Raw genomic sequence first — 69,330 nt, 5'->3', positions numbered from 1 at the left:
TGAGGCCAATAATAGATCCTCACACCTCTGAGCGTTGTTAGTTGTTATGAAGCTTGAGTGAGAAGACCCGTGTGAGGTTCTTGGCACACTGCCTGGCATGCGGTAAGGACTCAGCCAGCACCACAGTTCCCAGCTTTATCATGGGCTCCTACTTGGCGCGAGGCCTGGTGAGAAAGATGGGGCTGACCACAAGTCCTTGAGGTAGATGGAAGCGATAAACAAGATAGTGGTGAGCGTTGTTACAACAAGAACCTAACACAGTGCTTGGAGGGGAGGAAACCCAGGAGGGCTTTTTAGAGGAGGTGGCCTTGGTGAAGGCACAGCATTTGAGCTGGTGAAGATGTAGGAGGGCAGGAAGGGTAGTTTCAATGGAGGGAACCAGACTGGAGAGGCAGAGTGTGAGGTGTGTTTCCACGCACCTGCTAAGGACTGGCAGAGAAGGTCTTAGGCACAGACGCTCTTCCTATCTACCTACCTACCTACCTACCGTGCCCCAAGCATAGTGGCTGGGCTTGATGGGCACCATGGCTTCAAACAATCCTATTGTTATCCTAAAGAAACTGAGGCTCAGGGAAATGATCTAGGTTAACTAGCCCAAGGCTATGCAGCTTCTAACAGAAATGCACTCCCAGGCCTGAGGCTCCGAAGCTCAGCCCTTAGCCATCCCCAGTAAGCACTTCCATATCTAGACAAACTAGTGGGACAGTGGCTTCAATAGTGGGTTGGAGCCAGTTCTCAAGTACCACAGAAATGGGGCTGGATCTGACAGCAGTGTAAGGGCATATAACAAAATGGGAATTCCATAGCATGGGGAGCCATGGAATGCTCTTGAGCAGGAGATGTGCCTTGAAAAGGCAAATCTGGTGATGACTGTGAAGATAGCTGGGGCATCAGAGAGAGGCTGAAGGAGAGAGGCCAGGCTGGTGGCTGTGGCAATGGGCCAAGGGAGAGGGTCTAGAATGTGGGGGGAGAGGGCAGGGCTCCTCCCCTCCCTGGGCCTCAGTGTCATCATCTGAAAGCTGAAGGGACTGGACCAAGACCTGAACCCTACTGCTATAGTCTCATCATCTCAACAAGCATCTTCCTCGTTGTGTGGGACCTCGGCCTACCCCAGAGGCCACGGACCTGGGGAGTACTCTTTATTCATAAGGAAGGGATGCTGGGCTTTTGACAGGATGATGTCTGACCCTCTTTTTTTTTTTTTTTTAAGATTTTTTTTTTTTAATTTATTTGACAGCGAGAGATCACGAGCAGGCAGAGACTGGCGGGGGGTGGGGGTTGGGGGTTGGGAAGCAGACTCCCTGCTGAGCAGAGAGCCCAATGCAGGGCTTGATCCCAGGACCCCGAGATCATGACCTGAGCTGAAGGCTGAGGCTTAGCCCACTGAGTCACCCAGGCACCCTGATGTCTGACCCTCTTAATGAAAATGATGCTATTTGTAGATGCAAACAGGGAGGACCACGGAGGAGAACCCCTTGTAGTCTTTTCCTATCCTGGCCTCAGCCAGGTGACAGTAATCCCTCAGAACTGGGTAATATTTTGATGACGGGCTGAAGCCTAAGAGCCTCTCTCTCATCTTTCTGGTTCTCATTGTCCCTCCTTAGGATAAACCTGTGTCATAGGGGCACCTGGGTGGCTCAGTCAGTTAAGCATCCGACTTTAGCTCAGCTGGGATCAAATCCCGCATCAGGCTCCCTGCTCCACGGGGAGCCTGCTTCTCCCTCTCCTTTTGCGTGCCGCTCCCCCTGCATGTGCGCTTTCTCTCTCTGTCTCTCTCTCTCTTCCCCCGTGTCAAATAAATAAATAAATAAATAGAATCTTGGAGGCGGGGGTGGAAACCACAGGTCATAGTTCCAGCCCTGGCCTCAGCTACACCGAGTCCTCAGCTGGGACGGGAGGATCATCCGAGGAGGGAGAGGGGAGCAACCAGTCTTCCATCCCTGGCATGAACTTGCTCAGCTCAACGGTCAGGGGTCCCATCCCTAGGGCTGGGACCACAGAAACATGTCAAAGCCAAGATCTCATCTCTTCCTTTTTCTCTTGGTTGTCATTGCTGTTCCTCACACTTGTCCTGTTCATTCATTCAACAAAATGTACTGAGTCCCTACTAAATGTCATGCACTACAGTGGTTCCTGGAAGGTAGTGATGGGTCAAATGGGTGGGTGGGTGGGGAAGTAGACAGCGCACAGACACACAGATAAGGAAGTAAGTTGAAATCAGGGCTGGTGCTCTGAAGGAAACACAGCGAAGGTTATCGATATGTATGGGGGAGCTTTCCTTGAGAAATCATGGAGGACCTCTCTGAGGAGACAGCCATTAAGCTAAGACCTGAAGGGTGAGAACAAGGTAGGCCTGCAAAGAGTTAGGGCACAGGAGCTTCCAGGAAGAGGGAAAAGCAGCAGGTAAGAAGACCTGGTACCGCAAGACCAGGTGGCCGGCAACACTTGCTGTGGGGAGCAGGGGCACAGAGTGGGCACTGGCGTGTACTGACCTTCTCTTTGCCATCCTAGAACAGCATTACACAAGCACCATCCTAGAGACCCTGGGATCTTCATTGCCCAGAAGGAGAAACTGAGGCCAAAGTTGGGGGGGGGCACAACCTCCTGTAAACTGCGCATACATCAGATGGCCCTGGGCAGACAGGCAGCAGCTTCTAGCTTCTAGAAAGCTGATGGTCCTGAGTTCTTGGCAGAATGGGTCTAACCTGGTTTCTGGGGCAGCCCCTTTCCTTGGGAGCCTGCAGACTTCCCTGGGCTCTCTCTTTCTACTTTCTGGGAATAAAGGGGGAAAGGTTTTTTTGGCGTTTGGGCAAACTGCTAGGCCCCCATCTGCCTGGGGACAACAGTTTCCAAATGACTTTTGAGACTAGAGGCTGGGCGGTGTTTGCAAGTGGCTCCTGTATCCAGAAAGAAAAAGTTTTTTGGCTGACGTCACATAGTCACATAGCCTAAAAACTCCCCCACGGCTCCCACCAGTCCTCTGAGGTCCACTGGCGCACTCTCTCCAGGTCCTCGCTCCTGAGGAACTCCTCCTGCATCTGGGACTCATCCCCATCTCCAAAGTTGCCTGATCAGCAGGCACAACACTGGAATAGAGGTGCAGGAAAAGCAGGCTTCCCTCTCCAGGGGACGGACACAGAACCAGGGGGGTGGGGGGGGGTCAGTGGCCCCAGACACCTTCTCTCATTTAATCTCATGCAGGGTTCTCAACCAGAGTTAATGGAAAGTTTTTCAGAAGCTTCTAGAACCCCTCACATTGTCTGCAGAATTAGGTAACACTTCCTTTCTAGACAGAAGACTTGTATTTTCTCCACCAGATTTTTCAAAAGCTCCTTCTATAACTTCAGCAAAAGTATAAGACCCTTCCCTATCATGTCACAGAGGGTAAAACTGAGACCCAGGAAAGATGATCAATTAAAGAGAAGCTATTGTTGAGAGGGTGAGAACACAAGCTTGGCTATCAGTCTGCTGGGGTTCGAGTCCCAGCCCCACCCTCATTTACCGGTCATATGGCTTCGTGCAAGGATTTAACCTCTCTAGGTTACATCCTCAAGGGTTTAACCTCTCTAGGCCACAGATTTTTCACATTAAAAATGGCTATGATAATGGTACCTACAATAGTGCTGTGAGAAATCACAGCAGTGCCTGGCCCGTTAATAAGTGCCATAACATTAGCTGTCCTTATTTAGCCAAGGTCACGCAAAGGAGAGACCTCCGGAGGCCGACAGGAGCCTCTGTGTCCCCGGGACTCCCAAGAAGGTGCTCTGATTATGGCCAGACCTCCCCAGCATCTGCCCCAGGAGTGAGGAGTGTGTATGGGGACACGGGATGGAAGAGAGAGAGGAGGTGGGGGAAGTCCCAGGCTCCCTCCCAGCTGGGGGAAGAGGGGGAGGGGACGGACATCAAAGGGTGGGCAGGCCGACTTCCCGCCCCTAAAGCCAGGTGGCCTTTGTCAGGACAGGCCGGACACAGTCGGGACAATGGGGTATCGTGTTCACTTTCCGGCCAACAGGAGTCACTACCGAGCTAAGGCGCAGTCTGTTACATGACAAAGGGGGGACCTATAAAGGAGGTCAGGCCGCCCCTCATTAAAGCCAGCCCTTTGTCCTGACCCCTCCTCTGCCTTTGAAGAGGGTGGATCAGAGAGGCCTGCCTGGGGGCAGGAGGCTCACAGTCTCAGGAGCCAAACAGTAGCCACCTTCCCAACTGCTCCTGCTTGCCCCTCCCCCAGGGTCAAGAGTTCAGGGAGGGCCCTGGGATGGTAAGGTAGGGACCCCCCACACCAGTGTAACCAAAGAGGGCTCTTTTGCAGTCCAAAGGCTAGGAGCCACAGTCTCTCCCCAGCACCGATGGGGGTGCTGAGACCTGGACAGGAAAGTGGCCGGCCTGTGTCAGCAGGTCGCCCCTTCTGGGGACGGTTGGCAGCTTCCTCTTGGGGCTGGGACAGGGGTGGAAGCTGCGGATGACGAGCGGGGGCCAGGGATGCTCAAGGGCCCTGGGCTCAGTCTGGGAGCTGCGCTCTAGTTCCCGCCTGGCCAGGCGACCACAGGCGCGTTTCTTCACGTCTCGTGGTCTCTGCTCCCTTAATCTACACAGAGACACGGGCCGCGCTTACCGAGGCTCAGCAGGCTGGGATTCGGAAGGGGCAGGCTGAGGGACAAGCACCCCAGGACCAGAATGGTCAGGGAGGCCCCAGTGGGAACCCTTTCGGAGCCGGGGCAGGGGTTAAGATAGGGGGCGACTGGGCCTCGCCCTAGCACCTGCCGGTGCTCAAGGGAACGGTCCGGAGGCGCCGGGCGAGGGAGGGGACCTTACCGCTGCCACCGCCGCCTCCAGCCGCCACGCTGCGCCGCATCCACTCGTAGGGCGTCCGCCTTTGCGCTCCGGGCGACGACGGTGCGCCCGGGCCGCCGAGGGGCTGCGCTAGGAGGCTTGGGCCCGGCCCAGGGGGCGCGGGCACCGGGCTAAAGTCCGGAGGGGGCCCGAATGCCAGCGGGGCTGGGCTGGCGGCGGGGGCCGCGGGGCCTGGGCCGTAGGCGGCGGCCCAGTCGTCCTTGGGCGCGGAGAAGGGCGCGCTCCAGGCCGCAGAGGGTGCCGGGGCAGGCTCCACGTGAGAGTAGCCGGTGAAGTCGGGGTACTGCGGGGGTCCCTGGGGCGCAGGCGGGGGGCCGTAGGCTTGCGCGCCCAGGCCGAGGCTCGCAGGCCTGGCGGGGCCGGGGTAGACCGGAGAATCCTTGTCCAGCACATAGCCCACGTACATGGTGGCCGCGGGGGCCCGCGCGCATGCTGGGCCCTGGAGCCGCCGCTGCCGGCCGCCCCGACGAGCAGACTGCTCACCTGAACTCGCGGGCCCGGCCGCCGCGCCCGCCCCACCCAGGTCTTTTATAGCTCCGGGCGCCCGCGGCCCCAGCCCCGGCGGGTTTGCATTTCAAAGCGGGGGGAGCCTCAGGGCCGCGAATCAAAGGGGGAAACCCGTCGGGGGCGGGGGGTTCAAAAGGAGACAAATTGCCGCCCCAAGCGGGAGGCGGACTGGCCGGGGCCTGGAGGGGGTGGGGGCGCGGAGGGCGCGTCCCGGGCGGGAGTCCGAGGCTTCGCTAGGTGCGGGAGTCTCCTGGGGGCCCGACCGCCGAGCGCCACCAACGCTTCGTCCTCGCCGGGCCGGCCGCGTGCACCGCCCGTGGCCCCATTTTACAGGTGGAGAAAAGGGATCCGAGGGGCGGCGCGGGGGGACCCCAGGCCAGCGTCGCACAACTGCGTGGGCCCCGTGTTGCACTCCGCAGTGATCAGCTCGAGGTGACCGGTCAACCTGACTTCAAACAGGGTTCCCTCTGGAAGGTAGCAGGTCCTTAATCTTGGTGGGGGGGGGGGGGGGGGGTAGGGGTCACGACCCCTTGGAGCCGCCAAAGAAAGCTGTGGATGTTTTTCCCGGGGAAATGCACATATGCACATACACGAGGCTGCATTCGACTGCATTCGTTTTCCTGAGTTGACTCTCCTGAGAAAGCTCTTTAAGAGGAAGTGTATGTGCGTCTTTGCGGGAACTTCTAGGGAATTTTTCACAATTCTCTCGGTGAACCCTTTTAGCTCCCCAAACCTGCCCTTTATTTTAATGAGAAGTTTGAAACAGACACAGAAGCGGAGTGTGTAGTGAACCACTAAGATAGCCATCACCCAGCTCCAACCGTTAGCAAGATTTCCTAAGTTATTTCATCACTCCCCTCCCTTTTTTGCTACAGTATTTTAAAACAAATCCCCAGCATCATCTCATTTTACCCCTACATACTTCAGCATGCATCTCTAAAACACACGGACGCTTCCTTACATAATATGCCATTAACACATCTAACAAAATTTACACGAATTCTTGAGTATTATCTAACACTCCGTTCATAGGCCAAATACTCCAGATGATTCAAACATGTCTTTGTAACAGTTGCATTGGGTGAATCAGGATCTAAACGCCCTGATTCATTTATCATAGCTGGGGCCCACTGGTATTTTAAGTGAGTCTTGAATCCCCTTACCCTGTTAAAGACTGGTAAACATTTCCTAGCTATCCAAGGGGATGTGCCTAAAACAGGTGAGGAGCTGGGAGTGTGTAGCAAGGTTGAGAGATCTGGGGAAGGATTCGTGAAGGACAAGACTCTGGGTCAAGAAGTCTTGGGGTGCTGGGTTTCTTTTCCCCAGTGGGGGGGGGGGGTTCAGTGTCCATAAGCTGCACAGAGCCCCCCATTTTGTTTGATCCTCCAACATTTCCTGAGGACACCCTAAATGTGCAGGGACATGAGGCCCCCCAAAGGTGGACAGAATCAGGGTCTTATCTATTTGACCTGTCCCTTCCCCAGATCACTGCATGGGATAGGGCAGGTCGGCATCAGTTCAAGACTAGACAGATGTGTCAGGATCTGGATACAATTTATAGGGTCCAGTGCAAAATAACAGTGTGAGGTCCCTTGTTCAAAAAGTATTAAGAAATTCAAGATGGTGACAGGAGAGAATTCAACCATGTAAGGGGCCCTTCTAAACACGGGACCCTGTGTGACTGTACAGGTGACACCTCCCCACCCCCACCCCAGGAAGCTGGCCCTGGCCAGTTTCTTGCACTTCTGGGTTCTGATGGTATGGTACTCTAACAGAATGGGGGCAGTAAAGACAGGGCTCCCCTTCGGGCTCATGTACAGATGGAAGCACTGAGGCCCAGAAAGGAAATGGACCATGCCCAAGTTTATGCAGGAAAATGAAGGCTGGCTGGGGTGGGGGAGGGGCTGCTGCCTGGGTTGTCACTCACATGGAGGTGCACGGGGCTGCCTCTGCAGGAAAGTCTCCCTTTCCCAGGTTGAAAAGGGGACATGTTGGTGAGATTTCCTCAGAAATCATCTGGAGTGAGGGCTCCGCAGAGGACTGACCTTTTTGAAGGGTCAGTAAAAAATGGGAAGTACACAGAGAAGGGAGAAGAGGCCCAGGAGGACTGGGTTCTCTCTCTGAGTTGAGTTCTCTCAACTCTCTCTCTCTCTGAGTTGAGTTCTCTGAGTTCTCTTCCTGCTCAGACCAGGAAGAGAAAAATCTGGACTGAAGGACTGAGCTTGGGGAGGGCTGCAGGGCACACCTGGGACCTCCCAGAGAAAGCTGTAGGCACAGACATAGATTTCAACCCCTCCATAATAAAGTGTTCCCTAAAAGGCCATCCAGCACGAAATAGGCTGTCAAGAAATAGAGAGTGAGCTGATTGTCACAGGAAGTATGCAAGTGATTGCTGGAGGGCTCTGGTCTAGGATGCTACAGAAATCGTGCCTATCTGGGGGGTGAGGGATTGGTGCTTTTTAGGTGCCTTTTAAAAGCACAAAGGTTGGGAGTAGGTATAGGAATTCTTTTGTTTGCGTGTTCATTCATTTGAGGCATATTAACACTCCTCCTTTGTGTTGACATTGTGTTTGATAGTGGGTAAGGCCTGGCCCTTGGGGTTTTCACAGTTGGGAGGGGGGCAGGGCAGGGAGAAGCATGCATGAATCAAATATTCACAAACAAAGGTAAAATGACATCTTGGTAAGGGTCCCAAGAATGGGGATGTTTGACCCAAAGGCAGGAGACATGGAAGTCTTGCAAGAGGAAGTGACATAGGAGTCAGGGTCCCTTGGAATAGGGAAGGGCATTTCAGGCAGAGCGACAGTGTCAACAGAGGTGCTGAGGCCCAAGGAGACACCTGGTCTGTAGAACTGGACCTGGAGCGCAGTGATGGGAGGCAGGAGATCAGTCTGATGAGGGCAGAGCAAGGCCTGGGGAAAGGCCTGTTGAGAGGTGTGGGAAGGCTTTCTTGAGAGCTTTGAGTGGTGGAGATGGGAGCTGAAAGACGGTGGAGAATGAGCCAGAGGACAGGCGGGGAGCTCTAGAGCAGCGGCGAAGCTGTGGACAGGTCCAGGAATGATAGAAGATGGTGCCCAGGATTGGATGGTGGCTGGGTGATGGGGGAGGGCCTGGGGGAGCCATGCCAGCTTCTCCCTAATCCCCTCAGTGTTGTCCTCCCCTGGATAGGGGCTGGGACAGGCCTCCCTCTCCACAGACAGGTGCTGGGGTAAACCTCTATTTCCCCCCTGCCCTAGGCCTGCTCTTTCTTGTGCCCTGTTGTTGGGGAGGGTGAGGCAAATTCACCTCATTGCTGGTTGAGGAAGCACAGAGAGGTTCAGGGATCTAGGCAAGGGCACAGAGGGACAGTGCTGGGTACAGAAGCTGGATCTCCTGATGCCAACAGCCTTTCTTGGTGCCTAACCAGAGTGCCCAAGGGGTCCTCAACCCAGCCCTGCTAAGCCTCCAAACCCACCCCTGGTCCACCTAGAGTAGGAGAGCAGGGATAGGAGACTTCACAGCATCCCATTCACGGAAGACACTTGGAGAGCCAACTTACTCATTCTACAGATGGGGTAACTGAGGCCTGGAAGCCTAAGGGAGAAGGGATTTTTGCCAAGTCCCACAGCAGGACAGTGCTTTCGTGGAAAACCTCGGTCTTCTGACTGCCAGCTCAGTGCCCCTTCATCCCACCTCTCCGAGAATGCAGGGTTTGGCCCTCCGCCTGGTGCCCGAGTGACAATGATAACAATAGCACTACTACCAAGGGAGAGAGAGAGAGAGAGCACACGTTCACTAAGTGCTGGGAGCAGGGCCAAGACATTTGCGCGTATTCTTTCCCGTAGGGTGAGCTAAGGTCCTGTTATCCCCATCTTGCCAATGAAGCAGCTGGAGCTCAGAAAAGTGAAGTCACCCACCTGAGGCCACAGAGCAGGAGAGTGGCCTGTCTGGAAGTTTTTCTTTCTTCTCCAGCCAAGCCAGCCTGGGAAGATAGTGCACCCGTGTGAGTGTCTCTCTCCTAAACCTGGGATTTTGCTTATACAAATATCTGCTTCCTCTTCCTTCTCTGGCTCATGCAAAAGAGCCTCAGCTCTTCTCCCCTTAGCCTCACCTTTAGATGGACGCCCCCCAGCAACCAGAGACCCAAGACAGCCCTGATATGACACCCCAGCTCCCCCCTCCCGAGGACACTGCAACTTTGTTCAGAAGTCCCGGGCTGGGCATTGGGGATGGCTAGTCTGCTTCACCTTAGCCTCAGACTTGCTATGTGACCTTGAGCACTTTCCCACCTGGGTCTCAGTGTCCCCGTATCCCCACTGGGATGTGTCGGACAGTGGCCCAGCATGGTACTGGGACTGTGTGTATGGAGAAGCTTCCGTCCATGTCACAGCCTCCCTCTTCCTCTGACTGCCTCTTATCTCCAGGAGAGGCTGTTAATTGGACCCTCCTTCCCTCTGGCTCCTGTGGTGGCCCCTCTCTCCTCGGGCCTGACCACGGCCTCCTGGGGTGGAGTGTAGAGGCACAGTCTCATAAAGATCTTGGTGATAACTTAGTTTTTAAACAGGTTTATGGCCCTGAAAGAGGAAAGATCCTGGGCTGAGCTTTCTGCTGGAAATAGTTTGCTTAAGAGAAGCTGGTGGGCTAACTTTCAGCCTACCCAGGTCCCAGCCCAAGGGCTTTGACTCACTCTGTGACCTTGGGCCAGGAACGTTCCCTGGCTGAGTGCTTTCTGGGCTGGAAGAGGGGCTGGTAATTCCTGCCCTTCCCACCTCCAGGGGGCAGACGGGAGGCTTACAGGTGGGTGCTGGGGCTCCTGTGGAGGTGTCCTTTTCTTCTGGACCCCTCCATCACCTTTCCTCTCACCCTCCAGAGGCTGGGGCGCCACCTGCTGGGACTGCAGGGTACTGCCAGAGGGCTCGCGGGCTGCTGTCAGTCGTGACCCCTGGACAGACTTGTGGGTTCTCTTCCTGCTCCCTGTGGAGGAGGGAGGCAGTCCCCCAGTACATAGCCGCTGAGGGTTCAGAAGGGATGCTAGAATCAAAGGCATAGGGGTAGAGTGCCGAAGAATCACTGTGTCTGACCCATTGTTCAGAGGAGACACAGTAGAGCCAGGGAAGGAAAGGAATGTCACAAGGACTGGGGCCCAGAAGTCCCAGCTCCCTGGCCGGAGCACTCCTACAGCCTCTCAGAAGGACCTAGTGCTGTGGGGAGGGCAGTCAGTTCAAGGTCGACCATGATAGCCTCCATGCTAGTCCCCCACCTCACTTGTGTTAGCCCATCCTCCGGAGTGCACCATAGAGACTTGGTCTTACTGTCACTGTTTAAGATCAGGCATGGACCTTCCTGACCTTCAGGATAAAGCCAGGCTCCTCTTGGGGCCACAAGGCCCTGAGACCTAGCCTCTTGGCTTCCTCTCCAGCCTATAACCCTGAATGTCTCCTTTCTGCACCTCACCACTCTTTTCCTTCTGCTCAAACACACCAAGCTCCTTTTGGCTTCCAAGTTTTTGCATATGCTGTTCCCTCTGCCTAGAACACTGTTCCCACCTTCGTGCTGTGTCTTAACCTCAGGTCTCAGTTGATATATTTCTTCCCCAGAGAGGCCTTAATTGACCTAAACAAGAACCTCCAACTGCCCTACCATTATTCTTCATCTCTTCACACTAAACACAATTTGATATTATTAATTTGTGCTTTCCTTTGGTGTTCGTGAGATCCATGAGGGTGGGGCACACAGCAGGTGCTCAATTAATTTCCATTGCGTGGATAAGTGGCAAGAAGGACAGCATGGCCTGTGAGTCAGAGATCCCATTCCAGACTTGCTGTGTGCCTTCATGCAGGTTTGAGCCTTCTCTGGGACCCAGCATGTCCAGTGTTGGGGAGATAGGTGGCCTCTGATGGCCCCACTGTTTTGAGGATCCTTGAGCCATCTGGGTGCCAGAGCACACCCTTGATTTCTAGGGTACTGAGCCTGAGGTCAGTGGGATGCTGAGAGAGGCTAAGCCAGGCAGGGCCTCAAAGCCCTATCTCCTGGGACCTTGGCAGACTTTAGTGGCTATAGTTTGGCCTAGTAAGAACAGTCCTAGAAATCTAGGGGAGGAATGTGGCCCAAAGTCCACCCCCCCTTGGTTTGTCTGTGCAACCGGACAGCTAGCATGCTGAGTGTCCAGGATGGGAAGGGGCAATTCCCACTGTGTACCTGTTCTGCCTCCTTAGCTGCAGGTACAAGGTAACACCTGCTCAGAGTATGCAGGGTGGAAGGACACTGGGCTAGACGTCAGGATCCTTGCATCCCAGGACCTCTCTCTCTCTGCTAACTTTGGGAAGTCTTCTCCACTCTCTGGGCCTCAGTTTCCATGCCTGTCCTATGGGCACACTCTTAGGACTCTTCCCGCCCAGATATCCAGGATGACAGTGCTGATGCCTGGGACATGTGTGCTGCTTCCTTGCCCCAGGCCTGGAGAGCCTGGGAGGGGGGCAGTGCTGGGAGCGTGGGAGAGCCAGATGTGGTGGCTGCTGGCCCTGCCTGAGTGAGAGCTGAGCTGGCCTACTGGGAATTCTCCCACTCAGGAGCCCTTTCCGGGCCCCCCTCCCCCTGCCCCACTGAGAGCTGCGGCTTCCGGCTCTGACAAGCGTGGGTGGGGGTCTGGGGGGTGGGGGTTCAGTTCAGCCTGATTCCCTCCTTCAGGGAAGAGCAGTTCCGTTCTGGGACGGGAACATGACGAAGCCTTGCTCAGTCACTCTCCAGCGCGGGCTGCCATCATCTGGGCTGTAAGATGAGAATTTGGATGGGCTCCCCTGAAGCCCGGATGGTGGACTTCTGTGACAGTGGCTCCTGGAGACGCCTGAGAATTGTCACCTTCGGTGGGGCCCCCTTGCTCTGCTCCAGTCCTTGCATAAAACACCAGGTGTGTCACTTATGTGGACCTCTCAACCACTCTGCAAGGGAGACACATGCATCCCCACTTTACAGCTGAAAACACTGAGGCTCCTAGAGCTCAGGTAGTGTCATTTATCCAGGCCACGCAGCTAGGAAGTAGAGGAGCTGGGCTGGAACTTCCAATGTCAGAGCTCAGGCTCTTGACCTGCCTCCATGCAGTGGGGAGGAGGGGTGCTGAACCTCAAGGTCCAGAGCTCCCTTCTCCCTCTAGACCCCATTCGCTCCACCTCAGGCAGGATGCTCTGTTCACCCACTGTGAGCCCAGCTTTTCCAAGTCAGCATTGTCCCAGGCTGGACCAGGCTCCCTGCATCTTGGCAGTGCCTGCCCTGTCCACGGTGGGGCTGGGGGCCATATGGATCCCCCACCCCCCAAGCTTGACGGTACCGCACTGCCCTCTGTGCACAGAGGAAACCGAAGCCCAGAGAAGGAAGAGCTCAGCTCAGGGGCACACAGCGATGGGCTGCAGCTGGAAAGAGGGAAACTCCGTATGTCGGTAATACTTCCAGACACTGTACTGAGTCCTTTAAGTGTGGTACAAATTGCAGTAGTCTTTCAAATCATCCCTCAAACCATCTCCATTTACCAGAGGATGAAATTAAGGCTTGGAAGTCTCAGTGACTTGCCCAAGGTCATGCAGCTTGGCCTTGCAGAAGCTGGAATTTGAACCCAGCTCTGTTTCTGGCTCTGGACTCTGCCCTTTCCATCATGACCGCCCCCCCTGCGTCATCTGTCCAGCTCTTGGTGCGTTCCCTGTGGTGTTCCGTGGGGCTCTGCATCCCCCAGCCCCATCTCAGCTGAGAGGAGGCTTAGCAGCCCTGGTGCCTGCCAAGGGTTAATGGTGGTAGGGGCTAAGTGATTCCAGATGGGCCAGCCGGACGGCTGGGCTGGCCGGAAACCGGCCGCCGCCAGCTTCCCGGGGGAGCTGCCACCAGCCACCCCCTCCCCTCTGTGCTGCATCTCTGGCCCCCAGCTGTCCCCTTGCCCTGGGGCCCACCAGCCTCCTCTCTCTAGCCAGAACCCAACTCTAAGCCACTTGTAAACAAAGCATCCCAAGGGCCTCCCAGCACAGTGGGTTCAACCCTGTTAGGTACAGATGGGAAACTGAGGCTCAGAGAGGAGAAGATATCTATCCAAAGCTACACAGCAACTCCACAGCTGGGTCTCCTCACTCCCAGACTTGTTTGGGGGTTGGGAGTTAGGGGTATGAAATGCCTCCTTGATCCCCCACCCCCTACCACCCCTGGAGCTGTTCTGGTCCTAGCCGTTGGGTCAAGGCTTTGGAAGCGAATGGCCAAGGCAAATGCTAAGAGTTGCAAAGACTCATACAGTCTTCGGGCATAAGAAATATTAGCGTAGGCTTGACCCTGTGGTCTTTGGAGTCCCCCTACTCCCCCCATGACCCCACTGCTACCACACTGGTCTGGGACCCCTCTCAATCCCCACTCAGATAAGACCAAGAAGGGATCTCAAGATGGATGTGCTGTTGTGATGGCATAAAATCCCAGCTCAGGCAAACACTCCTGCTCATGAACTGGGGCCCAAGGTGAGGCCCAGGAGAAGAAGGGAGTAGACAGAGGTGCACTAGGTAGGACAGAAGGAGCCCTGGGTAGAGTCAGGCTCTACTTGTGTGACCTGGGATACCTTTCTTTCCCTCTCTGGGACTCAGTTTCCCCATGTATACAGTGTCAGGGCAAAAGGCAATTTGCCTCAACTCTCTAAACCCTTTTAAAATGATGCCCTTGGGCATCTAAGGGCCAGGAGTCTATGACCAGAGATGTCTTCTGGTCTGAGAAAATGAGGGCGGACTAATTGGGTGGGACAAGAGGTCCAACCAGGTTTTGGAGGGGCTTCAGCAGACCTTAGCAGGGAAGGAATGGCAAGAGGCTGGCAATGGAACATCCGGTCCTCAAAAATCTGTGTTGGGGGACTGAGTGAGAGGCAGGGACAGGGTCCCCAGGAAGAAGGTGGGACAGGAGCCCCAGTCGGGTCTGCAATGTGGGGTCAGATCCCCTGTGTCTGCTCCATCATGGAACTCAGGAGGCCTGATTCCATGCCAGTTCTGCCCTTGCTGTGTGAGTTTGGGACGCTCCATTCATGCCTCTGGGCTTCTGTTTCATTGTCTATGAAATGGGGAAATAATCCTTTCCTGATGCTCCAGGGCCTGTGAGAGGACAGGCAGGAATATGTTTGGAAATCTGAAGCACACCGGTGACATGGAGCAGGTCTCCTTCCCTCTCTGCGCCAATGCACACCCGCCTTGGGTTTCTTCTTCCAAAAAGTGACTGATATTCAAAAAGCATCAGTTAAAGGCACTCTCAGCCTCCTGTCCTTCTTTGGGGACCTGCCTGTGCCTCCTTGTATCTCTCACGAGCCTGGGCAGGCCTGGAATCAGGGACTGTGTCTTACTCACTACCATGTTCCCAACACCTGTCACATAGTAGGTGCTCAACATGCTTGTTCAATAAATGGATGTTGATTGAATCAATTATATGGGTTATGAGAGCTGCATTTATACGTGGGGAGAAGGGAGCCCGCCCCAGGTGCCACAGCAAGGCATCAGGGAGGTGAGGCCAGGCCACTTTTTAATAAAAGTGACTCAGCGGTTGGCGTGGGCTGCGGAGTTTCTAAACATCCCCTCACATCCTGAGAGAGCAGGCGACGGAGGGAGCAAGCAGAGGGGAAAAAAGGAAGAAAAACAAGAAACTTGGGGGAAAAGAAAGAGAGGGGGGGATAGAAACTGAAATTGAAAACAGACACACGCGTCCTCCTTCCCCGCCCCCTCGCCCCCCCTTCTTCCAGCGGAGCCAATCAGCGACGGCCCTGCAGCCTTTCCCCCAAAGTGGTGGTGGGGGGGGGGCAAGGAAGCCCACAGTGGTGTGAGCTCGTGGGGCTGCCAGCGCCCGCAGTCCCTTCCCATCCCGTCTGGAACCCAGGATCCCTCTGTGAACAAGTTGGGAGCAGAGAGGAGGAGGACAGCAAGGAGAGAAGCGGCCCCTCTGACTAGCGGCGCGGGGCAGCAGCCTGTGCCGGGCAGCGCAGCCCAGTCGGCCAGACCCAGGGCGGCCCCTCCTGGCAGCCCTGCTCCTCCAGAAGGATGCTTTGGGAGTGAGGCCACTCCTCACCCCGGCAGCCCCTCACTCGCTCCATTCTCCCAAGGCTCCCGGAGACTACAGCTGTCCTCCCTGCTCTCCTGCCCAGCTACTGCCCCATTTGGGGTCCAACAAAGTCTTTCTGTTAATGAGAGGTCAGTGAGGAGGACTTCCTGGAGGGGGTGACAGCCCACAGCTCAGGACTATGCCCACACCTGAAGGCATTAGCAGCAAGGTAAGTGCTGGGAGAAGGGGATCCCCAGTCCCTTGCCCATTCCCCTTGATCCAGTCTGCGCCTTCTTGGGTAGGTCAAAAAATGGAAAATATTTTTAACAAAACCAGATGGGAGGAGGCCGGGAGGCTGTGGGCGACGTCAGGGCTGAAGGAGCCAGCTTTCTCCTCTCCTGCTCAGGCTGCATCTGGGCTGGGTGGCCCTGGTCTCCAGAGCCCTGCTGCCCCCTGCTTTCATCAAAGGAACCTCAGAAGTTTCTGGGTGCAGACTGAGGGCCTGAGGGGGCTGGGAGAGCTGGAAGAAGCTTGAGAGGGGAGTTGGGACGCGGCAAGCGGGGTCCACGGAAAGGGGATCTAGCCGGGGTTTGGGGACCTCGGAACCATGGCCCCTGTCTCTGGGCCCAAGCCTTGTCCTTAAGAATCTGTCTGGCCCTAGGCCAGTCGGCCGCCAGGCAACCTCTGGGGATTTAAATGGATTTGCAGATTTTCCAGATTCCTAAGATGTCCTTCTAAACCCCCAGTGGCTGGGAAAGCATGAAGACAAGGGGGCCGTGGCAGGCCTAGCCAAGCAGTCACGCAGCTGGGGCCGTGCGGCTGGGGGCCTGGGCCTGGCCGAAAGATGTGGGGGGCCCCTCTGTGAAGAAGGGTGGAGTCGGTTGTTGGGTCCTTCCTTCTGGACCCAGGCAGCTTCTTGGGTCGCCTTGCTGCCTCCCTCCTTCCGGACGCTGCTTTGACTCTGTCCTACAACATGAATCTGATCTTGATCCCGTCTTTGATTCTCCTGTGTAGAAAGCCCCAACTCCTAACAGTAGCTGCCATTGATTGGCACCTACTGCATGCCAGGACCCCTCGGAGAGCTTTATGGGCCTGATCTCACGTAACTCACCAGCAGCTCCGAGGTGGGCACGGATTTTATGTTGGTTTTGCGTGTGAGGTTCAAGGCAGCTACGAAACTGTTATCACAGTGCTAGTAAGTGGCAGAGCTCGGGAGATAATAAGCTCCCTGCCCTGTTTCTCCAAACTTGGGGCTTGTGTTCCTGCCAGTCAGATCCTAGGGTTTTCAGGAAGAGTATGCACAATCCTGCCCATGAGAATGCCCTTCCTCATCACCTCCATTTTCCTTCATGGACCTTCCCGACTTCACCTCCTCCAGGCAGCCTTCCAGGCTCTTCAAGTCTTCTAAGTGCTTGCCATGCCCTTTGCCTGGTTGCTTGGCCTTCTCTTCCTGTGTGTACATCAGAGATCATTTGGGCCCTAGGTTCCCCCATCTTGCGTTCTGTCCCCAGCATGGGCAGGGGGCAAATGTGCTGATCAAAGGTAGGAGGGGGCTCACTGAAGACTTTCTGTTCCTAAATGTGAGACCAGAACCAGGCCCCTCGGTTCCCTCAGGTGCCCTCCCAGAACATCACGTTGTTCCTCCCAATGGCATTTTACTATGTCAAACAGGGGGGAGCGCCCCGGCCTGTCTCTGCAATCCCAGAGTGCACAAAGGCCTCTAGCCAGATGTCTGAAGTCGTGCAGGCCTCCCCTGCCTCTGAGCAGGAGGCTCTGGGTCCACAACGCTCAGGGATGGAGGGCTGTGTTGCTCACTGTCATAGAGCACTTGCTCTGTGCCAGGTGCAGAGCCCAGGACTCCATGCCCCTTGTAACCCCCGCAGCAGCTCTTGGGAATTCATACGGCTGTTACCCTGTTTGGCAGAAAAGGAAAAACCAAGGCCCAGAGAGGCTACCTGACTTTTCCAGTATCACACAGTTAGAGTTGGTCCTTAGGCCCAGGTCTGCTTGAAACCAAAGACTTAACCCCCTGCTACCCACGGAGGCCCAGGTCAGAAGGGAGAGACTCTCCATCCTCCCACAGAGGCTACTCCTGGCTCCAGCACCTTCCACAGCAGGAAGTTCAGCATCAGGCCCCACCTGCTCCCGAGTCCACCTGGAGTCTGGCCGGGTCCTGAGTGAGGAAGGAGACCATCTGACCAGCACCTTCCCTTCACTGGTGACCAGGCGGCCCTCCCTCCTGTGTGGGAAGAAGAGCTGAGACTTGTAATTGCCCACAGATGTGGGACAGCAGAAAGCACCATGGATTCAGAGTCAGGAGACCTGGTGTTGGCCCTGGCTCAACTCAAGTCCATTGCTTGGCCAGCCCCGGGTCCCCGTGTCCTTTATCTGGATGGCATCTACATCCGGAAGGCAGTGGACACCATGGATAAACCACATCAGGTTTGGGCATCAGGGGACTGTGCATTAATCCCTAGTTGGCTCCTGGCTGGCTGTGTGACCCCGGGCCAGCGCTCTGTAACTCTTGGCATCAGTTCCCTCCTCTGCGAGCAGCAGGGGCACGTAAGCCCTGCGAGTGTAACATAGGTAAGGTGCTGAGCAGCTCTTGCTGGGCTCTCACAGGGCTGGACCTAATGGTCATGGGCTGAGAGAGGGCCACTGCTCTCCCTTCTCCTGCATGGGACTCGGCGGTGAATTAGTCTGGGATCCATAAAGGACCATGCCCACGGGAGGGACCTGGACACCATAGGTATTGTAAAGGCCCCTTCCACCTTCCAGGCATGGTCTGGCTCTGAGACCAGCTGCCTTCTGGACTAGAGGAGGGGGCTTCGTGTTTTGCTCAGGATGGGCTGCTGAGTGTGGTGGAGAAAGAAGAAGGAAGCAGAGGGTCCCTTTGACTGCCCTGAAATGCCCTCTGTGCCCACCTTGTGTCCTTGTACATTTCAGAAGCCTGCAGGCAGTGGGCCCTCGCCCTCCCCTCAGAATGCAGGGAGATCTTCCTCCATTGTTTTCCATAGGCCTTCCTGGGGGCTGCCCAGGAGGCAGAGTTCATAGCCCCTATGCTGGGGAGCAGTGGGGACAGGGTGAGATAACAGGGACCAGCAATCCCTGAGTGCTTTCATAGTGCCTCCCATCCCATTACTGTGACGTTCACTGCTGTGGTCCTTGGGGCTTCGAACAGGCCCAGCATTCAGAAAGTGCTTAATAAATATTTGCCAAACTAATATAATCGTCACAGCAACCTCCAGCAGTAGATATAAACTCTCTCTGTTTAACAGATGAGGAAATGCCCAGAGAGGTTAAATCAGTTGCCCAAGTTCCCACAGCTAGGAAGTGGGAGAGCTGGGGTTTTCGTCTGGGTGTTTGTGACCCCAGAGCCCAAGAGAGGCTGGGTGGGGTGCGGGCCATCCCTGGGGAACCAGCATAAACTCTGACAATGGGCCTGAGCTGTGGGGACCCCTCAGAGTTCCAGAGGTGGTCCTCAGACCCTGGAACCCATCCTGTGTGACGGTGGCTGAGTCAGTCCTAAGCCGGGCCTCAGTTTTCCATCAGTAAGACCCAGGAGGTTGAACGAGATGATCTCTGAGCTCCTTCCAGGCCGAAAACAATTCCAGGATTCCAAGCCCCACCAACCCAGATTGGCAGCCACACAGCCTGTTGGATACACAGGCATCCTGTATCTTTAACTTCACAGTGAAAGGATTTTTTCTTACTCTTTCTTCACCCATTACAGAAAGAGGTCAGGATCGATGTTCACTAATGGAAAACTGTAACCTGCTATAAAGAGGAGGTTTCTAACTCTTTCCAGAGTTAGAACAGCCCATTCGTTAATGTACTTGGTTTCTTGGGGAGCTCCAAGGGTGTGTACCTGCAGAGCCCCTGTGCCCATTTTCCTGGGGTACAGAGGGAGGAAGTCAGAATATACGCCTGTTGGGGTGTGTATGGGTGGATGCTGTGAGCCTTTAGGCTCCTTCTGAGGCTGATTTTTCAAATCTCATGTGCTCCCTGTCCCCACTGCTCCCCAGCATAGGGGCTATGAACTCTGTGTCCTGGGGGGCCCTCAGGAAGGCCTATGGAAAACAATGGAGGAAGATCTCCCTGCATTCCAAGGGCGAGGGCCCACTGCTGCAGGTTTCTTCAAGAGGAAGAAGGGCTTTGGCTCAATGGTGCGTGGATGAATGGTGGGGTCCAGAAGTGAGGGAAGCGATGCGGGGTCCTGATGGGAGTGGGTGTGCAATTTACACACTTGTGGCTTCCAGTTTAAGAGCCACCTTAAGACCCTCCCAAGACTTCAGACTCAGAGCCAATGGCTTTGTAAACCCCCAGACCCTCACCCCAGGGACCACCCCCTTCCTGGATGCTTTCTGGGGCACCCTGCCCCCAGCCTAGTTCAGGAGGCTGCAGATCAAAGTGTATTGCTTTAGCTGCACCATTAGTACCCTTTCTTCTCTCTTCAGGTCAGGGCTCTTTGATGTCTCAGGAGCCTGAAACCTTCCATCTGCCAGAGGTACCAGCTTCTCTTGGGAAGTGAGGGCAGCAGGGTCAGGGAGTCAGTCCCTGAGGGTCAGAGATGGAAAAGACTCCGGGAGTCACCTGGCTTGACTTCCTTGTTGTACAGGTGGGAAGCTGAGGTCCAGAGAAGAGCTGGTCCAGAAGAGAGGTCCAGTCGTATGGACGGTCAGTGGTAGCACTGAGCCTGGGACCCAGCCAAGTACATGCTGTCCATCACCTCTGCCATCTGGGGGACTCCCTCAGCCTCAGTTCTCCCTGGCTGAGGTCACAAGGCAGAGTTTGGGCTAAAGAGGAAATGCCATTTCCATGAGTAGAGTTTTGTGGACCCAGAGCTCTCCCCATGTCACTTCTCTATTCTGGCCAAAATTTCCTTTTATATGAGAAAAGGAGTGACCTAGGGTGCCACTCAGTGACCCCAGATGTTCCATCCCGCTTTGCCCTTAGCCTCTGCCAGGCTTCTGTGGCTGTTTCAAATCCTCATTGCCGCCCTTAGTAGCCTTCCTTCCCAGAAGTTGAACCAGCTGGCGGCTCAGGGTCTCCTCGCTTGAAACTGAGCCTCATTTAGGCATGGGGGGATTCCAGGGTCAGTCCATAGGGCGAGGCTCAGCTTTAGGAACCTGTCACAGCCGTAGCTCAGGGAATGGAGCTTGAAGGAAAAGGCTTGCTCTGACGCAGTAGACGGTGAGTTACCCCACCCCTCAACCTGTATTTGCACCCTTATCCTTTCTCACTCTGCGACCTGTCTGCGGAATGGATAAATAATGCATGGGAGAGACGGATAGACACACTGCTGCCTGGTTGGACAGCTGGCCTCCCTTTGAGTCCAGGGAGCAGGGCTGATGCTCCACACTTAAAATTCTTTTCTTTCTTTCTTTCTTTTTTTTTTTTTTAAGATTTTTATTTACTTATTTGACGGAGATCACAAGTAGGCAGAGAGGCAGGCAGGGTGGGGGGTAAGCAGGCTCCCTGCTGAGCAGAGACTCCGATGTGCGGCTTCATCCCAGGACCCTGAGATTGTGACCTGAGCTGAAGGCAGAGGCTTAACCCACTGAGCCAACCAGGCGCCCCTCATGCTTGCAATTCTTCTTCTTCTTCTTCTTTTTTTTTTTTTTAAAGATTCTTTTATTTATTTGACAGACAGAGATCACAAGCAGCCAGACAGAGAGGAGGAAACAGGCTCCCTGCTGAGCAGAGAGCCTGATGTGGGGCTCAATCCCACGACCCTGAGATCATGACCTGAGCCAAAGGCAGAGGCTTTAACCCACTGAGCCACCCAGGCACCCCCACATTTGCAATTATTTTTTTTTAAGATTTTATGTATTTATTTGACAGACAGAAATCATAAGTAGGCAGAGAGGCAGGCAGAGAGAGAGAGGGAAGCAGACTCCCTGTTGAGCAGGGGCTCGATCCCAGGACCCCGAGATCATGACCTGAGCCGAAGGCAGAGGCTTAACCCACTGAGCCAACCAGACACCCCTGCAATTCTTAATGATTTTGGAACCAGGGTCCCGTGTGTCCATTTTGCACTTGGCTCCACAAATTACATAGCTGGTTCGATCCCGGGGCCTCGGTGGGGGGTTTGAGATGGTTTCATATCCCAAACTGGCCTCGCTGCCATACCCTCTCACAGATGCTAACCTGCCCCTGTCACTCCCGTTTGAGGATGGGGAGCTCCCTCCTCCCGCAGTGCTTGGAGCTGGCCTGTTACCGCTGCCCAGCCAGCAGCCAGCCACCCCCTATCCCACTGTTAATGTCCTGGTGCCTCCGGAACAAAGCCTGAATCCTCACCCAGGACCCAGAGTGACCTCTGCCTTTCTTCCTGGTATCAGACATGAGCCCTTCCCTACCTCTTTGCTAAAGAGCCCTGATTTCTGATGTCAGAGCTCCCCCCCTGCTGTGCTCCCAGATGCCCTGAGATCTCCCATTTCCCACACAGAGCCACTGTGGGATACCCTTCCCTGGCATCATCCACCAAAGAAACTGGCTAAATCCCAGAGGCTAAGGTGGAGGACGCCCCCTCCCCCGCTAGAAGAATCCCATATTCAGGACACTTGCCATTTACTGAGCACCTGTTTTGTGACAGGTGCTTTTCATCATCATTGCTGCCCCTCAGAGCAATGGAAAAGAAAGTCTGGAAGAGGAAGTCTCTTGTGTCATTTTCTTGGAAATTGGAACTCAGGGAAGTTAAAGTCAGAGAAGTCACACCGTTATGAGGGAGGAGAACTGGCACTTAACTTGGACCTGGATTAAGTGGCTTCAGAGCAGGACTACTGCACCTGACCTGGCTGGGCTCCTGTGTGCTTTTGGTGCCCTGGGTGGCACCAGGCACAGCTTGCTGGCTTCAGGGTCCCCTTTTGCCCTCCAACCTAGCCCATCCCATCACCACCCTGGAGGGAAAGAGTCACCATCGTCTGCCCATGTCAGCTCTCCAGCCTAGTGAGCCCCAAGCCATTAGAGGACATGCCTGAAGACCAGAAGGGCCAACCCCTACAAGGCTGTGTGATCCCTTATGGTGTGTAAGCATCTATTAAGCATCTACTATTAGCCCAATTCTGTATTAGGAATTTGGGGGCATCTGAAAAAATTTTAGGTGTTTCCTCATTTGTGGGGAATCAAGTGAAGGAAATAAGGCAAAGGTACAGAAAGGGTGGTTGGCAGACCTGGGATTAAGGCCTGGGTTCTGGTCCCCGGTGGGCCTTTAAATTCCCAGCTCTGCTAAGGGACACCCCCTGCCCGCCGAGACTGCCAGCTGTACCAATAACAGGCAGCTACACTTCCTAAGAAGTCCTTCTGGAAGGGCCTTTCCCATCTCATTTATCACAGGCATCCCTTCACTGACAGGCCCGGCCAGGGGGCCTGAGCTATGCACTCACTGGCCGGGTGAGTGAGTAAGTGACTTATTCTCCCGTGAGTGCAGGAAGAACGAGGCCCCTGACTTGGCACAGGGCCGTGTGCCAGGCCCTGTTCTAAGCATTTTACTTGTATGAACTCATTCAGTGGCCTCCCCAGCTCAGTGACGAGCCCCGACTTCCAGATGGGAACGCTGAGGCGCAGAAAAGCGGAGTAACTGTCTGTGGGAGAGTCGGGGTGCAGGACTGGAGAGGGAAGGATGAGAGACAGACGCTGAGAAAGGGAGAGGGAAGCAAAATGTGGGCGTTTTCTCCCCTCTGGCTCTGCCACCCCAAGGGCTCTGAGGGGAATCTCAATGCTCCACGTTGGCTCCAATTAATGGCAGGGTTTCTCTGAGCCCTCGCTCCGCCCGCCTGTGGGCTTGGGCTCGAGGCTGGTGGGGGCAGGCCACGTGCTGGTGGGTCAGGACAAACGGCCTGAGGCCTGCCTGCCCCCTGCCCACTTGGCTCTGAGAACCCATTCTATTTGCGGCCCCCACCCCGGCCCGGGGTTGATCCCGAGCTGGCAGCAGCCCGGGGAACAGAAGGTTTGCTTGTCTGCGTCTGCTGCACCCCCCTCCCCAGCCTCAGCTTGGGACCCCTCTCAGGGGCTCCTTTGGCTGCCAGGATCTGGGCTCTCCGTTGCCATGGCACCGGCCGGAGATGAGGCTCAGGGGGGCTGGGGGAGGGCAGGGAAGGCAGTGCAGGGAGAGCAGCGAGGGATGGTGGAGGCCCAGAACTCTGCAGCTGCCGAGGTGCTGGGGCCCCAGCAGGGGTAGGCCTGGACCCCAAGCACAGCGGGCCTGGGCCTGTGCTGGAGCCGGCCACACACCTAGCCCGACTGCCAGGGTGCTCCAGCTGGAGGCCCTCATGAGGGACCTCGGAGCAGGCCAGTTACTGCTGGGGCACGGCCTGTGCCAGACCCAGGCTGTCCTCAGCAAGAACTCCTCTCCCCACCCATGAGCTGACCCTCAGGCTCTGCAGGGAAGTTGCTGGAAGGGTCTGAGCTCTATCCCTAGCTTTTACTTTCAAATTGCTGGGTGAGCTGGGGCACGCCCCGTGCTCACTCGGCCCCGCAGCAAGGGAAGGCTAAGGACTCTCGGACTGCAGGATCCTTCAGTCCTTGGGAGCCTGGATTCTGTACAGACCCCATTAGGGTAACCTTGTGTAGTCCTGTTTCCCTATGGACAGACCTGTTTCTGGGCGGGAGACAGGGCCGCCCATCAGAAAGGTTAAGAAGACAGGTTTGAAGTCCGACTGGTCTGAATTTGCACCCCGGCTTCATGGCTTACTGAATGTGTCACCTTGGGCAAGTTGCCAGACTTCTCTGAGACTCAGTTTCCTCCTCATGAAAGGAGAATAACAATTGTCACAGACTGTTGTGAGGACAAAACAAGATCCCCAGTGTAATGAACATTTCTGAGTAGCTTGACCTCTGAGGGTCCCGAGCCTTCCAAGGATGGCCTGGATTTACGGATGAGGGGGTGAGCCCCTGGCCATGGGAGGTGTGCCATTGTGGACAGGACCACCCCTTGGTTTGCAGAGAGGAAGAGGGAGGCGTGTGGGGGCGAGTGTTTGGGGCCCCTCCCAGCCCCAGGGCCGTAGGGCTCTGTGAGAGGTGGTATGACTCCCGCCTTGTTCTTCGGCTTCAGGCTCACCCCGTTATAAGGAGGGCCTGGACCGACAGACGAGGTCTGGAAGCAGAGCGGAAAGAACAAGGCGGGTGTGGCTCGTGGACGGAGCCTGTGCTGGGTGCCAGGCATGGCTTTGTCATCTTTACCTCCTGCCTCAGGGAGGCTGTGTTGCGGGTGTGGAGCCAGGGTGCTTGGTGGTCAGTCGGCCCAGCACTGGAGCACCGGTTCCACCACTGGCAAGCCCCGTGCCCAAGGGCAAATGATTTAACCCCTCTGTGCCTTGCTTTCCTCCTCTGTGAAAGGGGGCCGCCACCTAGAGGTCATGGGTTGTTCCGCTGACATCAGCCCAGGTACTGGGGGAGGCCCAAAAGAATTCAGAGAGACCTATTGTTATCCCTGTTGTTTTCAAGGCCAGCTAGCTCCTTGTTCCAACTCACAGGGGCTCTGGGGGGTCCAGATGGGATCCAGAGGACTCCAGTCCGGGGATCCACGGGGCCTGCGTAGAGCCCTGGGGGTAGGGTGGGCAGCCATGGGGGAACCAGCAGGGAGGCCAGCACGGCACCAGAGAAGGCAGGAAGCATTTGCTTGGGAGGCCGGGGGCGGGGGACAGGAGCACACTGCAGGCCTCCCTCCCTCACTGACCTCCTTCTCAGGACGGGTTCCCAGCCTGTGTGCGGACCAAGGCCCCCTCCCCTGGGCCCGCAGTGGCCGTGAAGCACACACTGAGTGCTTTCCCACGAGCTGTTCCAAGTCCCGGGCCTGCGTTATCCCCCACCCCCACGTGCACACACCCTGGCGGGGGAGGGGATGTGTGGCAGGGGGCGGTGCTCAGGCTTGGGGGGAATCAGTCCGTTCTTTATCAGCCTGGCTTGGATCCAGACAGATGTTTCGTTTTATTTTGAACTTCCAGAAAATAGGTCATTTCTTTCCATTGTGTCCCTGGGGAGGCCTCCTGGGGAGAGGAGCGCACAGTGAGTGATGAGAGCGTGGGGGCCTCACTTGGGCCCCAGGGAGCCGGGAGGGCAGCGACCTCCCTTCCTTAGTCATGACAAGCTGTCGGCAGCGCCGCCGGGGCGACTAGTTTCTTAGAGGCTGAGTTAAGAAGCCAGCCCAGTCCTGGGGGTAGTGAGGGGCCACGGACATGCCAGGGAAGAAGGTGGTTAGACAGGTATTTCAGAAAGGCTCCCCTGGTTTGGAGGGGACAGCCTGCAGCTGGTGAGACAGAAGAGTGGCCGTGCCATGGGACAGCCAGAGGTGACCAAGCTTGTGCTGAAGGGGGCGGGGGTGGGGGGATCAGAATGCCAGCCCATGGAATGGGCACTGTTATTCTACCCACCTGGACTTCCAGAACGTCTGAAGCCCAACGTCTGAAGTTGGGTCAGGCCCCAACTTAGCTTTTTTCTGCTGCTTTGTTTGGGGGACCTCATAGGTACCCAGAAACCAGAAGTTCCTCTAGGTCTGGAGCCACATGGCAGAATGAGGCCTGAATGTCAAGCTACATCACTGTGCGATTTGGGCCAGGTTGCTCTCTCTCTGGCCCTGAGGGGCTCTTCTGGCTTGTGGGGAGATTCACTGTGTAGAGGTGGAGTGCTGAGCCCTCACCAACAGATAGGAGGGGGGCTTAGCTTTGAGGGTGGCAGGTGGGAGCCCCCCAGCCTCAGCCCCTTCCGAGGCTTCTACCCCGACTGTCTCCCTACCCAGGGGAGTCTGCAGTCCTCCTTGGCTCCTGGGATGAAGGCCCCCCACCCATGCTGCCAGAGCACACCTACATCTCAGCCTCCTTGGAGTAAGGCCCCCTGGGCCGCCCTCTGCCAGGTCCAGCCGATGCGGCCCTCACTCATGTGCTCTCGCAGCTGCTGGAGGGAGGACTCCATCCCTGGCTCCAGATGCCTCTTGCCCCCATACACTCCTAGGCCTCAGGCGGGCTGCCTTCTCTGAGCTGAGTCATGACATCCAGGCCAGGGCGCCTCCCCGGGTCCCCACCCCCATCCCAGCATTCCAGCTCTGCACAGCTGCCTTCCCCGAGCGAGTGGGGTCCTGAGAGCCACAGGCAGCCCTGGAAGTGCACCCTGTGTACAGATGGGAAGTCCACGGCTCAGTGAGGGGCACGACAGCACGACAGGTGGGTGACAGAGCTGGGGCAAGAACCCACATAACCTTATTCCCGTCAGCCAGGAATCTGTCCTGGTTTGTCCCTGGGGACGCAGAGTGGAGAGGGGTGTACAGAAGAGAGGAGGAGGCTGCCAGCAGTGTCCCCACTTCTGCTTGCAACTTAGCCACTTTCTCTGAGGACAGGACAGGAAGAGTGACTGCCCACAGAGTGGGCCATGAAGGTAGCCTGAACCTTGGGTCTTGAGCTACCGGCCTCACATCGGGGATAGGGCTGGAGCCAGGGCTGCCCAGTCAGGTGTGTTCCAGTGCCCCATCAGCTACCTACCTGAGCCTGGCTTGCCTAGGGCAAAACACTGACACCTGTCCCTGTTTTTCTCTAAGCCTCAGTTTCCCCACCTGTACAATGGGCACAGGAAGAGGGTTGGTTTGGAGAGATGATCCCTGAGGGCCGTGAAGCTCTGATATTCTGTGACTCTAACCCCGTGACTCCTTGGCTAGGCCTCCTCCTCCCTCTGGCATCTTGTTTATTCAGAGCATCCCTGGCCCGAGACTGCCCGAGCCAACACCCCCCTCCTCCTTGCAGCAGGGCTGCCTCCCATCCTCACCTCCCTGCTATTTCTGCCCATTCCCTGCCTCCAGACAGAGGGTCCCTCCATCCACTCGGGAGCCTACAGCCCCTCCAAACCCTGAAGCAGCTTGATGGCAGCTCTCAATCTTGGCCCTTTGCCTCATTCTCAGGAAATGACACTGCATCCCCAACACACACACACACACACACACACACACACACACACACACACACTCCTGCCCCCCCTCAGTGTTCCAAGTCAGAATCAGGAGTAGGGGCTCGTGCAAGCTACCTCTCACTCCAGCCCCTCCAGCCTCTATCACCAGGTCCCATCGCCTCTCAGCTAAACCAGTCCCACTCTGTCCCCAGCCCAAACACAGAAGGCGGCGGTGGCACGGGCTGGCCGAGAGCACTCTGCAGACAGAGGTTCGGTCTCTGCTCTGCATTCCTAGGCAAGTTCCCTACCGGTTCACTGCCTTGGTTTCCCCATCCAAAACAGGAGTGACCCTTGGATATAGCCCACAGAGTCGGCTGGTGAGCACTGGCTTGTATTGGGTGTTGTGGCTGTGTGTTCGGATGTGTTGAGGCCTGCGTGCACACAGGCCCCCCTGCATGTGTGCAGCTTGGCTGGGGCCGGGTGCACATGTGATCTGTGGCACGTGTGCACCCCGCCCATGGGTGTGTGGGAGAGCGCACAGGCAGCAGTCTGCGCCGAGAGCGCGTGTGCGGCCATGTGTGCCGGGTGCCGGGGAGCTGTGTGCACGTGGGATTTGTGTGGGCACGCACATGTGCAGTGCCTGCGTTGAGGGCTGGGCACACACATGGCCTGGTGCACACGGGTGTGTTTCCGAGCAGCGTGTGAGTGCGTGGGTGGGGCTCTGGGGTGTGTGAGAGCATGCCGGCCGTGTGCAAGCCTCCCCCACCGCCGGCAGCCAGGGAGCCCTCCTCCCTGGCCTCCCTGTGTCGTGGGAGTCTCGGGACCCCGAGGGAGGGAAGCTACTGCTGGCGGATGTGGCCCAGAGGACTGGATTTATTTAGATTAAGGTGGTGGGAAAGAATCACAGGAGCTGGAAAGACATAAGTCTGGGCTCAGAGTGGTTCCCCAAGCATGCCTGCTTCCCAGATTTGGGGTCCACATTCTGCTCCCCCAAACAGGTCCTTCTAATTCACTGGGAGGAGCGGGACAATGACTCCATCTTTGGACCTCTGCCCCCACCAGTAAGAGGAATCATGAGGTCTTCCTGGCCCTCAGTACCCTCCTCATGGGCAAAGAGGGGATCCCTGAGAGTCCCCACCCTCTCGCTGCTTCAGGGGCCTCCCCAGGCAGGTAGGAGGGTGCCTGCATCCTGACTGTGACATCCATCTTGTCCCAGGTGACTCCTCCCTGGAGAGTAGCTCTCCCCCTGAAGAAGGGGGAGTTGTCACAGGCAAGCCCACAACCTCCGAATTAGCTGCTTGGGCCTCTGTGGGGTTGGCTGGCACTACAGCAGCCTCTGAGAAGCATAGAGGTCCATAAGGCATTGGGTAAATAACTGGGAGTATCAGGGAGTCATCTAAGATGGGCCTGGGAGGTTGAGTCTGGGGCCCCCAAACTGTACTCTTGTTCTTCCCAGTCCTTCTGTTGTCCACACTACCTTTTCTTTTGCCACCTCCTGGGTTTCCAGATCACCTGTTTATTTGTCTCAAAGTCCCCTGAAAGGCCGGCTAACTCCCAATTGTAGATATGGGAAAAGTGGGGCCCAGAGAGGGAAACAATTTGTCCAAGTCCACACAGCGTGTCTGTGACCAAATGGGCAGGGAAATTCAACCTGTGGAATGAGATGGGTTGTGGATTGACGTGACTCCAGCCTCGGTAACGTAGCCCCCTCTTTCTCATCGGCCTCACCTCCCTAAACCACCCCAGCAAGAATAACAGTGACCAGAACCTTCTCTCTAGCAAATGAAAAGCACAGTTTTAGAACAAGGGTAGCTCTTTGAGTTGCCCCTTCCAAACTTCTCCTTGTATTCATGGGGGGGAAACTGAGTCCCAGAGAAGGCAGGAGACTTGCTGAGTCTCACGGTGAGTCTGAGATCCCTTGTGACTGGAGCCAAAATGTTCATTTCCTAGAGTGAGAAGTCGGTCCAAGATCCCTGGCGCATCTACACTGGCCCTGAGCGCTTCTGCCCAGACTATCCTCTCCTTAGCCTGATTCTGCCTTTTTGCTGTGTGATTAGGCCACAATTCTGTCCCTCTCTGGGCCGCTGCCTGTTCAAGAGGGCCCCTCCTGGCTCAGAGTCTCAGAAACTCTGAGCTGCCCCCGGCCCCACGCCCAGCAGGAGAGGAGCCAGGGTCAGGGGAGTTGGGGGCCCAGCCTGCAAGGCCCAGCCTTCCAGAGCCAGGCCAGCCCTGGTCGCAGTGACCTCCCATCTCCAGGCCAGCCGACCAAATTCCTCCTTTAGAATAATAAACAGTGTGGCCAGCCAGGGAGGCTGGGAGGGGAGCGGCAGGGAGGCTGAGATGACCCCCTCCCCCAGCCTGGGCTGCTAATGATTTTCTTTGGCTGGGATCTCAGGCAGGAAGGGGGGAGCAAGAGGGGCACCCAGCTAGGGGCACATGGGCCTCTGTGGGGGCTGCTGGCTCTGCCTCTGCACTGAGCCCTCTTGCTGGTGGAAGACTGGCATCCAGCTGGAGAGGTTGGGGCAGGAGGGACGGGAGTGGGGGTGCTGTGGGAGGGCTGGGCTTTGTCTCTGGAAGAGTCAAGAGAGAGGAATGGGGAGGAATGAGGAGACCCTCAGGCAGGCTGGTGGAAGGGATGGGGAGGAGGAGGAAGGGCAAAGCAGAGTTGCTCAGAGAGCTTCCTGGGGGGCTGGGCAGTAGGAGTAAATGCTGCCCCCATAAGTGGCCCACTCCCCATCGTCCCATTTTGAGCTGGCAACTGAGGACACCGCGAGAGCGATGGCACAGGAGGCAGCCCCCATGGGGCTCAGACCTGGAGCCCAGCCCTAGACTGGGAAGTAAAGAGCCATCTGGGCGTGGCCTGAAGAGCCAGGCCTGGCCCGGCAGCCACTCAGGGAAGTCAGCAGACCCGCAGCCCGGGAGGCGCCCTGTGCCTGGTCACGCGGTCTCTTCCCACGTTTCTTGCTCTGTGACCCCTGTCTCCTTCTGGTCACCTTCTTATCGATGCTGCAGGCAGACCCTTGCCAGCTTAGCTATTGGTGGTTGTCTGGAATCCGCAGATGGAGCTGCTAAGGGCAGGGATGGAGCAGAATCCCACCTGAGTCGATCTGTCTCTCTGTGGTCCTTCTTCTGTCTCTGGCTGCCTCCTTTACCATGTGCATCCTCCTTCTTGGTCTCTGTGTCTGTCTCTTTCTGCCTCTATCATTCCAGATCTCTTTGTCTCCCTCCTGAACATGCTCTGCTGGGTCATCCTGCGTGAACTTCTTTTCCATCTGGAGCCTTGGTTTCCCTGTCTGGACCCTGGGGGGTGAAGGTGGGGGAGCTTGTATTCAGCAGTCTCCAAGGACCTCTGAAGACTTCCCGTGCAGTGGGGCTGCCCCTGGGCTTATCCCCTGGCCCCTCTCCCCTAGGCCTCCCTGTGCAGCTTGGGGCTGAGTAAAGGGGGCCCAGGCATGGGGGTGCCCCCCCACATTCCACAGTCCTGACTCCCCCGCTTCCCTTCCCACAGCCGCCTCCACTTCCTGTTGTGCTTTTGGAGCCTGTGGGAGTTCTCTGGGTTCTGGCTTTCCCCTCCTGCTCCCCCAGGCCTTTCATCACGCTTTCCCAAATATTTGTCCTGGCAGATAAGAGCTTGGTATTGGAACTGTCACCCAGATGACTGGCTGTTAGAGCTGGCGGGCCCCTGGACACCATCCAGCCCGAGTCCCCCACTCCCACTGCACATAAAGAGAAACTAAGGCCCAGAGAGGCCTGGGTTCAGCCAAGGCTACTGGAGAGGTAGAGGCAGAGGCAAAGTTTGATCCATTCGCCCTGAGGCCCAGCCCCATGCAGGGGGTGGGAACTCAGGCGAGTGTCCTCTTGATCATGGGACATGGGTGGCTTTTGACTTCAGCCCCATAGACATGGAGGCTTGGTGGTCTGGGCTGCGGTTTTCTTCTGCAGGATCCAGGTGCTAAGTCCAATTTTGCAATGACTGTACCCACTCAGCCCTTACCCCTATATTTAACTCTGCAGGACACCATGCAGCTTCCGAGCACGAGGCCAGCTCCTGTCCTTAAAGGTAGGTACACTGTGGCTTCCAAGTGTCATGCCAGCTCCTGTTGTCAAAGGGGTAGGGGACCCCCAGGAGGCACTGAGCAGAACCCTGGAGCTGGCCGAGGCTGTTAAACTAGCACCGGGGCCTGGGAGCCCAGGGACACTGCTGTGCTCGTGAGCCTCGATTTCCTGCCTTTCCTGCGGTGCTCAGTGGAGGCCTCCTTCTACTGTTCACTCAGCTCAGTCACCCCTGTGTCCCACCTCTTCTCAGTACTCTGGGGTACCAGCCTGGCTGGTCTGCTTCCGGTCTGGGGCTCCCCTCCCATGCCTCGATCCCTCACTGGCTATGAGTGCCCAAGTCCTGGCTGGGCTTCTGTGAGCACACCCTTCCCTCACTACTGCCTGTTCTATGCTGTCGGTGCTCCGGGGGCTGGGTGGCCAACCAGGCAGTGAACGGTCACCGGCCACCAGGGGGTCCTGAGGGACCAGCCGACAGCCTACCAAGGACAGGTGCCTGGCTGGCTGGCTGAGCACCTGCAGGTCTGGGGGACGCGGCTTACAGAATCCTGCCCAGGGGACATTAGCAGGGAGAGGAGGAACCAATCACTTGACACTGGCATCCAACCCCAGTTCCCTCCAGGCCCCAGGAGGGGGGCCCCTGAGTCTCTCCTGTCCTGTGTGCCCTACTCTGAGCTACCTTGCCCCACTCTCCCTAATCAAGGCCACCCCTGGGGTGGGGTGGAACCTGGACAACTGGGCCAGCTGCAGGGAAGGGGCTCGGAAAGTGACCTGGGAAGTAATGCAGGAACTGGAGGCCTGGGAATTGCTTCCCACGGATTTCCTGATGCCTTTGGGTGAACATGCCCGCAGCCTGAACACAGCATAGCTGGAGACTCTAAGGTCTGGGAACTAGAGGCACTAAGATTAGGAGTCCTGGGCAAGCTGGCCTCAAAGCCATGGCTTCCAGTCTGTGTCAGATTAGGGCGGCGTGGTCTTCAAGGACTGTGCAGACATGGCTTCCTCCAGGGTCAGCCGAGAGGAGAAGGGCTGATGTTCCTGTGCTGACATCTGACGCCTTTTCTCCCAAAGGCCAGGTGCTGTTGCTGCCCCTGCTGTTGCTGCTGGGCCCACAGTCCTCATGGGGCCTGGTCATCACACCCCCGGGGCCAGAGCTTGTCCTCAATGTCTCCAGCAACTTCGTTCTGACCTGCTCGGGCCCCGCTCCAGTGGTGTGGGAACGGATGTCCCAGGAGCTCCCACAGAAAATGGCCAAGACCCAGGATGGCACCTTCTCCAGCACACTGACACTGACCAATGTCACTGGGATAGACACAGGAGAATACTTCTGCGCCTACAAAGGCTCCGATGGGCTGGAGCCTGGTGAGCGAAAACGGCTCTACATCTTTGTGCCCGGTAAGCACCCCACCTGCCTGCTCACTCTCTGACTTCTGTCAGCTGCAGGTGTCTGGGGGGAGCAGAGAGTGCTTAGTGACACTGTGAGCCACCGCCAGCTCTGACATGCAGATGAATCACGGGATCCAGCCTGGCTTGGGCCAGGAGTACGATCACTCCCCTGGCCCCCTGAGTCAGATCAGGGAGATCTGACTGCTCCCTGCCCACCCCATTCCTGGCTCCCCAGAATTTTGGCTTCTCAGCAGGTTCCAATATGCTCTCCCTTGGGCCTCCACATCTCATCTTTCCTATCCTGCAAGCTCTGGGTACCAGCTGCCCTTTGACTTGTAGCTTATCTTCTTTCCCACCCTGGTGCTGACTGTATCCAATGTTAAAGCTGGAAGGGACCTCTGAGAGCATCCTTATTCTGTAATGAGAAAACTGAGGGGCAGAGAGAAGACACCGGCTCAAGGTCACATAGAAATTCAGGGGATAGCCAGAAAACCAGCTCCCCTGACCCTCATTCTTGGCCCTCACACCTGGCAGATCCCACGATGGGCTTTCTCCCTGTTGACCCCGAGGAGCTATTCATTTTCCTCACGGAAATAACTGAGATCACGATTCCGTGCCGAGTGACGGATCCGAAGCTGGTGGTGACACTGCATGAGAAGAAAGTGGATATCCCACTACCCATCCCCTACGACCACCAACGTGGCTTCTCTGGTACATTCGAGGATAAGACCTATGTCTGCAAAACCACCGTTGGGGACAGGGAAGTGGATTCTGAAGCCTACTATGTCTACAGCCTCCAGGGTAAGCCCCCTTTCTGGCCTGATGTTTAGCAGAGGCAAGTACGGCCCTCCGCAGGGGTAGAGCCCTTCCCTGCTTATGAAGTGGGCTATTCCTTTTTTCATCACATTCTCACTGTAGTCTTGGAAGGCAGGTAGTGTTTCCCCATTTTACGGGTGAGAAGCCTGAAACTCAGAGAAGGGAGTATGCCCAAGGTCATGGGGAGGGTGAGGGGCAGGGCTGGGCTGCACACTGTTGTGGGCAAAGGCACAGGCCTCGGAGCTGGTTGGGTTTGAGTCCTAGCTGTGCACTTCCCATATGAGAGAGTTTGCGCCAGGTATTTAATCTCTCTGGGTCTGCTTCGTCCTCTGGAAAATGAGGACCATAATGATGGCCCACCTGGTGGGATTATTAGGAGGATTAAAGACAGAGGCTCCCTGGTACATGGTTTGTGCTCCATACCTTTCTCTGGTACTTAGAGTCCCAGAGAATACACTGATTCAAGATTTTAGAATGTCGGATCCATGAGGACAGGAATTTTGTCTGTTGTGTTTATTGCTAAAGTCCCAGTGCCCAGCATAGTACTTGGCGTACAGAACATAGTTAACAAATATTTGTTGAATTAATGGATCTTCTGCATGAGTCATCCCTTCCATCTCTGAATCCCCACCCTATCCCCAAGCCGCAGGGCTGGTGTGATGGCTGGTGGTGACTTCCTTGGCCCTAAACTGATCTCTTCCCCACCAGTGTCATCCATCAACGTCTCAGTGAATGCAGTTCAAACTGTGGTCCGTCAGGGCGAGAACATCACCATCATGTGCATCGTGACCGGAAATGAGGTGGTCAACTTTGAATGGACCTACCCACGCATGGAGGTAGTGCTGGGCTGGGGGGTTGGAGGAACGGCCAGGGAAGGATGGGTATCTTGCCTTGTAGCCTAACTTCTTGGACTCTGCCTGATGGGGGGGCTTCCCCCACCTGTCCCTACAGAGTGGGCGGCTGGTGGAGCCAGTGACTGACTTCCTCTTCAATATACCCTCGCACATACGCTCCATCCTGCACATCCCTGCTGCTGAGCTTGGCGATTCAGGGACCTACATCTGCAATGTATCAGAAAGTGTGAATGAGCATCGGGATGAAAAGTCCATCAATGTCACTGTGGTTGGTGCGTGTCCTGGGGCTCAGCCCTGACCCTCCTTCTGAGCTGGACCTAGACCTATCATGGCCCCAGGGTCCTGTCAGCTGCATTTCAGTACAGCTCTAGCTTCAGTACCAACCAATGCCCATTTCCAGGATAAACCAGCACGCAGGGTTGGCCAAATCCAACTCTGTTCCCAGGGTGGACTTTCTGCCTAGCCAGAACCTCAGGCCCAACCCGATTTCTAAACCCACCTGTCATCCCGGCCCAGGCCGCCCCATCCTCAACTTCAACTATGCTGCAGCTCACCTCAGCCACAATCCTGAGCCAGAATACGCTCAGTGAGAATGACAACTCCAGTCCCAATCTTAAACCCGGTCCCCAAATCAATATCAGCCCCCAGTTCGGTCCCTGGTCCAGGCTCAGCCGCGACTTCAACCCCAGATCCCGTACTTCCATCATTGGTTCAGGTCCTAAAGCCTGAAGCTCCTTTGCATTCGGTGGATGCCCTGCCTCCGGGAGCCCCGCCCCCAGGAGGCGCTGTCCTATTGGTAGCCGGGCCGGGCCCCACCCCTGGGGCCCGCCCCCTGACGGCCGCCCCTTGCAGAGAGTGGCTACGTGAGGCTGCTGGGAGAGCTGGACGCCGTACAATTCGCTGAGCTGCACCGCAGCCGGACTCTGCAGGTCGTGTTCGAGGCCTACCCGCCGCCCACTGTCCTGTGGCTCAAGGACAACCGCACGCTAGGCGACTCCAGCGCTGGCGAGATCTCCCTGTCCACACGCAACGTGTCTGAGACCCGGTGAGCAGCAGCCCATCCGCTCCATTCTTGACGTTATTCTCTGCAGCTGCCCGGCAGCTCACAGCCTTCAGCCACGGGACACATCTAGAGACACTTTTCTTGAGAGCCTACTACGTGCGAGGCACCGTACCAGGCACTGGGGAGGCTGCAGAGCTCCAAGCAGACTGTTCCAGCCCTCCTAGAGTCTCCTGTCTAGAGGGGGAAACAGACGCCGGTCAGATGATCACCCAGATGTTCAGTTGTCCTTGTGATGGGTGGGGCCAGCTGGGAGCAGCTGAGGAGAAGAAGGCCAGATGATCAGGGAGGAGGGTGCCGGACAGGCCATGACCACCCATGCATGAATGGTGGCCCGGAGGCAGGAGGCCAGCAGGCCGACAATGAGGGGCCGTCCTTGCGAATAAAGCCCTGTCAGGCTTTTCTGCAGGAGTGAGATGTGGAGGGGGAGGGAAGGGGTGCTTGCCCCACCTTCTTCACCCCTCCCCAACCGCCTCTGAGCTCTGGGGAGCCAGCTGCCGATGGGTGGGGGATTCAGGAGACTGGCATCGTGAGTCGCATCTGCTAGCGACACCTGTGTGATGTTGGGAAGGCCCTGCCCCTCCCTGGGCCTGGTTTCTCAGGTCCATCCAAGGAGGGCTGGGTGGGGGGACTGTGGGAGTTCTTCCAGCGCCGGCAGCTGGGCCCGTTGTGCTCCGCAGGTACGTGTCGGAACTGACGCTGGTGCGGGTGAAGGTGGCGGAGGCTGGCTGCTACACCGTGCGGGTCTTCCATGAGGACGCGGAGGCCCAGCTCTCCTTCCAGCTGCAGGTCAACGGTGAGGAGCCCTGCACCCTGCCTCCCTGCACACCAACCCCCCCTCCACTGCTTCCCTCTCCCTTCCTACCCTGTCCACCCACCCACAGGAGGAGAGGGAGCAGGAGAGGGAGCGGAGGACTCAGGAGGCTGGCCTCGAGGCCGAGCTCCAACATTTCCGCTCCTCTGTGAACTTGGCATGTCTCCTCCTTGGGCCTCAAGCTGTCCACGGAGGCGCCTGGGCTACACTGGTGTCCCTAACACCTCAGGCCTTCATGTGCCAGTGCCATGATTTGTCCTTCTCACATGCCCTCATACTGGACTACTACTTAGGTAGTCACTGAGCAACACCAACACACCAGTCTGCCCTGCCTTTGTGCTGCTTGTCTCCTGCTGGGGGAGGACAAGCACTCCACGGTAGGGCAGAGAACCAGCAAATGACACAGAAGGTTAGAAGGTAACAAGTGCCGTTGAAGGAGGAGAAAAGCTGGGTAGGGAGGACAGAGGGTTCATGAGGCATGGGGCGGTGAGCGTTGCGATTTTGAGCGGCCTGATCAAGTTGGCCTCGAGGAGGCGACATTTGTGTGAAGACTTAAAGAACGTGAGGGTGTTCACCAGGGGGATTCTGGGGGGCAAGGGCCCGCCAGGCAGTGGCAAGGCAGGACAACACCAGAAAGCCGGTGTGGCAGGAACCGAGAAGGGGGAGAGTGGTGGAGATGAGGTCAGAGCTGAGGCCTGGTCGTGGGGTGTGTGTGTGGGGGGACAGATTGCATGGGTCCCCTCGGGCCCTTGTATGGACTTTGGCTTTTACTGTGACGGAGATGACAGAGCCACGGCAGGGTTTTGAGCAGGGGAATGACACACGAATGACTTACTGTTTTGTCAATTGACTTTCTAAAAATAAATGTATTTTGAAAGAGAATTTAACCTCTCAATTGTAGATGGAAAATCAGCATCACATGTCATAAATATAAAGCAACCACTAAAATAAACTCTGGGAAAACAAAGCGATGCTATTAAATTCTACCTCCGTGCTCTCCTGCTCTCGCTTTCCCAGGGCTTTCTCTGACCCTGAGACCTGCTCTGTCTTTGTTAAAAGGGCAGATTAGCAGTCTCAGAGAGGTGTTAGAGACAGACTGGCACCCTACTGAGGCTTTCCCTTTGAAGTGCCCAGAAGGGGAACCTGTCAGTTTTCACACGGGGATTCCTGGTATTTGATGTTCACCTGCAGCCTGAGGCTCCCCTCCCCCCCCCCTTACCCCCAGACCCTGGGCCAGATCCTCCTGGAGGGCCTTTCTCACTGTCTCCTTCCTGACCTCCCCACCTCCTGGCCTCCTGCCCTCTCCACGTAGTGCCTGTCCGTGTGCTGGAGCTGAGTGAAAGCCACCCTGCCAGCGGGGAGCAGACGGTCCGCTGTCGCGGTCGCGGCATGCCCCAGCCACACCTCACTTGGTCTACCTGCAGCGACCTCAAAAGGTGAGCAGACCCCTGGCCTCCCTCTCCCAGAGTAACCACAGCGGCCTGGAAGGACCCAGTGGAGGTCATCTCCTCCAGCCCCTTCTCTGGGCACCAAGTTCCAGGCTAGAGCCTCGTTCTAGAAGATGTGGCTTCTTGGAGATGCTCTGCATGACCTCAATGTCCCATTTCCTTACCTTGACTCAGGCGATCAAATGAAGGGAGTGGATTTTGCGATCGCGGGCTCTCAGTTCTGGGTTCGGAGCGCCCCCTGCCGGTCAGTCGAGGGGGCACAGGAGGAATGAGCTCAGGACCAGTCAAGGACTGGAAGCTGACCGGACTGGCTTTCCTCAGCAGATGTCCACGCGAGGTGCCGCCCACGCCGCTGGGGAACAGTTCGGAGGAGGAGAGCCAGCTGGAGACTAACGTGACATACTGGCCCGAGGACCAGGAGTTCGAGGTGGTGAGCACACTGCGCCTGCGCCGTGTGGACCAACCGCTGTCTGTGCGCTGCACTCTGCACAACCTGCTGGGACACGACATGCAGGAGGTCACCGTGGTGCCGCATTGTGAGTCCTCCAGCCCGAGTGGCTCCTGGAGACCCTCCATCCCCACCTCCACCCTGCCATCCTTGGAGCTGTGCCTGGGAGCCCAGCTGTGCCTTGGGGCCTCGCCAAGCCCACCAGCGTGCGCCCCTGTGCACTTATGCAACAACGCAGGACTGGCACACGTGCGTACACCCATGAGTGTACGTGTCTAGGCCATGGCTGGGTGTACGCATGTTCTGTGTGCATTCTAAGCCATAAGCAGGAGCAGGCTTGACCCTTGGACACAGGGCAGACCCTCCCAGTGTAGATTTGTAAACCACATCATGAAGACTGCCCAAGCCCCAGATACACGTGTCAAGCTGGAGTGTATGTCTACAGGCTTGTGCACAAGCACGCATGCTGCCTGCCTTTGGGGGACTACACCGAGTACATGCATAAAGCCGTGGATATGGCTATGCCCAATCCCCAGACGTGTATATAAACCCACAGGGGTGTGTCTGTATGCGTGTATGTGCAGATGCACGATCCCCACACAAGGGTGTGGATAGTGCATGTGTAATTCCTGTGCATGTGTGCAAACTGGCTCAGAACATGGAGCAGCAGCAGCTCCTCCCCCTGAAAGCGTGCAGACACAGCCTCTGCACCCAGATGCCTGCTATCCCATGCATGTCTGTGAGCAGGTTCACACACACACACAAAGGCACAACTCTTGTCCACGGGAATAGTGTCAGCCAGCGCTTGGGTGCCCATGCTACCTGCCAGTCCCTGAGCGTGCGTTTCCCCTTGTGCTGGTCTCCATTTGTTCATTCATTTCCTCTTTCTCCCTGGAGAAGGCCCAGCCCCCCGGCACTTCTAGTGCCCTCAGTCCAGAGAGAAGGCAGCCAAGGAACTAGGCAATCCCACTGCAGGGGGCAGTACTTTGTGGGGGCGAGGGAGCCTAGAGGGAGGAGGGGCTCTGTGTCCAGCTGGGGGATTCAGGAAAGTGTCCTGGAAAAAGAAATCTTTAGGTCAAAACCTGAAAGATACCTGGAAGTTAGGCTGGTAAGGAATGGGGTTCGAGTCAAAGGGAATGGCTTTTGCAAGAACCCAGAGGCAAAGTGGGATCAGAGAACTCAAAGGCATTCAGCGTGGCTTGAGCCCAGAGTATGTGTGTGTTTAGGGGCTGGAGCAGGGAGATAACAAGAGAAAGGGAAAGGACTGGTAAAGGAGGGGCTTGGGTTAGGCAGAAGCCAGGGCAAACAGAGCTTTGAAGGCTGTGGGAGGCGTTGGCAGGTTGTTCTGGCACACACACACGAGCCTCTCTGTGCACAGAGCTGTTCCCAGCCCGCTGCCCCGTGGTGGGACAGGTGGGGGGTTTCATCCCTTATCTCACTCCCACTCCCACGCATGCGCACGTACCCCTGAGCTGTTGGGCGCCAGCAGACCAGCCCAGAGCAAGACTGCCCGAGGGGGAAGCCACGTACCAACGCACAGGGAAACTACCATGGCTGGACGAAGCCTCTTCTTTTTACTCAGATTGCTCCTTAGAAGATTCAGACTTCCTTCCCAGGCCTGGGATGTGTGACCTTGTGGGGAGAGGGAGGAGAAGAGTGATGTTGGTCTGGGACCCTGAGGAGGAGGGACAGGGCCTCCAGGGGCGCTGAGAGGGGCAAGTATGGGACAGAAGAAGAGGGAACAAGTTTGTGGGGGACCCCATGGGTGGCCAGTGGGGCAGGGTAGGGGAGGTGAGGGTCTGGCCAGAGTGGATGCAGAGGAAGGGGAAGAGAATGGGAAATTGTACAGCAAAGAGGCTGAGGCATTAGGGAGGAGACTTGGGACTTGGGGGCCCTGAGTTAGCCCCACTTGGTTACCCCTGTTCCCTGGGGGGTGTACCTTATAACTGTCATCACTACCCCGACGCTGCTGGCGACTCCGGGTGAAACAGGGTAGGAAATGGACTGGATTCGTCAGGCTCTGGGAGCTCAGTTAGGCTCTGTCCTAGCTGTGACCACCCTGGCAAGGGCATGGATTCAGAGGCGAGGTGAGCGCAGTCATCAGGAGCTGGTATCCAGTCTGGGGTATGGCAGACAGGCCAGACTGAGCCCAGCAAAGGCTGAAGGCATATGGAAGCCCAGAGGGAGCTGTGTGCCATTGTTACTGAGGGGTGTGGGTTCTTACAGGCAGCACACAAAAGCTTTACTTCTGTCTTGCTCTGGGCTGGTCTGCCGGCGCCCACTGGTTCAGGGGTGCATGTGCATGCATGGGAGTGGGAATGAGATAAGGGATGAAACCCCCACCTGTCCCACCACGGGGCAGTGTGACGTCACAGGCCATGGCTGGTGGAGGGCAGGACAGGCAGAGAGGATTTGCCGGACCAGCAGTGGGGACACGGGAGGACTGCCAGGGAGCTGCCAAGCTCCCCGTTTGCTTATGGCTGGCTCTTGTCTCTGCCTGCAGCTCTGCCCTTCAAGGTGGTGGTGATCTCGGCCATCCTGGCCTTGGTGGTCCTCACAGTCATCTCCCTCATCATCCTTATCATGCTGTGGCAGAAGGTAAGCTCCCACCCTTGCCTGGTGGGTGCACATGGGCACACTATTCTTTCTACATGGAGCCCCCAGCTGCCCTTGAACGTTGCAGGATCCAGTCATGGCCCAGCCTGGCACAGAGCACTGGTGTAAAACGATGGAGAGCTGCCTCTACCCCCAACAGCAAGGACCATCTTGGGCCTGGTCCAGGCCAGCCAGTGTCCCTTGCCATTGCTGTGCCTTCCTGGGTGTTGCCTGGACCTCAGCCCTGCCCCTCCCAGCCACAGGGCAAGGCACTTTCTGGGGGGACTACATGAGTCCCAGGATTCTCCCAGGTCTCACCTCCAGAGGATCCCAGGCTTCTACTGAAATGCATTCTAATCCTACCAACGTGTCATTTCAATATTTTGTTCCGAGGCTTCACCATTCTGCAATCCCAATGTTTTAAGATTCTTGAGTTAGGATTGCAGCACCCATGATTTTATCATTCTAAGAGCCCAATCCTGTGATTCTCACATCCTATGATTTCAACATCGTGTGCTTCCATCTTTCCGAGATTCCCACTGCAAATGACCCAGCTTGGAGAATGGGCTGTCCACATCTAGCTGAATGCTCCTAGCTTGTGTCACTTCCCAGGACTGCCTGCCCCGCTACTTCTATCTGGGAAGCAGCTAGTGCTCTGGGAGAAGCTGGCAAGGAGGTCCTGATGAGCCGGGCCCTGGGCTATTAGCTGCTCCTCAGCCAGCACCAAGCTGGGGCCTCTTGACACCTGTTCTCACTGAGCCCGTGAACCTGAGCCTTATCAATAACTTGCTGTGTGACTTCAAATAGGCCTCTGTCCCTCTCTGGGCCTCAGGGTCTCCTGCTCCATCTGCTCATAAGGGGCCATGGCGGGTGGGTCTTAAAGCCCAGACCTCCTCTGATGAGCCATCCCTGGTATTGGTCTTGCAGAAGCCACGTTACGAGATCCGGTGGAAGGTGATTGAATCTGTGAGCTCCGACGGCCATGAATACATCTATGTAGATCCTATGCAGCTGCCCTATGACTCCACCTGGGAGCTGCCAAGGGACCAGCTTGTGCTCGGTCAGTCCAGAGCACTCTCGAGGGCAGTCTGGGCACTTTCGGAGGGTGGCAAGACTGTCTGAGGTCTTGCCTTCTTGGGCCCTCAGTGCCCCTCTCCATACAATGGGGCAAGGTGAAACCCCAGGGAGGGTTCAGCGCTGAGGTCCTGTGATCCCATGACTACGTGAGATCGGACCCCTTGTGGGCAAGAGGGGAAGTAGGGATTGAGGACAGGCTGCATGTCAGGCCCGTGCTTAGTCTAGCTGGGAAGGCCAAGGTGTACAGAGGAGCTGAACTCCCTTTGGGGATGGGAGGAAGGCTTCCAGGGACGAAAGATGGACCAGAAAGCTGGCAGGACTTAGATGAGACATCAGAAAGGGCTGCAAAGCACTATGGGAGACTCCTGGAGGGGAACACCTTAAGTCCCGGTTGGCTGGAGGGGTTGACCTCTGAGAGAGCAGGGTATGTAGTTCCGTGGTGGGCCAGGAGCTAAGGGATTGTCTCTACCCCAGGACGCACCCTGGGCTCCGGAGCCTTTGGGCAGGTGGTGGAGGCCACGGCTCACGGCCTGAGTCACTCGCAGGCCACGATGAAAGTGGCAGTCAAGATGCTGAAATGTGAGTCCTGGGAGCCTGCCCCTCCATCAAATCTGGGCCCCCTCGTGTCCCCTGCCACCGGCCCCGCACAGTCAGGCACTCCCCGGCTCTCATTTGCTGGACGCAAGCAGTACAGTCACCTGTGGGCCAGCACCGCTGCAGGCTCTGCTTTGGCCAAGAATCTTCCTCACTCTGCCCCCGACTCCTGGCATCTCCTTCTCTCCCTAACCTTCCTCCCACCCACTTTCTCCTCCCCCTACTCGTGGGTCCTCACTGCCCCTAGGCCATCTGGGTCTTACAGTAGGTTATGGAGCAGAACAGCCTCCTTGGGGCCTCAGGGACAGGGCAGGCCTGAGGCCCCATCTCCCTCCTCAGCCACAGCCCGCAGCAGCGAGAAGCAGGCCCTCATGTCAGAGCTGAAGATCATGAGTCACCTCGGGCCCCATCTGAACGTGGTCAACTTGCTGGGGGCCTGCACCAAAGGAGGTACCAAAACCACTCCCCCAGAGGGCTCCAGAAAACGCCAGCCGCCCAAGCCTGGCCCCTCCCCGCCCCCTCCTCAGTCCAGGGATGACAGGACACTCCAGCTGGAGGGTCTGTACCCACCCTGTCCAGTGCCCTCATTCCACAGACCCAGATGGGGGCAGGACTCACAAACCCACAGAATCACATCACCTTCTAGGCCCAAGGACCTAGCCGTTTGCAAACCCAGGGGTCCTCTGACTCTTTAACATTTTCTCAATACATTCCACAAACTCCTAAGTCCTGGCCCCTGTGAGGTGAGTTCTGTCCCTACACTCGGGGAACACCAGCAGGCTGACTGGGAGCTGCTTTCATTCAGATCATAGAATGAAGTCTCCCCAGTCCGTGTGTTTATTTGAAGCTCTGACTGCAAGTTAGGCCATTAAAAAAAAAAAAAAAAAAAAGAAGTATTATCACTGTTTGCAGCTTATTGTGAGATTTGGGATTTTCCTCAGTATTGTGCAACCAAAATAAAATACAGAAGTGAGCTGCACACAGAGGCCAATTTATGTCCCCAAGATCACCCATTTCAAAATGTCTGTCTTCATCAATATTGTCAAGTTCCCACTGACGGACTTCAAATAAATGTACTGTATTTGGGTTGAAACAGTAACCTGAAAAGTAATAGTTGCCTTTCTTTGCTCTATATACTGGGCTCCAGCATTCGCCGTCATTTGAAAACCTATGGGTGACATCTACCACCCTGTCCTTGCTCTGTGCCAGGCCCAGGGCCGAGCTGACAAAGGCATTATCTTATGAGTGCTCAGGGAGGTGGCTGGGGTTAGCCCCATTTAACAGATGGGGAAAGTAAAGCTCGGCGAGAATAAGTATCTCCCTCCTGCTCACCAAAGCCAGAAAAGAACCGGGGTTAGCCCGGTGCCAAAGCCTCTTGGCCATCCTACCAAACTGCCTTTCCAAGCTAGCACCGGCCCCGACGGCAGGTCTGAGCCCGAGCCTGTGCCCCCACAGGACCCATCTACATCATCACCGAGTACTGCCGCTACGGCGACCTCGTAGACTACCTGCACCGCAACAAGCACACTTTCCTGCAGCGCTGCTCCGACAAGCGCCGACCGCCCAGCGCTGAGCTCTACAGCAACGCCCTCCCTGTCGGGCTTCCGCTGCCCAGGTACCGCAGGAGGCTTTGGGGAGCCCTCGGGGCACCTACCTGCTCACTCCCTCCCTGTCCAGGACGGAAGCTGAGGCCAGGGTGGGCAGATACAGTTTAGGAGCTGGGGTGTCGGTCTGTCACCGAAAGACAGGAAGACTCAGCCCTGCCCCCTGCCTCCCCCCCACCCCCACTGGATCGATTTCCTTCTAGTCCTTGGTCCACCTCTAAAGACATGGGCGCATGTGGTCCTCTAGCTCTCCAGGGAGCTGGCACTGTAGGCAGAGGCATTAGGATGACTCCTTGCCCACTCTGGGCTGTGGCTGGGCCCTCATAGGGCATCACAGCCGAATGGAGATCCCCGGAAAGGCACTGTGCTACCTGCCCTTCCTCTGACCCTCGCACTCGAGTGCTGTGATCACGCCTAGGCGTGAGCTCCCCGGGGACATGCACGGGGTCTTATGTTATCCCAGCACCCCGCTGCCCAGCTTAGGACCCCACAGGCTGGGGGGAAGGGCGCGCTGCGTGGCCATTCAAATGGTGACAGACTAGAGGAAGAGGAGTGGTGGAGGGAGAGAGGAAACCCATGAGTGACAGGGCCTTGTGGGGCCTCAGGGCGAGAAGGGGCAGGAAAGGAAGCAAAAGGAAAGCCCTGTGGCCCTTCCTCCTGTGACGTCCCTCTCTCCCCCAGCCATGTGTCTCTGCCCGGGGAGAGCGACGGTGGCTACATGGACATGAGCAAAGACGAGTCGGTAGACTACGTGCCCATGTTGGACATGAAAGGAGGCGTCAAATATGCAGACATTGAGTCCTCTAGCTACATGGCCCCTTATGACAACTACGTCCCCACCGGTGGGTCCTCACCTCAGCACGGCCCCCACCCCTATGCAGTCGTGTGTTCCTATCAGAGCCTTTCGTATGCCCAGGCTCGCAACAACAGGGGGAGGAAGGTGGCTTGTCCCCATTTCAAAGATGCAGAAACTGAGGTTAGCCACCTGCACACAGCTGCTCTGAGAGGGAGCCCCAGAGTGAACCTCTGTTTCTGGATCCAGAGCGGAAAGAGTTGGGGTGGAGGGAGTCCTGGGCCTGCTGGGGCATGGGCCCAGAGGAGGCCCCAGGCTCCCGGGCTGACCCAGGGTCCCTGAGAAGCAGGCAGGTCAGGCTGAGCAAAGGTGACCTGGGGCTAACATCAAAGGCTTTTCTGGCCCATGAAAGCACACTGATGAGATAGGAGAGGTTTGCATTAGATGTTTGAAAATTGTCTTCCTTTTTTTGGAGGACTTAGAGGATCAGTAGCTACCTGTAACAGAGTCAGCTGCAGTGAGCAAAAGGGCAGGGGTCCTTTGGGCCATGTGGAGACCCACACTGGTAGGTGAACTTCTGTTCTCCCCTAGCTCCTGAGAGGACCTGTCGGGCCACTCTGATCAACGAGTCCCCAGTGCTTAGCTACACGGATCTCGTGGGCTTCAGCTACCAGGTGGCAAATGGCATGGAGTTCCTGGCCTCCAAGAACGTACGTGTGGTCACTGTGGGGAGGTGGGCCACCCAGCCGGCCAGGGTCCTCCAAGTACAAAGCTCTGTATGGCAGCTGTGTCCCCTGTGGTGGGTGAGGACAGTGAACGCCCTCACTGGGTGGCTCCCCTCACCTGTGTGGTGATACCTTTTTCCCCAAGCCCTTGGTGGGGAGGTCTTTCCCCACAACTGCCCCCAAGGCCTCAGCTCCCATCTCCCCCAACCCAGTGTGTCCACCGAGATCTGGCAGCCAGAAATGTGCTCATCTGTGAGGGCAAGCTGGTCAAGATCTGTGACTTCGGCCTGGCTCGTGACATCATGCGAGACTCGAACTATATCTCCAAAGGCAGCGTGAGTACCATGTGCCTCTGACCCTGGGAGCAGGTTCTCTCCTGGTCAGCGTGGCTGTGGCACGTGGGAGATGAGGACTGAGTGCCTCGTGACCTGCCCTGTCCAGCGGTGACAGGCTTGGCCTGCCTAGCCATGTGTGCAGGCCCAGGAGGGGAAGCCACCAGCTGTGCATGGGGTGGGGGGTGGGGAAGTGGAGTGCTAAGGTTGTGAGGTGAGCCCAGGACTCAGAGTCACCAGTCATGACGGGGGCAGGGGGGCGTAAGGGAAGCATGGAAAGGGAGCAGGTCAAATGGGTATTTGGTTAAAATGTGACCATTCTGTCAGCCACTCATGTTCCCATTTTCCACAAGAGGACGGTGAATCCCAGAGCTGGAGGGACTCTAGACCGCAGAGATCGAAGGTGGCCGGCTCAGAGCAGGGGGTTCCTTGGCTTCTCTCTGGCTCTCCTGCTCTCTACCAACCGGTCCAGGGGCCTCTACTGGGGTCAGAAAGAGGGACCTCAGACCTGGGGCTCTTTCTCAGGGATGGGACTGCCATGTTACCAGTTGTGGGTAGAGGGACTTGGCCTTCCGGTCCCCTGGCCAGTACTGGGATGCCTGTGGGATCTGCATGCCTACAGAGGTGGGTTCTCAGGGCCCGGGAGTCAGGTACTGGGGGGAAACTGCCAGGTGTGGAGTGGGCCCTGGCCCTCCTTATACTTAGTGCGGTGCCGCCCTCCCCCAGACCTTCCTGCCTCTGAAGTGGATGGCCCCCGAGAGCATCTTCAACAGCCTCTATACCACCCTGAGCGACGTGTGGTCCTTTGGGATCCTACTCTGGGAGATCTTCACCCTGGGTACGCTCCCCTGGCCCCCAGCCGTCAGGGGCACGGCCCCTACCCTGCCCCCGTGTGCCTCTAGCCTGGTGGGGCTGTGGGACTGGCTCTGGTGCAAGTTACAGTTCTCTACTGCTTTCTCACGGCTACAAGACCTTAGCAAATCCCTTGTCCTCTCTGGGTCTCTTTACTTCCCCAGCCGATTATGGATGGGTTTGGAAGTGACATCTAAAAGCCTAGATGATTCTGGTTTCTCTGGTTCTCTGATTCTGGGGAGGGTTTCCGTCTCTGTCCAGAGCCTCTAAAGGGGGCTCACGAGTCTCAATGCCAAGGCCATTATACCGTTGTCCATTCTAGGGCTGGTGTGCTTCCCTCTGCCCCTCTTCCAGCACCTCTGAGCCGGTGTGTCTCTTGTCTCTGCCCCCCTGCAGGTGGCACCCCGTACCCAGAGCTGCCCATGAACGAGCAGTTCTATAATGCCATCAAGCGGGGGTACCGCATGGCCCAGCCTGCCCACGCCTCCGACGAGATGTGAGTGGAGCCTTTGCGAGGATTTTTTTCGGTGCAGACAATAGTTATCCAATTTAACTTGCTTAAGGCAAAAATGGATTTGTCCAGAGATCTAAAAAACCTCCATATAGCTGGATCTAGGTGTTCAGAGGCTGTCCTCAGGAATCTGGTTCTACCCAGGTCTGCTTCCCTTCGCGCTGGCCACATTTTAAGGCCAGATGGCTACCTGGTTGCTGCTTTCACCATAGTTCGGGCGGAAGGCTCCAAGCTGACCATCAAGGGCTCAGCTGGGGACACGTGCCCATCCAGAGCCAGGCATTGAGCTGAGAACCGTGCAAACTCCTACCAGCCAGACCTGGGCCACGTGCTCACCGATGCGGTCGACCCCACGGAACCTGCCCGCGGGAGGAGGGACTGCTAAGGAATAGGAAAAGCAATCCCTCTCCACCGGTCCTCCCCAACTCCCTTCCGGGAGGCTGCAGAGCCGGAGCCAAAGACTCTGACCCCCTCTGTGCCTCTCCCCAGTTACGAGATCATGCAGAAGTGCTGGGAAGAGAAGTTTGAGATCCGGCCTCCTTTCTCCCAGCTGGTGCTGCTTCTCGAGAGGCTGCTGGGTGAGGGGTACAAAAAGGTATGTTGAGGCAGCGAAACGGAGAGTTCTGGTCCAGAAGTCAGACACTGGGTACAAGGCTCTGTGTGTCATGCTGGTATTTGAGGGACCGCCCTGTACCTTCTCGGGCTTCTCGGGCTTCATTTTCCCTGCTGGTACTAGTAAGGGATGGGCTGGGGCTGTGAGTTGAATTTATTTTAACAGCACAGCATTTTTTGAAATGAAATCCTGCATGGAAGCCGCTGCCCACAGCCCCCTTCGTCCCGCATCCCTCCTCATGCCAGGCCTGGGGCTCCCTCAGAAATCTGAACAACCTTAGGCTGCATGTCCGATAAGGGTCTGACCGCCCTGATGCTGCTTCGATTTCCTCTTCGGGCTCAGTTAAGGCAGAACCCAACCTGTCCACCAGAGGGAGCTACAGGGAGGGGTGGTGCGCACCCCTTTTCCCCTGACCCATTCCTAACCACATTCCCACCCACGTTTAGTCACAGCTCAGCACCCAGTGAGATGATTGGGTTGTCACCACTTAGCACTTAGGGATGCTGAGGCCACAGTGAAGGAGGTTGAAGCAAGGTGACAGCCCACACCTGTCTGTTCTGAAGTAAGGGGAGTGTTAGGGTCACAGGCGCTAGTCTGCTGACTATCCCCTCCCTGGGGGGCCCCCCGAGCCTACCTGGTCTTGTGTGATGGCACCTGGGAGAGCCGCCAGCTGTGTGTGGCTCCGGACAATTCCCCTTCCTCTCCGAGCACCAGTTGCCCAATTCACACAAGGCAGGAGGGGCGAGGTCAGGGTCTCATGGTACATGAACCCCACAGCATTTGGGGCCTGACCTCGCTGTTTCTCTGGCCCTCCCTCCCCGTGGAGCAGAAGTACCAGCAGGTCGATGAGGAGTTTCTGAGGAGCGACCACCCAGCCGTCCTTCGGTCCCAAGCCCGTTTGCCTGGCTTCCATGGCCTCCGATCGCCCCTGGACACCAGCTCTGTCCTCTACACTGCTGTGCAGCCCAACGAGGGTGACAATGCCTACATCATCCCCCTGCCTGACCCAAAACCCGAGGCTGCTGATGAGGGCCCACTGGAGAGTTCTCCCAGCCTTGCCAGGTAGCTGCTCTGGCCTGAGGCCCAAGGCAATTGTGTGTGTGTGTGTGTGTGTGTGTGTCTTCATGCCGCCAGGCTTGCCTTAGAAGTCCATTATCTGGGGTGAGTACTGATTCCTGCCAGTGAGCAGAAGGGAGGACTGGACTCATTTGGCTTCTGATGAGCTCAGGGGGAAAGGGCAGGCTGGTAAGAGACAGAATGTCTGAAATTTAATTGCAAGGTAGCAGTTTCCTGGAAAGTGGCCCCCATAAGCCTTGTCCCCGCTCCTCTCCCGAGGCCCTATCCAGGCCCTACAGAGAAGGAGGAAGTCTAATCAGCATCCCCAGCACCTGTGTACTGTTCTGGGGTCACTTCAGCCCTGGCCTGGGCTCCGTTCTCCAGCACCACATCCCAAGGGCCCCGGGAGCCTGGCTGTAGGAGGCTGTGGTTGTAGGAGGTCTGGTGCCCACAGGGGTTGAGGCCAGAATTCTGACTTGGAAGGAGATTCGTGCTTTTCTTTTGCCTTGAGATGTGGCGAAGTTACAGTGGGCGGGGATTGCAGGAAGGCCTGGACTTCGGGTTCAGACAGGACCTTCCCTCAGCTGGAGAGGAGAGTCCCCCACAAGGCCAGACACCAGCCCCCCCCAAAACCAGATCCACTCTCCGGTGAAGTGGCAGTAGCCACAGGCAGGCTTCAAACTCCAGCTGTGGCTCCAGCTGTGGCTCCAGCTGCTGTGAGGCCGGCCAGGCCCTGTCTCCACGAGCCTCCATCTCTCCTTGGGCACTCGGAGCACCAGGAGAATTAGAAGGCCCTCTCTGCCTTCCTGAGGAGCAAAGGTTGCAGGGCTACAGGCAGTCCGTGTACAGAAGAGCGAAGCTCAGAGCTCAGACAGCTTAAGGCATGAACGCTGGCCTGTCCGGCGCCCTCGCACAAGCTGCCTCTAACTCCCCCGGCCTCTGTTTCGTCCTCTTGAGGATGAAAACAGGAGCGCCCATCGACGTGGTGCTTCGCATAGTCCTGACAGGGATTGGATGACCTAAAGGGTGCGGGCTCGAAGGCACAAAAAGCTCAGGGCCACTGCTGTTATCTTAATGTGGCCCCCGCCCGGACCCCCACTCACCTGCCTTCTCCTCCTAGCTCCACCCTGAATGAAGTCAACACCTCCTCTACCATCTCCTGTGACAGTCCCCTGGAGCCCCAAGAGGAGCCGGAGCCCCAGCCTGAGCCCCCAACGGAGCCGCAGCCCCCACTGGATCCAAGCTGCCCTGGGCCCCGGGCCGAGGCAGAGGACAGCTTCCTGTAGGGGGCTGGCCCCACCCTGCCCCACCCGAAGCTCTCCCTCTGCCTCCCAGCGCCCACCGCCTGCTGGGCTGGCCTCCCATCTACTGTCACTTTCTAGAAAGCTCTTGCCCCTGGCCTGTGGCACCCCAGCCACTGGGGTGGGTTAGGAGGCAAGAAGGCTGCAGGGATCGTGACCGGCCTCTGCCACTGGGGGGGCCATGTGATGGGAGCCAGGGGTCTCCCGGGGCGCTTCGTTTCTCCATCTGCAGGATGGGAGCTCCGGGCCCGGTGACTCACGATCTGGGCTTCTCGCCCTGGCTGACAGGTGGGGAGGCTGGAATCCCTAGAGATGCTCGGCGTTCAGGAGGCACAGATTAATGTTCTTCTGGTCGCACAGCTGCTCCTCCAGGAGCTGTAGCTCTCTCCTCGCACTTTCATCCACCAGAGAGCTGGGGAAGGGACCCTGGCATCCCCGGCTCCTGACTGAGCGGGGGCCTGGCCTCGGACAGTGATGTTCATCGGGAAGCCACGTCTCCTTGATGCCAGTTTCCACTTTCTCAGGCCCGAGCTGGTCTGGGGCCATCCATGCTCCCTGCTGGGGGCTGAGCCAAGTTCAGGACACTCTGGCCCACAGCCCTGTCCCGGGCACTTGGGGCACACCTCGTTGTACAAGTGCCCGTGTCCATGTCTGCCTGGCCCCATTAAGTGCCGGGGTCTCCTTCCTTATCACCGCTCGTCTTACTCCACCCGCCAGAGTCTCCAGGGTCAGGCGGGCCCCGCATCTGTAAGGAGCATGCAGATGTGCTGGCGAGGAATGTCCATCAGGAGGCTCATTGGACCTGATGTGGGACCTTGGAGGAATCCCTCGCCCTCTCTGGGCCTGTCTGCCCTGTTGATAAATGAGCAAGGTGGACTCGTTGACTTCTGGTGCCTGTGGCACTAACACTCTCAAATCTTCCAGGGGGTGGCACACTTGCCCAGAAGAAGCAAAGCCAAACACTCCAAACTTCCATCCTAGGGGTCAGCTGGGGTCTGGGGAAATTCCAGACCATGCATCACACTCTGGGCACCAGGAACTGTGCCCCTTTCCCCGGACCTCCAGCAAGCCCCAAAAGGCCAGCTGCCTAGGCCTTGACTTGGAGTGACAGGCAGTGTCTTGGAAAGCCCCCAACAGCTGCCCCATGGGAGGACTACGGGGCCCCTCTCAGACCCACCAGTGAGCCCTGGAGCCATCCTGAGTGAGGGAGGCAGAGAGGATCAGATCCGACCCCTTGTGCGGTCTGCCGTCCAGCACCTGCTGTCCAAGTCTGTGCCACAGACATCGTGGACAGTGAGGGCTCCTGGGGGACCCCAGAGAGTACAAGAAGCCTTTCTAGGGAACCTGAGAGGGGTGCAAAAGGTGGGTATTTTGGGGGTTGCCTTCTCACCCAGCAGCTGCCTAGTTCCTGAGGGAGTACCCGTGGGATACGGCTCACTCCTTGCCCAGGTCCACTCACTGCATTCTCTCTGCCAACCACACCCCGGCTCAGTGGGCATCAGGGGAACAAGGGGAGTGAGGGCTGTGGCCAAGACTGCTGGCAGGAACAGAGCCGGAAGTGGGCGGCAGCCCCCTCTGCCAGGCCGGGAGAGGGAGGGAATTCTCACTACGGTACCAAAGATGTAATCACCTAGGTTTACAAGTATTTTTAGGACTCACATTAACTCACATTTATACAGCAGAAGTGCTATTTTATATGCCATCAAATTTTCCTATCTGTGTACTTTTTTTTTTTTTAAGAGAAAGATTTTAATATTAAACCTGGTGCATCTCACTCATGGATTTCATGGTCTGTCGCGGGTTTAAGTCCCTGTGCCATGGAGATGGCAGGAGTGGAGTGGGGCAGATGGGGCTGAGCCCCAGCCACAGTGTCCCCACACAGTGTCCTCTAGCTCGGAGCCTCAGTTCCATCTGTAAAATGGGGTTCGCACGCTCTTCCACCGCTTGCTAGCGGCTGGACAGCCTGGGCCTTGGGTCATGGCTTCCCAGGGTGTGAAACGGGAAGGCCCCTCCAGCTCCACAGTGCTTGGCTCTGGGCTGGCCAGACGGTTCACAGGCTCCTGTAGAGAAGCCTGAGCCCCTCCTGTGGCCCCCGCCCCGCCACACCATGTGCTTTGGCTTTGGCTGGTAAGCCCGGACACCCCCTGCCCTCCCCCCCATTCTACTCGCAGGCTAGAGGGAGGCTGGTGTGGCTTGGGACAAGCATTGGCTCCAGCCCAGATTCCAGGCCTGGGTGAGTAGCAGTGGGGTCTCAAGTAGGAACAGAGCAGACAAGCACCCATGGGTGTCAGGGAGCAGAAAGAAGTGAGGAGAGACGGCAAGTGAGGGAAGGAAGAGGAAGAGAGAGAGGAGGGTAGGCGGGGAGAGGAGGTGGGTGCGGCCAGGGTGAGGCTGGGGAGTGAGCGAGGCCCCGCTGTGCCTCTGACACAATTGAGCTAGCGAGGTCGAGGCCGGGCAGCAGGGTGCAGACCCAGCAGGCCCCTGGCCCCTTATGACCACAGCAGTTCAGTCGAATGGGGCTGGCAGAGGCCAGGCGTCCTGGTGCCTGCTTGCCAGCTCCATCTTCACAGTTGGCTGCACGGCACAGCCCAGGCCTGACAGACCCCAGGGCAACAGAACCAACGGGAGCAAGGGCCAGAGGGCAAGCGTCTTAGACCCAGGTTGTGGGTTCCTGACTGTCTCACTTGGGCCTTTTGGCAGGGGTCACCCAAGGTAGACCTGGGTTTCTATCTATCATGCCTCACTGTGTGACCTTGGCCATCCCTTGCTCTCTCTGATGTGGGGAAAGGGACATCTCCGTTTGCTTCTGGGGCATGGGCACCTCTCTTTGGAAGCCCACACTTCCCTGGACTGCCGCCATGGGTCTGGGGCTGTGGCTGCCCACGGGGAGACTCGGGCAGCTCTGACTCACAGGCCCAGCCGCCAACGCAGGGGCAGCGGAACCCGCCAGGGGAAAACCCCACCCGCCACATGGCCTGGCCACACAAAGCCCACCCTCCTGGGGGACCTGGCTTCAGAGAGCACCTCGAGCCTGTGACCTTCTCTTTCCCTGGGTGTGGTAGAAGATGAATAAGCCAATCCCCAGATCTGCCCGGGAAAGAGAATAAACAACCTACGTTCCAGTTGGGGATTATCCTGGCTCATGGGAAAAGCCTCCCTGGTCAGGAGACTTGGGCTCCCTTCACTTCAGGCCTGCTCCCTAGGGGACCTGGGCTAGATTACACCACACCAGGCCTCGATTTCTCCAGCAGTAAATGGAGCTAATGATGTCACAGAGAGAGAAAGGACGAGGAAAGGTCGGTGAACCTTTTCTCATTTTACCCTCACACCAACCCAGGGGAATAGGCACCACTACTGTCCTCATACTACATTCGAAGTCAGTTCCAGAAGGTTTGGAAGCGAACTGCCCAAGGCCATCTGGTCAGGGGGGCAGGGACAGGATCCCGGCAGACTCCCGGGTCGGCGCTCAGGGAGGTAAGGTTGCAGAGCCAAGGTTGCAGAGCTGGGGACCGGAGAAGCCTGGGTCCCAACCCCTGTCTCCAGACTGCAGACCTGTGTGCTGCCCAGGCAGCATAGGGAAGGGCCGGATAAGAGGAAAGAGCTAAAGTGAACCTGAGCGCTAGGGGAGGGCGTGCAGGAGTTGGGGGAGGGGAGAACTGCAGGTCACCTCTTGCTGCCTCCTGCCTCCCAGCCTTGCTGCTCAGGCAGGCCCAAGGCAATCGGTGAGCTGGAATTTTCCTCCCAGACGGATGAGCCACTTGGACTATACAATTCTTCCGCTGCCTTCTTCACAGCCGGGGCCTTGTTCCTGGAAAAAGAGGGAAAGACTGGAAGGAGCCATTGCTCGTGGGGCCCTACCCTTCAGCTGATGCACGGCTCATAACCCCCACCAACGTCCTTCCTCTGCCCTAGGGGACACGGTCTAAATTTCTCTTTTATTTCTTTGTTCAACTTCATAATAATTAAAAATTACTTTTATAAAAGTTATTTATGCAACATACACCGGTATTTTAAAAATCCACTCTCAGGTGCCTGGGTGGCTTAGTGGGTTAAGCCTCTGCCTTTGGCTCAGGTCATGGTCTCAGGGTCCTGGGATCGAGGCCATGCATCAGGCTCTGCTCAGCAGGGAGCCTGCTCCCCCCCCCCCCTTCCAGCCTTTTTGCCTACTTGTGATCTCTGTCTGTCAAATATAAAATTTAAAAAAAAAATCCACTCTCAAAATATCCAATATAGAAAGTCTTTCCTTGGTATATTTTGTATTCTAGACTCCAGTAACATTGTAAATGTCTTTTCCTCATTTAGCAACTGTGTGTGTAGGAATTTATCTTATGGAAAATTCACCTCTCACCATTGATGTTTCAGTTATATCCTTCTGGGGCTCCCTGCCCCCCTTACAGCTACACTAATATTTGCATTTTGTATCTGTACCTGTATGTGTAAATATATAATTACAATTTTAAATAAAACTACCACTACCATTCTGCAACTTTTTGTTTTTCCCCTTAAGAACACATCCTGGGAATACTCACAGGTTGGTGGTATGTGTAGAAAGTAATGTGTTCATTGTGAAAGTTGCGCATAATTTAAAGTATGCCTGAGCCGTACATTATTTGACCAGTCCCCTAGTAATAGACATTTAGTGTTTCCAGGTTCTCAGTTATGCTGGAATGACCATTGTTCATAAAGTTTGTTTGATTGCTTGTTTGTATATTATTTTTAAAGTAGGTTCCATGCTAGGCTTGAACTCGTGATCCTGAGATCAAGACCTGACATTAACCCAGATACCCCCGTAAAGTATACTTCTATTTGTACATTCTGTAAGTATCTATTTCCATAGGTTAAATTCCTAGACACAGAGTTGCTTAGGAAACAGAATAAACATTTGAAATGTTACTGGAATCCAAACGTTGCCTTTATGTAAAATCATAAAGCTTCTGAGAAGCTAAAAAATCAAACAGAAAAGTGATGAAAACAACATTATTCAATTCTGGCCAGGTGCCCTGACTTCCTGAAGGAAGTCCGGAGCCTCTTCTGTTTGCAGGAAAAAGCTACAAACCAGGGGTAGAACAGAGACAAAGAGGGAGGGCGCCAAGTGGAGACTTTCTCCGTGGAGTGACCAGAGGGCTGAGAAGACTGGCCAAGGCAGGAACTTGCCTCCGACGCTGATATTCAGGGCCCCCCTAGGGATGGCCTCCAGCCCACATTCAGAGGGCACCTGCTTGTTGGGAAACCCAGCTCGCTCTGGCTACCTGAGCCCTGCACGTGTCCCTCGCTGTTCCTCACAGTGGTCCCATGTGATGATCACAATCAGCCTGGGAGATAAGTCAAGGGCTCCCTCAGCTCCTGAGGAGGAAGTTGAGGCTCAGCGCCATGGAGGGCTGGCCCAAGGTCACACACAGGACGCTCTTGCCTGCCCGTCCCGTGTCCTTCGACCACCTTCTTCTGGGAGTTTCTAAGGCCACTTCCCGGACCCAGAGGGAGCAGCAGACTGGGCCCCGGCATCAGCGTGCTGGCTGCCACTCAGGATGTGGTTCCCAGAATCCCTGGGTGGGGCTCTTCTTGGAGTGGGGTCCCGGGGCTTCTCTGGGCTATCACAGATTCCCACAGCTCAGAATAAAATCTGCTATGGCTGCCTCGACGGCCTCATGAGGGGGTCCCAGCCTGGGCAGGAGGCTGGCTCTTTTCCGGATCCAGCAGGGACTGAGGGACACCACAGAAGCCAGACTGTCTCCCTGGGACTTCCTCCCACTGGCTTCACCCCCTGGCGCTTCTCTCTGGGTTCCTGGTGGTATCCCGCCTGCCCTCTCCAGCAGCTCCTTATACCCTCTTAGGGTTCTTCTCCGTCTGACAGACTTAGGGCAGGTCCATAGTCTCTTTTTGGTTTCGGGTTTCATGGTAATCACTGCAAGGAACTAGAGAAGTCACAAACATGGGGAAGTAACAGAGCTCTGGAAAATCACAGAATTCTCAAGGGCACTTGTTCCCCTTCTGAAAGGACAAGGTGGAAGCTTCCACGTCTGAGGTTATTGATCATCCTGAAGCATACCATGACCGGGACTCTCTTTAGCTAAGACACCTTCAGGGGCTCCTCACGGCCCAACACACAAAGTCTAAGCACCCTAGTGTGGTCTTCGAGGCCATCCCTGACCTGGTTCCAATGTTTCCCGCTATCCTCCAGGGCCTCTCTACCCCCATGTGGACCACAGGCTTTCCAACCTTCCAGCTGGATGTAAGGGTTCTTTTTCTCCTCAGCTTCGCCAATGTTTGCCATCTCTTGCCTTTGTGACACTAGCCATCCTGACAGGTGTGAGGTAATACCTCGTGTGATTTTAATTTGCTTTTCACTGATAATTAGTGATGTTGAGCATCTCTTCACATTGGCCATTTATACGTCTTTAGAAAAATGTTTAATCAGTTCTTCCGCCCATATATATATATATATATATATATATATATATATATATATTTTAATGGTAAATCTGGGCAACTTAAGCCTTTTTTTTTTTTTAAAGATTTTATTTATTTGACAGAGAGAAATCACAAGTAGACAGAGAGGCAGGCAGAGAGAGAGAGGGAAGCAGGCTCCCTGCCGAGCAGAGAGCCCGATGCGGGACTCGATCCCAGGACCCTGAGATCATGACCTGAGCCGAAGGCAGCAGCTTAACCAACTGAGCCACCCAGGCGCCCCTCCGCCCATATTTTTAAAGGCTTTATTTTATTTTTTTTTTAAGATTTTATTTATTTATTTGACAGAGAGAGATCACAAGTAGGCAGAGAGGCAGGCAGAGAGAGAGAGGAGGAAGCAGGCTCCCTGCTGAGCAGAGAGCCCGATCTGGGACTCGATCCCAGGACCCTCAGATCATGACCTGAGCTGAAGGCAGCGGCTTAAACCACTGAGCGACCCAGGCGCCCTAAAGGCTTTATTTTTAAGTAATCTCTACACCCAACTTGGGGCCCTAACTCACGATTCTGAGATCAAGAGAGGCGCGTTCCACCAACCAACCAACCAAGCGTTCTACTTCCACCCATTTTTAAGTCAGATACTTTGTGGGGTTTTTGTTTGTTCATTTGGGTTTTTGTTTTGTTTTGTTTTGTTTTGCTGTTGAGTTATAGGGGTTCCTTAGATATTTTGGTTGTCAACCTCTTATCAGACAGATGGTTTGCAGATGTTATCTCTCATTTGGTAGTTGCTGTCTCATTTTGTTTCTTCTGCCGTGCAGAAGCCTGACCCTTGTACCTTTACTGGTGCTGTCCTTACCCCTGAGGATGCCCAGCACACTATGGCTAAAGGGCAAACCAGCCCAGATCAAAGCCGCCTCCTCCAAGAAGCCTTCCCAATCACTCAGCGGGAAGTGGTTTTTCTTCCCAGTCCTTTGTTTGACCGCCTCAGTCTCTGGATGTCCAGGGTACTCTCCCGTCTCCAGGCCTGAACCATGCCAGCTCCCCTTCCTGGAATATTCCCCACTCCTCCCTGTACCTCCCCCAGTTCCTGGTCGGCTTAGGCACACCCCTTTTTGACTCCTCTCTTCAGTGCTCCCAAGAAGTCCTACCACCGCCTGAGCTCCTGGTTCCTCTCCTGCCTCTGCCACCAAGCTGGGAGCTCCAGAGCAGGGGATGATGACTGCCATGTTTACCACTGTGTCCCCAGGGCCGGGCACAGAGTACACGCTAGATATTTGTCGAGTGCACCAAGCGTTGTGGTCTCACTGGATCTGAGTCAGTAACCCTTCCCCCACTTCACCAATGAAGAAACTGAGGCTTTGAGAGGCCAAGGGCCTGGCTGGCGTCACATAGCCTAGAGTGGAGAATGTGATTCCTGGTCTCCCTGGCTCTAAAGCCCAGGTCATTCCCCTCTAGCCTTGACCTTTCTGAGAGCCCCAGCTATTGCTGAAGGCCGATGATTAAACACATGGGCTCTGGGACCAAGTTTCTGGGTTCAAATGCCATTCCGTCACTTAGCTGTGTGACCCTGGGCAGGCCCTTACCATCTCTGAGCCTGTCTTTCCTCATCTGTGACATGGGATAATTATAGCTATCCCCACATGTGGCTGTGAGGGTAAGACGGGATGAGCCATGCAGAGACGGGCACAGAGGGCATGCCCAAGGGGCAGGGTGATGGAATATGAGCCCTCTTTGTGCCCCTGTGTCAGTAACCCCCTTAGAATAGAGCTTGTGCTGGGCCCATGAGGGGTGCTGTGCACTTGGGGGCCAGGGAGAGCATGGGGTATGGAGCTCAGTCCAGACGAGGCAGGTCCACCTCCAGCAGTAAGAAGGAGCCAAGTGAGTTCAAGGCTGAAATCCCAGCATGCAGTACAGAAGGAGTGTGGGTGACAAGAGGAAGAGATACCAGCAGTGAACAGGTCACAGGGCTCCTGTGAACCCTGCTAGAGGAGGGAACTGAGCTGGAAATGTGCACCACCGTGTCCCACACCAGATGCTAGAGCCCAGTGACTCCCCAGAGGCAAGAGGGAGGGGTGATTGGACCTTTCTGGCCTAGGGTGGAAGCAGGACAAGGACCTGGGGTGGAAGCAGGACCAAGAAGCAGGACCAGAATGGGTCCCTGGCTCCTGGCTGGGGCTCCTCCACTCCGAGAGGGGGGAACCTCCCGCATCCCAGGACATGGGTAGGGGCTGGGGTTGAGGGATCTGGAGGGCCAAGCTGTCCCTCCTGTGAGGCCTGGAGGCACCAGGGGCCAAGAGCCAGGCGGAGAGATTAATTCCAGGCCCTTAGTCAGTGCTGAAGCGAGACACGTCCCACACAGTTACTCTGGGATTTCCTAATCCTTGGGCTGACGTGCAAAGCCTTTTTAAAGTTCCTCTGCTGCAGGAAGGAGTGATGTCAATTCAGGATTCCTGCTCCTCCCCCTCCCGGCTGCATCACTACGGCTTCCTTGCTGGGTATCACTGCACTGAACCGCAGGTCATGTCCATCCTGTGACCAGCATGTTTGCTGCTGGGGTCCACAGTGGTCATTAGCACAGGCTCTGCACCCAGGCTGCCTGGTTCCAACCCCAGAGCTGTGTCACCTGCTGGCTCTGGGACCTCAGGCAAGTGACCTAACCTCCCTGAGTCTTAGTTTCCTCATCTGCAAAATGGGAATAATCACTAGAACCGGACTCACGGCTGAGAGGATGAAACAGGGTAAATGTGCAAAGGGCCTGCCGTGGTGCCTTGCACACAAGCCACACTCAGAATAGGGGGCTTCTGAGGCCACATTCCCAGGAGGGGAGAGTCTGTCCTGCTTGCAGAGTTGGGGAACATAGCATTTACTCGTGGACTCTTTCATTCTCCAAATATCTAAAGTCACGGGATCAGAATGGTTATGGACACCATGGGCTCAGGAGGCAGGAATACCCTCACTGGCTGGGTGATCTTGGGAAAGTGACTTAAGTTCTCTGAGCTTCGGGGTAATAGCAACACCTACCTCTAGGCCTGAGGATTCAGTGAGAAAACTTCAAAAAGGGAGTGGGATGCTTCCGACGCATAGTAAGGTCCTGATCAACCTTTGCCGAGTGAGGAAAGTACTGGACTAGCCTGGGACACACAGGAAGGACACTTGCCCATCTGTCAGGGCTAGGGAGCCCTCCTAGAGGCAGAGAGGGTGAGGAGCGATGGGTGTTTGCTGGAAGGACAGAAACGACAGAGCGAGCGGCTTCTGAGCTGGGACAGAGACAGGTTCTGCGGAGGTGATCTAAGCCACCTCGCCGGCCAAGTCCCTTCTCTACCTTCACTCCCTCCACCGGAGAGGGTCTCTGCTAGACTGGGTCAGGAGTCTACCAAGTCCCTGAGTCAGGGACTTGGTGAGAATGGCATGGAAGCCGGGCACCAGATCCTGAGATCAGATGCAAACTTCACCAACATGATAGGGTTCTTAGGCTTCCCTGAAGCCATCCATGGGTTTTTGAGGACAGTGGCCTCCACCATGAGTGCACAGAGATGTTTCCTGTGCAGGTTTCCACCTCTCACCCCTAATTCAGCAGGCCTGGGATGGCTTTGGATTCTACATTTTAACAGGTATGTGTATGAGTCTGAGGCCGGAGTCCCTGGACCATACTTGGAGGCACCCATCCACAGGCTCCCATTAAGAGCCCATGGCCATGGCCAACTGGATAAAGTCTGAGCTCCAGGTGGGATTGTTAGGGACTCTGCCCGGACCTCACCCCTTCCTACTTCCACCTCCACTCCCTCCCTCTGACTGGCCCTGCTTTTCCCCCTCTCCGTCCCGACACCAGTCCTTCTCCTAGATTCCCTTTCTGCCTGGAGGACTTCTCCGACGCGCCCTCTAAACCCTCACAGATGATCTGTCCTTTTTCCTCCACAACATCTTTACCCCCTCGTACCTCTGTCTCTACATGAAGGGGCTCCCTCCAAATGTGTTGGACTTGAAAAAGTTAATGTCACACTCATGACTCTGCATATGCTGAAGATCTGATGAGGATGACCAGATGTGTTTGGAGACCAGGTCCGAGGAGGATGGCTAAGGAACCAGCAGACCCAGCCCAAGATGCAGTGCCTCCAGGGGGCACAGGGCTGCCTCCACCCATGGGAGGCCCATCGAGAGGCAAGGAGCAAAGCTGTCAGGGAGTCCAGAATGCAGCACTAAAAGGGACAGGAGGTGCCCCAGGGAGGGAAGAAAGGGCTACAGCTTTCTGACAACAGGAGGCAGACAGGTCACCTGCTGGGGAGTGGAGTGGAGGGGTGAGAGGAATGGTCTTGGCCCAATGGTCCCAGGAGTAGGGAGTGGTGACCTTGGACTGAAGGCTGTGAGAATCCCCAAACTGGCTCTGAGTCTTCCCCGAAGTAACTGGGTGACCCGAGGTAAGTCATTTACCCTCGGTGACCTTCCCGTTTCTTATCTCTCCAGTGGAGATAATATGCACTTGCTGGGTCCGGGTGGCCCAGGCCTGTGTGAGAATATGGAAATGAAAGTGCCTTGTAAACAATAAATGGCTCACCCTGCCTAAGCAAGACATGAAACCCAGAAGCCAGAAATGAAAAGACCAAACGATTTGACAACGTATAAGGTAAAAACTTCCGTGTACGTAAAGTCACCAAAAAAGAGGGTTCAAACAGAAACGGTCGAGTGTGGAAGATACCTCAACATATATGATGTTAGGGTTAATAGACATAATAGAGAATATCAACAGAAGACAAAAACCCATAGAAAAATGGACAAAAGATATCTGTAGAAGAAATATACTTAAAAAAATCGTGTGGCTAGCCAATTACTCCATTGGGAAGGCTGTCCTTCCCCACCCTGCAAACTCACACTGCCACCTTCATCATTTACCAAGTGCCTGCATGTAGAGATCTCTTTCTAGGATCTTCCTTTTGTACCGTCTGTCTGTCTGTGAGTCAGTAGCCAACCCAACCGTACTGTCTTCATAGTATTTCTTCATACGTAATAGAACAAGGCTTTCCATTCCTTTCATCTTCTTTAAGAATGTCTTGGCTATTCTCAACCCTATACTTTTCCTCTCCATTCGTTCTGTTTAAGGTTTAAGTAACAGTAAAATTCACCCTTTTTAGGCTGCAGTTCTTTAGTCTATAGTGCTACTTACGTTTTGTTTTGTTTTATTTTATTTTGTGTAATCTCTACACCCAGCTTGGGTCTCGAACTCAACACTTGGAGCTCAAGGATTGCACGCTCTTCAGCCTGAGCCAGCCAGGCACCCCCATTGTGCTACTTTTGTCGAATGTATATGTTCATGTTATCACTATCACAATTAAGACATAGTTCCATCACCCATTATTGGATGTATCATTTGCTAGTATCTTCTCCCACTCAGTAGGCTGTCTTCTCATTTTGTTGGTGGTTTCCTTTGCTGGGCTAAAGATTTTCATTTTGGTGTTGTCCCAATAGTTCAGTTTTGCTTTTGTTTTCTTGCCTGAGGAGATAAATCTAGAAAAATATTGCTAAGGCCAATGTCAACAAGATTTCTTCTAGGATTTTCATGGTTTCAGGTCTCACAGCTAGTTCTTTAATCCATTTCGAGTTTATTTCCGGGTATAGGGTAAAACACTAGTCCAGTTTCATTCTTTCCCATGGAGCTGTCCTGTTTTCCCAACACCATTTTTTGAAGAGACTGTCTTTTTCCCATTGCATATCTTTGTTCCCTTTATCATAGGTTGATTGACCATATAAATGTGGTTTGTTTCTGGGCTCTTTATTCTGTTCATTGTTCTATGGTTCTGTGTTTGTGCCATTACCGTACTGTTTTGATAACTACAACTTTCTAGTACATCTTGAAATCTGGGATTGAGATCTTCAATCCTAACTTCGTTCTTTTGTCTCAAGATTGTTTTGGCTATTCAGGGTCTTTTTTCGTTCCATACACATTTTAGTATTGTTTGTTCTAGTTCTGTTAAAAACGTTGTCAGTATTCTGATAAGGATTACATTAAATCTGTAGATTGCTTTGGGTAGTATGGACATTTTTTTTTTTTTTTAAGATTTTATTTATTTATTTGACACAGAGAGAGATCACGGTAGGCAGAGAAGCAGGCAGGTGGGGGTGGGGGGTGGGGATAGCAGCCTCCCTGCCGAGCAGAGAGTCCATTCGGGCTTGATCCCAGGACTCTGAGATCATGACCTGAGCCGAAGGCAGAGGCGTAACCCACTGAGCCACCCAGACGCCCCTAGTATGAACATTTTAACAATATTGGTTCTTTCTTCCATGGGCATGGAATGCTTTTCCATTTGTGTCACCTTCAATTTCTTTCATCAATGTTTTATAATTTTTGGAGTACAGGTCTCTCATCTCCTTGCTTAATTTTATTCCTGGTATTTTATTATTTTTGGTGCCGTTGTACATGGGATTGTGTTCTTAATTTCTCCTGCTACTTCAATGGTAGTGTATAGAAATGTAACAGATTTCTGTACATTAATTTTGTGTCTTGTGACTTTACTGAATTCGTTTATCAGTCCTAGTAATTTTTTGGTACAGCCTTCAGGGTTTTCTATATATGGTATCCTGCCATCCGCAAATAGTGAAAGTTGTATTTCTTCCTCATCAGTCTGGATGCCCCTTATTTCTTTTTCTCACCTGACTGCTGCAGCTAGGACTTCTGGCACTATGTTGAATAAAAGTAGTGAGGGCAGACATCCTTGTCTTGTTCCTGATCTTAGAGGAAAAGCTCTCACCATGCAGTAGGATGTTAGCTGTGGGTTTTTCATATATGGACTTTATTATTTTGAGATATTTTCCATCTAAACCTACTTTAGTGAGAGGTTTTATCATGAATGGATGTTGTATTGTGTCAAATGTCTTTTCTGCACTCTATTGAGATGATCATACCGGTTTTTTGTTTTCTCTTGTTAATGTGATGTAGCATACTGATTGATTTGCAAATACTCAAACCATCCCTGGAATGAATTCCACTTGGAAGTGGTGAGTGATTTTTTTTTTTTTTAATGTATTGTTGGATTTGGTTTGTTAATATATTTTTTTAAGATTTTATTTATTTATCTGCCAGAGAGCGAGTGAGCACAAGCAGGGTAGAGGGACAGGCAGAGGGAGAAAACAGGCTCCCCGCCCGAGCAGGAAGCTTGATGCGGGACTCGATCCCAGGATCCAGGGATCGTGACCTGAGCCAAAAGGCAGAGGCTTTACTGACGGAGCTCCACAGCAGTCCCTGGTTTGCTATATTTTTGAGGATTTTTTGCATCTGTGTTCATCAGAGATATTGGCCCGTAGTTTTATTTTCTTATAATGTCCCTGTATAGTTTTGTTATCAGGGTAGTGCTGGGATAATACAATGAGTTGGAAAGTGTTCTCTCCTCTGCTACATTGTGGAAAAGTTTGTGTAGACTTGGTATTATCTCTTCCTTGTTTTGTAGAATTTGCCAACAGAAATATCTGGGCCTGGAATTTTGTTTTCGTTATCTGGGGTCTGTTGTTACTGTTAGAAGGCTTTATATAAATACAGGGCCATTCATGTGACATTGGCACTTTGTGTCATTCAAGGGATTAGTCCATTTTATCTCACCTAATGATTTATGGGCTTAGCATTGTTTAGAGCATTTCCTTATTAACTTTTTAGAGTCCAAACGGTTGGTGGTAATGTCCACGCTTTCATTCTTGATATTAGTAATTTGTGTCTTTCTTGTTTTGTTTTGTTTTCCTGGATATTTTATTCATTTGTTTCAATGGTTTTACTGGTTTTTCTCTTAACATTTTTGTTCTGATCTCATTGATTTCTGGTGGTATCTTTAGTTTCTTCCTTATAGTTGTTTTGGGTTTTATTCTTCTTTTTCTAGTTTCTTAAGCTGGAAGTACAAATCATTGATTATTTTTTCATTCAATTCTAAGTATTTTCTAATTTCTCTTGTGATTTCCTCTTTGACTCGTGGGTTGTTTATAAGTGTGTTATTCAATTTCCAAATATTTGGGATTTCCCAGATATCTTTCTGTTAATGAATTCAAGTTCAATTCTGTTTTGGTACGAGAAATAATTTATGGGGCGCCTGGGTGGTTCAGTGGGTTAAAGCCTATGCCTTCAGCTCAGGTCATGATCTCGGGGTCCTGGGATCGAGCCCCTCATTGGGCTCTCTGCTCAGCGGGGAGCCTGCTTCTCCCTCTCTCTCTGCCTGCCTCTCTGCCTACTTGGGATCTCTCTGTCAAATAAATAAATAAAATCTTTAAAAATAAAAAAAAGAAATAATTTATAAGATTTAATTATTTGTGTTTTGTTTTAAAGACTTGATTTATTTATTTGAGAGAGAGAACGAGATAGAGAGAAAGAGAGAGAGTGCATGAGCAGGCGGAGGGGTGGAGGGACAAGCAGACTCCCCACTCAGTAGGGAGCTGACTCTGGGCTCCATCCCAGGATCTGGAGATCATGACCTGAGCTGAAGGCAGACGCTTAACCAACTGAACCATACAGGTGCCCCTAGTTATTTGTGATTTTTATTTTATTTTATTTTATGTCCCAGAATATAGTAATCTTGATGAATGCTCCATGTGCCCTAAAGAAGAATGTGTATTCTGCTACCGTTAAGTGGATTATTCTATAAATTTCAATTAGGTCAGGTTGGATTATAGCCTTGTTCAATATCTTTACTCTTTTCTCTCCTCCTGTGCTTATTTATTATGGGGAGAGAAGCGTTGCCAAGGATTTGTCTGTCTGTTCTTTCGATTCCATGGGTCTTGTTTCCTATATTTCGAAGCTCTGCTGTAACTGAGGTGCATATGCATTTGGAATCATTACGTCATCGGGGGTGATTGACTCCTTTGCCATTACATAATGTCCTTCATTATCCTGAGACGTAGTCCATGTCCAAAGCCTACTTGGTCTATCAGTGCAGCACATCAACCCTTTCTGATTATTGTTTACATGGAATATCTTTTTCCATCCTTTTGCATTTATCTTGTCTGTGTCTTTATTTTTAGAGTAGGTTTCTTGTAGAAAGCAAATAGCGGGAGTGTGCTGACCATCTCTGTCTTCACTTGGTATGTTTGGGCTGCTTACCTCTAGGACACGAGCTGACGCTTAAGCTAATAAGACAAACCTCTCATCTTGTTAGATGTTTCTTTTTGTTTTACCCGGTCTTCCTACTCTTTTTCCTTCTTTGGATTAATTGACTATATTTCATGACTCTATTATGACTCTATCTTACCTCCACTGTTGGCTTATAACATATACCTTTCAAACAATTTTTATTTTAGAATTAGACTTTCTTTCTTTTTTTTTTTTTTAAGATTTTATTTATTTATTTGACAGAGATCCCAAGTAGGCAGAGAGGCAGGCAGAGAGAGGGGGGAGAAGCAGGCTCCCCACTGAGCAGAGAGCCCAATGTGGGGCTCGATCCCAGGACCCTGAGATCATGACCTGAGCCCAAGGCAGAGGCTTTAACCCACTGAGCCACCCAGGTGCCCCACCTTTTAAACAATTTTAATGAATATTTTAGATTTTAAAATATATATCTTTAATTAACCAAAACCTGCCTGCAAATCATATTATACTGCTCTAAATATAGTATAAGGGCCTTACAGAGTGCACTTTCGTGTCTTCTGTAATATCCTTGCCCTACATTGTACGCCTCCCAGAAGCCAGACACACATAATAATCGGCCACCTTCAGTGCTTTAAGTCAGCCCACACCCAGCCTGCATTTGTTTCTGTAAGTCAGGTCTCCCTGGAACACAGCTGTAGTCAATAGCCCGGGTGTCGTCTGCGGCTGCTTCTTTACAATGATGGCTTCGTTAAGCAGTTGCCACCCAAACTGAATGGCTTGCCAAACCTAAAACAGACACTATCCGGTTCTTTACAAAAGATTTCAACAATGTCTCCTTCAGACAGTCTGTTATCTTCTTGAGGGAGAAGCAAGCTCTCTGCTGAGCAGGGAGCCTGATGTAGGATTTTTTTTTTTTCTAAATTTATTTATTTGACAGAGAGAAATCACAAGTAGACAGAGAGGCAGCCAGAGAGAGAGAGAGGGAAGCAGGCTCCCTGCTGAGCAGAGAGCCCGATGTGGGACTCGATCCCAGGACCCTGAGATCATGACCTGAGCCGAAGGCAGCGGCTTAATCCACTGAGCCACCCAGGCGCCCCCTGATGTGGGATTTGATCCCAGGACCCTGGCGCCATGACCTGAGCAGAAGGCAGCTGCTTAACCGACTGAGCCACCCAGGTGCCCCAAGGTTTTTTGTTCTTTTTTTTTTTTTCTTTTGTAGTGCTGATCTCCTGGCAATGAATTTTATGGTTTTGTTTTTCTAAGAAAGTCTTGATCTCTTCTTCTTTTTTTAATCAAGGTAAAAGTCATATAACATGAACTTCAACTCCTATGACTTCAATTCAGTGACGTCGAGTGCACTGTGTTGTGCAACCATCTCCTCCCTCTAGCTTTGAGACATTTTCATCACCCCAAAAAGGAACACTCTCCCCATCAAGCTGTCACTCCCCACTACCCCTTCCCTCCAGCTTTCTGTTTCTGCAGACTTTTGTATTCTGGATGTTTCATATAAATGGAGTCGTACTGTACGTGACTTCGTGTCTGGTTTCCTTCACTTAGCATAACATTTTTGAGGTCTGTGTGTGTCGTGACATTTATCAGTACTCATTTTCTCTTTTCTTATTATTTATTTTATTTTTTTAGTAATCTCTACAACCAGTGTGGGGCTCAGACTCACAACCCTGAGATCAAGAGTCTTGTGCTCTTCCAACAGTGCCTCTCATTCTCTTTATGGCTGAATAACATTCCGTTGTGTGGAGATGCCAGGATTTTTATCTATCCACTCATCAACCCCTTTCACCTCTTAGTTATGGTGAATACCGCTGCATTAAACATTCAAGTGCAGGGGTGCCTGGGTGGCTCAGTGGGTTAAAGCCTCTGCCTTGGGCTCAGGTCATGATCCCAGGGTCCTGGGATTGAGTCCCCCACCGGGCTCTCTGCTTGGCAGGGAGCCTGCTTCCCACCCTCTCTCTGCCTGCCTCTCTGCCTACTTGGGATCTCTGTCAGTCAAATAAATAATAAAATCTTCAAAAAAAAAAATTCACGTGCAAGTATTTGCTTGAATCTCTATTTTTAATTCTTTTAGATATGCCTACGAGTGGAATTGCTGGGTCATGTGGTAATTCTGTGTTTAACTTTTTTTTTTTTTTTTAAAGACTTACTGATTTGTTTGAGAGAGAAACAGAGCATGCACGAGCTGGGGAAGCGGCAGAGGGAGAGGGAAAGAGAATCCTCAAGCAGACTCCCCACTGAGCACAGGGCTCGATCCCAGAACCTGAGCCGAAATCAAGAGTCAGCCTCTCAATTGACTAAGCCATCCAGGCACCCCTGTGTTCAACTTTTTGAGGAACTACCAAACTGATTACCATAGCAGCTGCACCATTTTACAGTCTCACCAGCAACGCACAAGGGTTCACTTTTCTCCGCATCATTCACTTGTTATTTTCTGATTTTTCAATTATGGACAACCTAATTGGTGTGAGGCTGTATCTCCTTGTGGTTCTAATTTGATGATCAGTGATGTTCAGCGTCTTTTCATGCTTATTGGTCATTTGTACGTCTTCTTTGGAGAAAGAGCTACTCAACTTTTTTGCTCACTTTTAATTGAGTAGTTTGCCTTTTTGTTGGTGAGTTAGAAGAGATACATATACTCTGGAGATCGAATCCTTATCATACATATGATTTGCAAATATTTTCTCCTGTTCTGTGTGTTGTCTTTTTATTCTCTTGATAATGTCCTTTGATGCACCAAAATGTTGCATTTTGATGGAGTCCAACTTACTGACCTTTTTTTTGCTTGCTTTGCTGGTGACATATCACAGAGACCATTTCCATGCCTAGGTCATGAATATTTACCCTTATGTTTTCTTCTAAGAGTTTTTTAGTTGTAGCTTTTATATTTAAATCTGATTTTTTATAATTTTTATATATTGTGTGAAGGATCTAACTTCATTCTTCTCTATGTGGCTATCCAGTTCTTTTAAGACCCTTTGTTGAAGACATTGTTTTTTCCACATTAACAGTCTGGGCACCTTTATTGAAAATCAATTAACCATAGATGTAAAGGTTTATTTCTGGACTTTCAATTTTATTCTGTTTATCTATATGCCTAACCTTATGCCAATACCACACTGTTTTGGTATCTGTCGCTTTGTAGTAAGTTTTGAAACTGAGAAGTGTGACTCTTCCAACTTTGTTCTTTTTTAAGATTCTTTTGATCACTTGGAGTCTCTTGAAATTCCATATGAACTTGAGAATCAGCTTTCCCATTTCTGAGCAAAATGCCACTGGGCTTTCAATAGGGACTGCATGGAACGTGCAGATCACTTTGGAGAGGATTGCCATCTTTACAATGTTTACATACAATATTTACAATACAATACCAATGCATGAACAAGAGATGTCTTTCCATTTATTTAGTCTTTTTAATTTCTTTCAGAAGTGTTTTGTGGTTTGCAGGGCAAATATCTTACATCTTTTTGGTTAAAGTTATTCCCAAGTATTTTTACTCATTTTGGTGTTATTGCAAATAAAATAATTTTTAAACCTCTTTTTTGGATTGCTCATGGTCACTGAATAGAAATAAAATAGAGTTTTGTGTGTTGATCTCGTACCCTACAACTTCGATGAATTTATTAGCTCTAATGGGTTTTCCCCCCATAGATTCTTTAGGATTTCTCTATACATAGGATTATCTCATA

The 69,330-nt window shown here is 54.3% G+C and overlaps 2 protein-coding genes across 4 annotated transcripts in view; one reads left to right on the top strand and one right to left on the bottom strand.

Annotated features, from left to right (window-relative positions):
• CDX1 (caudal type homeobox 1) overlaps nucleotides 1–5,356 on the bottom strand; it is a 17,883-nt gene extending 12,527 nt beyond the window's left edge. The window contains exon 1 of the mRNA XM_059173452.1: nucleotides 4,816–5,356. Coding sequence (XP_059029435.1) covers nucleotides 4,816–5,260 — 445 coding nt within the window. The 5' untranslated portion in view covers nucleotides 5,261–5,356. The remainder of the gene's footprint in view (nucleotides 1–4,815) is intronic.
• A 9,794-nt stretch (nucleotides 5,357–15,150) lies between these two features.
• On the top strand, nucleotides 15,151–51,952 carry PDGFRB (platelet derived growth factor receptor beta). 3 transcript variants are annotated; one of them, XM_059174027.1, is made up of 23 exons: nucleotides 15,151–15,604; nucleotides 31,261–31,306; nucleotides 32,371–32,694; nucleotides 33,220–33,486; nucleotides 34,210–34,337; nucleotides 34,453–34,627; nucleotides 35,208–35,400; nucleotides 36,096–36,211; nucleotides 37,542–37,665; nucleotides 38,002–38,213; nucleotides 40,629–40,723; nucleotides 41,648–41,780; nucleotides 42,272–42,376; nucleotides 42,731–42,841; nucleotides 43,847–44,006; nucleotides 44,677–44,837; nucleotides 45,380–45,498; nucleotides 45,726–45,848; nucleotides 46,572–46,683; nucleotides 47,094–47,193; nucleotides 47,698–47,803; nucleotides 48,651–48,883; nucleotides 49,998–51,952. In XM_059174027.1, the coding sequence occupies exons 1-23, from the start codon at nucleotides 15,575–15,577 to the stop codon at nucleotides 50,161–50,163; spliced, it is 3,339 nt and encodes a 1,112-aa protein (XP_059030010.1). In that variant the 5' UTR covers nucleotides 15,151–15,574; the 3' UTR covers nucleotides 50,164–51,952. The 3 variants fall into 3 exon arrangements, with proteins under 3 accessions (XP_059030010.1, XP_059030009.1, XP_059030011.1); XM_059174026.1 differs by having other exon boundaries at nucleotides 37,999–38,213; XM_059174028.1 differs by lacking the exon at nucleotides 15,151–15,604 and adding an exon at nucleotides 26,465–26,531 and having other exon boundaries at nucleotides 37,999–38,213.
• The last annotated feature ends 17,378 nt before the right edge of the window (nucleotides 51,953–69,330 follow it).

The sequence above is a fragment of the Mustela lutreola genome, chromosome 5, assembly GCF_030435805.1.
Source record: "Mustela lutreola isolate mMusLut2 chromosome 5, mMusLut2.pri, whole genome shotgun sequence".
Classification (NCBI taxonomy): Eukaryota; Metazoa; Chordata; class Mammalia; order Carnivora; family Mustelidae; genus Mustela; species Mustela lutreola.
The sequence above is the reverse complement of the archived record's forward strand: the minus strand, read 5'-3'. Positions and strand labels throughout refer to the sequence as shown.

What these genes read in the sequence shown, in the direction of transcription:
- PDGFRB (XM_059174026.1), top strand. Translation starts at nt 15,575, where the DNA reads ATGCCCACACCTGAAGGCATTAGCAGCAAG. An exon ending in AAGGGACCAGCTTGTGCTCG is followed by an intron (nt 41,781 to 42,271) that starts GTCAGTCCAGAG and finishes TCTCTACCCCAG; the next exon opens with GACGCACCCTGGGCTCCGGA. An exon ending in GGGGGCCTGCACCAAAGGAG is followed by an intron (nt 42,842 to 43,846) that starts GTACCAAAACCA and finishes GTGCCCCCACAG; the next exon opens with GACCCATCTACATCATCACC.